The 55,839-nt window shown below is 42.0% G+C and overlaps 1 protein-coding gene across 2 annotated transcripts; it reads right to left on the bottom strand.

The window, feature by feature from the left end:
• Positions 1–16,454: 16,454 nt before the first annotated feature.
• Positions 16,455–53,903, bottom strand: DSP (desmoplakin; the record flags this gene model as incomplete). Of its 2 annotated transcripts, none has more annotated exons than XM_080610725.1 (24): positions 16,455–19,935; positions 21,496–23,787; positions 24,583–24,681; positions 25,316–25,423; positions 26,206–26,289; positions 26,874–27,036; positions 27,587–27,780; positions 28,526–28,664; positions 28,989–29,155; positions 29,942–30,159; positions 30,632–30,836; positions 31,368–31,494; positions 31,930–32,084; positions 33,608–33,760; positions 34,566–34,691; positions 34,937–35,032; positions 36,193–36,297; positions 37,222–37,383; positions 38,424–38,474; positions 39,613–39,741; positions 42,402–42,576; positions 42,921–43,069; positions 44,769–44,871; positions 53,710–53,903. In XM_080610725.1, the coding sequence occupies 24 exons, from the start codon at positions 53,901–53,903 to the stop codon at positions 16,741–16,743; spliced, it is 8,589 nt and encodes a 2,862-aa protein (XP_080466851.1). In that variant the 3' UTR covers positions 16,455–16,740. The 2 variants fall into 2 exon arrangements, with proteins under 2 accessions (XP_080466851.1, XP_080466852.1); XM_080610726.1 differs by having other exon boundaries at positions 29,942–30,122; positions 30,628–30,836.
• Between the last annotated feature and the right edge of the window lie 1,936 nt (positions 53,904–55,839).

The following is a 55,839-nucleotide window of genomic DNA, read 5'->3' on the forward strand; positions in this document are numbered from 1 at the left end:
CAACAGTTCCATGTCCTTTTTATGTTGAGGACACCAGAACTGCACACAATACTGCAAGTGAGGTCTCACGAGAGCAGAGGAGAGGGGCAGGATCACCTCCTTTGACCTGCTGGTCACACTCCTTTTGATGCAGCCCAGGATACAGTTGGGATTCTGGGCTGCGAGCGCACACTGAAGCCGGCTCATGTTCATTTTCTCATCGACCAGCACCCCCAAGTCCTTCTCTGCAGGGCTGCTCTGAATCTCTTCTCTGCCCAACCTGTAGCTGTGCCTGGGATTGCTCCCACCCAGGTGTAGGACCTTGCACTTGGCATGGTTAAACTTCATCAGGTTGGCATCAGCCCACCTCACAAGCGTGTCAAGGTCCCTCTGGATGGCATCTCTTCCCTCCGGCGTATCAACCGAACCACACAGCTTGGTGTCATCGGCAAACTTGCTGAGGGCACACTCAATCCCACTGTCCATGTCACTGACAAAGATGTTGAACAAGACCGGTCCTAACACCGATCCCTGAGGGACACCACTCGTTACCGGTCTCCAGCTGGACATCGAGCCATTGATCACAACTCTTTGCGTGCGGCCATCCAGCCAGTTCTAATGCGCCATATGTCCACTGGATTTAGTAGAACCTGCAGGTCCAGTTCCCTCTGATTCAGATTTAAAATGTGTGATGGCAGTATGAGAATTATAATGTTTTATTTTACTCATTTGTCTGGGTATTTCTCCTTTTTCAATAGTGTTACAATACATTTAAAGCCCTTTTTGGTACATTTATTCACCTTTGACTGACAACCATAATTCCCCATGCCAGGTATCATTAATGGAAAAAAATATATAGATATATTTTTTCAAGAGGGCTTCATATTGTTGTACTGACAGCAAAGAATAAATACTTCTAAAACTGTCCTGTGGATTGTTTCTATATTTGTTCTTCCTGAGGAATTGTCTCCACCTTTCATGATGAGAGGACACTTCTAGTATGACATGGGACCTCTGGGAGACAAAGATAGAGACGGGGCTGACCAGTTCAGGTTACATCTCTATGGAAAGAGCAAGGCAATCGGTATCTACTGTGCAGCTTAAGAAGGGTCTGGCAGTGACAGTATCATCTTTGAGAACATGGGAAAGGTTTTGATGAAGCCTGGCACACACTTGACTGAGTGCTAGGGGAAGCCAGGTCACTGTGTTTGGAGAGTGCCAGCCAGAAGGCACACTCTATAGTCAGTCAATATAGATCAAGGAAGGCAGATAGAGATGGGGCCCTGGCAAGGTGAGCCCAGGACAATGTTACTCCCTGGGCGATCATCAGGGCCTTATTGTGTATGTAGAGCTCCACTTGACCTCAGCTGCCAAGAATTACCCTATGCATAACTTCCGTTGTGTATTATAATAGCAGGAATTAATTATTTCATTAATGTTTACCTTCAGGATTACTGTCTGCTAGAACCACATCTGCAGTTAGTGGTCTCGATTTAGGGTCTGGGAACAGCATTTGGTTTATTTCGGGTGCAAAGGATGTGCTCCACATTAAGTAGAGGAGACTGGCTAAAAATTATTTAGCCCTTCTGTTTAACAGAAGAGACTGAAATGTTCTCTGCCCTTCCCTTTGTTTGCTCCAATAGACAGAACGAGTCTCTGTCCCATAGCTAAAATAACCCTTGAGATTCAAAACAGCAGTCATAGCATTTACTTCTGCAGCTCTGGCCTGCTACAGAAAACCACCACTGGAACAATACAGGGCCATCCAATTTGGGAAAAGTAACACAGGATTTCATAGACAAAAATTTCTAGAAACTCGCTTCCAGCTGAGATCACTTCAGACCTTAACACTCTCCAAACCAAATGCACAAACCTCCTTGAGTTTTAGTATTTCCACATCACAGCACCATGCAAACAAATCCATAAACCTGCCAAGCTCCTTCTCTCACAAACTGGGAATTAATTATTATATTTAGACCTATATTTGGGAAACACTCTTATATATACTAGAGAAGGCATCCATATGTATAAGCAGAAGATTGGAGCTAGACTGCAGCTGTTCAGAAATTTTAAAACCTGTTTTCCTATTGACTTATCCTGTAGGTTGATTTACCATAGCTTGAACTTCATGTAGATCACAACATGGCAGCAGAGGAAACCTGCTGTGAAGTTACCGGGTTGGTGAGCTGACTGACCACAAGCAACACATCCTTGTGGTTTCTTTTCAGAGATTTTGATTAAATTCATTTGCCTAGTTTTCACTTTTCTGTTCCTTACAGGAAGATAAGCAGGGAGTTTCTTCATGGATTTGTAAATATGGAAATTAGACATACATATTTTCTTCTGCTTGGAACACACAAGGAAAGTGTATGTCAAACACTGCTTAAATGTGCCAAGTTTAGCCTAGCTATGCTCTACTAATTAGCTTCCCTTGTTGTATGTTCTTTCCCTTCCCCACAAGGGTACTATATTGGATCCGTGGAAACTCCAAAGGATTGCAGCAGTGTTTTTAGACAGCCAGGTCATGCCGTTCCGCCTGGTAAGGTGGACAGATATTTACCGATTAGAGCAAGTCTCCGACGGCACATGAAGTGTTAGGGGGTTGCAAAAATGTATTACTCATTTGCTTAAAAGATTGAGTTTGCTTGAAAATATTAAAGAACTAAGGTGAAAAACTGGTCCCACTGGAATCAGTAGTTAGTTCCCTGTTCTTTTTGTAGAGCCAGAACTTTACCCTAGATCTCCAGGAGTCAAAGCCTCTCTCCTTATAGCTGCAAATCAAAGTACTTCTAATTCCTCTTAATTTGCCTAAGATTACAAACAGGTGTGGTTACTCTGATTGAGACCTGCATTTGAATCCAAGTATAGATTTCAGCTCTAGGGCCACTGCAAATTCAAATTTAGGAGAAGAGAATCTAGTCTCTGGATATTTTCCTTTCTTAACTCTTTACAGGCTTTTACTAGTAGTGATGCACACTGGATTGGAGGGAAGGATTCATAAATATCAAAGGCAGGAAAACACTAATAACCTGCAGTCTATTCACACAACACCCTTACATAAATCTGGCCTGAAGTCTTGACCACGCTCTCCTGCCTCTGTTATATACGGTGCATCATCATGTTGCAATGATCCATCTGAAGCGCTGATGTATAGCATCTCAATCTGTTACTGTTTTATAGTCTTTGTGTTTAATTGTGACTTTGGAACCATTTGTTTCATGTGGGACTCACGCAGCATAGCCTGAAGCGTGTTATGTCCAAGGGAAATCAGAAGTGAAGACTGGTCAAATGTTCTCACAATCATGTCTTATCCTCCAGAAATATTTTTGCGCTCTTCATCCAAGGGATGAAAACGAAGGATCTAGATACTATAGGGAAACTGGAGTAGCTCACATATGAGCTTGTATGAGAAGAGAAGTTTCAGGGGAACCTCGTCAATTTGTACAAATATCTAAAGATAGAGCCAGGCTCTTTTCAGTGGTGCCCAGAGACAGGATCAAAGGCAGTGGGCATGAACTGAAACACCTGAGGTTCTATCTGAAGATGTGGAAACACTACTTTACTGTGAGGGTGACCAAGCCTTGGCACAGGTTGCCCAAAAAGGTGGCAGTCTCCATCCTTGGAGATGCTCAAAACCCCATCCAGACATGATCCTGGGCAATCACCTCTAGGTTGCCCTGTTTGAGCTGGAGGATTGGACCAATGACCTCCAGAAGTCCCTTCCTGCCTCAACTATTCTGCGATTCTGTGACTGTACAGAGGACAACCATGTAGTCACACCTAGGAAGAGCAAATAATACTTATCTGTCAGATACTTAGAAATTAAATAATTTTCCTCATGCTCTTTGTTCCCATTGTAAAAGCCAGTATCTTGCATTTGAATTGCAGCTAAAAAAAAAGTGATAGCATGTGTTAATAATGAGATGTATGAAATGCCAAGAATTGCTATAAAAACACGAATTTGGACCTTAGGAATTTCTTGTAATTACAAGAAATCAGCAACTGCAGTGTGAATTACATTTTTTACATCACTGCTCACTTCTTCACCCCACATTCCCACAAGTTACTAACACCTACATTGATTTTTATCCAGGTAGCTTCTCATCCAAAATTCCTCCTGTGTTAGGTAGCAACTGCTTTATCAGATCATACTTATCTTCTGGCTGGTACACTGAAAAGGAAAGTCTGGTAGCTTGGCTGAGCACCAGCATCTCCCCCAACTAACACATCAGGTATGATTCTTACTCAGCCTTACACTACAGGATCATTATGTTTTAAGATAGATGCTTTATTTTCCTATTTATTTCTCTCCCCAACAACCTGCTTTTAGATTAGCCTAACACTATATATAAACATATATATATGTATAAACATAGAATCATAAGGCATATGGTATGTAAGAGTTACTACAGAGCATATCACCACTGAGCACCAAGTGTTGTATATATACCTTCTACAGAAGCACTTTCATCCTTTCTCTCTTTCAGGACTACTCACACTACCAGAATGACAGCTTGAAAATTATTTCTTCTGATCTGTGATGTCCCTGCTCCAGAGTTAACAATTAGTACTTGCTTTAGAGTTGACAGCTTGACTCAGATACAGTAAACTCTGAAGGCTACTCAGAAACTATGGTAAATGATCAAAAAAATTACACATCACACATAACTACAACCACTGCAATTTCAAAACATGCACCAGTTGCTGTGTTCTTTTGTTCCCTTCATCAAATACTATCTTTTTTCACTATCAGATGCCAGGTACCAGGGATTAGGCAAATCAGTTAGCGGGACTTCAATAGCTTTGGGTTTGTGTGGTTCCAAAAAGAGAGCTGTTTTACCACCCAGTACATGGGTTTGAAACCTCTTACTTGCAATTATAAATTAATTAATAAATTAATTAATAAACCCCACGTGAATAACTGTTAGGTTTTCTGAAGAAATAGACTGAGTTGGCTCTTAAACTGGGGAAGCCAGTATTTTACATTGCTTTATGTATTGCCTTTAACACTAAGCTTCACTTATTTAATTAGTACATAATGGTATCACCCTTGTTTACCTGTCTTGTTCACTTGCAAATTCCTGTTCTATATTTAGATTGTAGTGTTTCCCAGTCCAAGACTATCTTTTGTTAGTTGTGTTGAGGAAGCCAAGCAGCGCAGGGCTCTGGTAGCTCACTGACGTTTTTGTACTCAGTAAGGAATAACATCAAACCATGTGTATTATGAGGCTGAGAAATGAGGAAACAATTGATTCAATGTGTTTGGTTTTAACTGTCTGAATTCTCCATCACAGGGAGATCCTACTTTTCTAAGTCCACAGAGTATATTGAAACCAAAAGAAGACAGGATGCACAATTACTACCTTGCATTTTTTCATTGTTTGCTGGAAGCAGCTAGGTAAGAATCATTGTAATCACACTGCTCACTCAAAACCAAAAGTAATAGCTGGTTTTGCGTTCTAGCATATTAATAGGAGCAAGGGAGATGGTTGCTCATGTGCTAGAAAGTATGAAATGTCAGCCTAATGACAGTATGCATTTATGAGACTTGATCTTGTTGCTGTGTTTACAAGAAACAGAGGTCCAAAAAAATTGAGTATTCTCAATAGTACATTTCACTGCAAGAAGACATTTAATAATGCAACATTGCCAAAAGATATCCTTAAGATGTAGTTCAAACATCACTGTTTTTTCCTCCACGCAAAAGATACATTCTTCAGGTTTACCAGCTCCCACTGATTCTGTGCACTGAGACACATCACTGCTCATGGAGTGGCTGAAACGGCCACTGGGGCTCAACACAGTTCCTAGATATTCTCTTTAGATGTGGCTTAAAAGTCAGCAGAAGCCAGGGACTTCATGTGGCAAGAATTGCAAATTGTTTCTGAACATCACTGAGCATGGACAGAAGCAGGCTGGATTTTCAAGTCAATGTCCAAGGCTAGGAACATGGGTAATGCACACTGCACTGGAAGGCCTCCTAAAGCAGCAGATTTTATTCCATACAGCAGCTCTCCAGATGTGGCATGCTGTCTGCACTGCCCAGCTCTGGCTGTTCCAGCCATTTCCCTAGGGGTGGCTAACCTGAGGTAGTCCTTGCAGTGAGAGGGACCCAGATTCCTAGAGGTGCACACAGCACCACTTTCCCTATTTCCTAAGTTCTGCAGTTTGATGAAGTTTTGAAAGCACCAGACACCAGTTTTGCTAAACTTGGTGTTACTGACTGGCACCTGGCTTCAGATTAAACTAGAGTGACACAGGACAAGGAGAGAAGCACTGAAGCCACATCTGAACTGAACTTTCCCTGTTCCTTTATCATATTAAATCTGGTATCAGCTTAGGAACTCATAATGGCAAAGAATTTGTAGTGAATTCACAGTGGCTTGGCTGTGGAGGCTAAAGGACTGCAGGTATAATTTTGTGAGGAATAAACAACTGTGTTGGAACAACAGCTGTCCAGCCTCTGTCACAGGGCTTTCCTGGTGCTGACGGACCCAACTGTCTACCTGGAAAGATGGTGAGTCTTACAGCAGGACAAACCATGTGTTTTGCCTCCGTCAATGCTGAAAATGGGCATCCTGAATATACAAATCCTTCCTGTGTTAATGGCCAAATAAGTTCACAGAAATCTTGCAGAACTAAGTCACAGCAGATTAAGATGCTATAGCTCTACTATGTACAGAACTATTATTTACTTTGGTGTGTGCTTACTCAAGCAGTCGTTAATGAAACCAGTAGGGTCCCCAGCAATGAGGCAGGGCTTATCCCAGTGCTGGTGCTCCCAAGAGGCACATACACACTCTTATACACCCTAGCCCCCACCACTGTAACAGAAATGTCTTTACAGGGACTAAGTCACTGCTGCTGCTCACTACCTTTCTCTAGAATGAGCCCTCCTGACTCCAGCAAGACCGAGCACTTAAGAACCATGAAGACTGCAAAAATCAGGCAAAAGGAAGGATTTGTTGGCTTTCAGCAGACTCAGCTGAAAAGACTACCACAAGCTGTCTAATCTTTCAGGTTACTACTTCTGCACAAGCTACTTGAAGAGTACAAAGCGCTTGGGCAATCATGCTTCCCCTGCCAAAAGACAGGATTCAAACACATAGCTACATGGCAGACAGACACACTGCAGCCTTGAGGAGATTTTATTCATTATTGTAAAAATTAAGGAAATTATTACTATACAGGGTGATTCGTCCTGACCGTAGTCTTTGCAAAACAGCCATTCTGAGATTGAAGACTGATAAAAGCTTATAAACGGTGATTTTTCTGATGCTTGTTATTCAAAGGATCACTATCTTTTTGATGCTGTAAACTGTGTACCACGCAAAGCTTCAGGCAACATAATTACAACACCATTCCTTTAATTGTGCTTTACCTAAGGTTATGCCGGAGATATGGGAGAGACTGGAGCATATAATATAAAACAATACCTATTTCAAGTTTGGTCCAATATCATTGATATCAATGGTGCCAGAAATTTCTGAAAAAGCAAGTGCAATTTTTAAAAAGTGATTTTTAGGAATCCATAATAAAAGTATTTTACCCAATTTTTTCCCTTCTTGAAAATTGCCATCATCCTTGCAGTGAAACAGCACCATATTCTTACTCCTGGAAGGACTCAGCTGCAATGCTTTGGCTTCACTGCATAATAGTGTGCAGAAAAATGCCATTTCCCTCATTTACTGAAAGGCTAATGGGATTTTTCTCTTGGGGGGGGGGGGGGGTGAGCTGGAGAATGGAAAGCAACAAACTGTTCCATACATTGTTCAGTTGGCCTAAAATCAAAGTTATTCCCTGGTGCCTGAAGATGGCTAACTAAAAGCACGCAAGCGGAACATGATGTGTAAACTTCCAGCTTTGAAGACATTTCTATTCTATGTTGAAAGTGACTGTCCAGCGGTATCAAAGCAGATTATTGGAGAGCATGAAACTCAGACACGCAAACAAAAGCAAAAAGATCCTTCACAACACTGGAAAATATTGAGCAAGATGGGGAGCTTTAACTGGAGTGCTTTGTTATTTCCAGGGTGATGAAGGGTATGTGGATCTGAGGACTGGATGGCAGTCCAGAAAAGCATGTGAGTTAGGGTTCACCTCAAAATGCTGAACAAAGCCAGTTTTCAGGCATAAAGAGCATACCCTGACAGATTTCACTGTTTCCTCGGGATCCCTTGGGGATCACAGGGCCAGGAAGCAAGACAGGAAACCTGGGACCAAAAGACAATGCAGCGTGGCTAGCGCATGAAAAAAATCAGTTTTATCACCTACAGCGACTGGAGCACAGAACAAAAAGAAACAAAATTATAGCAGAAAGTAGCATCTTCCAGGGTTCTACCTTCCAACAGTACAGGACTGACTTTACAGTTAAAAGCCTTGCCAGAATCTGAGAGTGGCTAAAGAACTCCAGATGATTCCTAGAGCCTAATTTTTACTATTATTACACCAAGAGGCTTGCCATGTAATCCAATAATATCCTTGGCAATTGCTGCTGCCTTCTAAGCCTCTCCTTTCCTGCTAGTCAGGTTGCTGTAAAAATGAGCTGGAGAGAGATTTTATTGTTCCTCCAGAACTAAAAGAAAACCCCACCAAATTAAAGTTCTACAAACCACGATGAGTCCAGCTTAGAATCTGTTAAGGTTCACCTTAACTGCATAGTGTGCTTGAAGTCTAGTACCATTAACTGCCCTTTTCCAGACGTGAATGATCCCAGATATTTTCAACTGCCTTGGCAAGCAAAGTTAAGGATGACCCAGGAAGACCAGGCTTTACTGTGCTACACAGCACAATCTACTTCTTCAGTGCTGGAGCTTGGGTTCCAGCTTTAGGACACAATGCAGTACAAATACATACATGGCAGTGTGTGCCTGTCCATGTGCTGGTAAAGTATGAAGCAGTGACTTTATTTAATTTTCGCTACTGCTTCAAATGCCATTTCCAGGCTGCTTCAAAGCCCCAGCAGGAAAGACAGCAGTCTAGAGAGAAGCTGGAGGACACACCTTGCCCATGCATGGCTACCAACAGTTAGCACAAGCAAGAACAGCTGCTTGCCAGCTTTTTGCCACTGCTTATTTATCATTCTTTGCATTAAACCAGCTGTGAACAAATAAAAGACAGCAATAGCCAGTTCCCCCTTCCCTCACACAACTGTGGCATAGGTCTAACAAAAAACCTTTCTCTACTGCCTTGCCCAAGTAAAGTGTGATAATCAGCATCTGTTCTTCACGTACAGTGGGCCAAACCGAGCAATACACAGACTGACCCATGAACTGTGTATCATACATTCAAACCGATTTATTAAGAACCCTTTTGGGGCACATTCAGCTACAATCAATATTTTGGTCATGTTTAAGCCTATGTTTTCCTACCAGGTTCCAAGTGTATGAACCTTCTAAGTATGGTCAAAGCTCAGAAAATACAAGTACATAGCTGGTATCCGATACATATGTGCCAATGCCTGTCCCCCTACCAAAGGGATACTAACTAGTTCCTCCCAGGGTGGCAAGGTCACCTGAGAAAAAGGCGAGAGCTGTGCCAGCATAATGCAGCATAAACCAAAACACAGTCATGGTGCCAATGACAGCTCAGTTGCAGCAATCAGAACAGCAATAGTCTGTGCTGATGCCCCACATACTATGTTAGCCTACTACAAAATGACATAGTAAGTACTCTCACTTCTGCATCATGCAGGAGGTCAGTGTCCAGTGTACTGTTGTGGAACTGGATATCGGATGGGACCAGAGCTTGCACACACCACCTAAGAGAGCCAGTGGTAAGGGGAGGTTGTAACTGCTAGAGAAGACTTTGCAACCTCTCTTCTTCAATCATTCCGCACCAGGAGCTTGCAATGGGTATAGCATGATTCTTATTGAATCTGGAAGCTCTAATAGCAACCTGAAAGAAATGGAGATTCTAAAGTTCCCAGGCTATAGACAAGTGCATTCCTCCTACCCTTCCTAAATGCAAATGTTTATGGCAACATTTTAAAATTGAACTAAATTTAATTATAAAGCTTTAAAAATAAAACCATATGAAAATTAAGCACTGGATTATGTTTTTAAGGTCCTTAGCTCAGCCAAGAAACCAAGCACTATCCCAGTTCTATCCTTGGTTTCTTGGAAAATAACTTTCCAATACTTCATTCTTTGTTTCATTTTTTTCCTCCTATGAAAATAAACTCATTACTCTTGGCCTAATTTAAATTAAAATAAAAAAAAAAAAAAAACTGTAACATTTTAAGAAGGGAAAACCTGGTCTGTTTGGACTTTATGGTGAGCCTGGCCCTGGAGAACCTTTGGGATTTCCTGGAGTGAAGGGAGCAGCTGGGAAACCAGATAGGAATCCAAAAGCCTCTAAAGTCAGTTCACAAAGCAGAGTTGCACAGTGGCCACACATGCTTCTCCTCCTATTTTATCATGCAGGGGACAAAAGCTGTAAAGGGTAGAAGAGCAATTTGTGCAGACTTCTCCCTAGCTTAGATGGAGGCCAAGGTCTTGGAGGTAATGGAAATGCTGAGTGACAACCACCTCTTACTGAAGTTTTATTCTATTTACTCTTGATTCAGTCATTAAATGCAACATCATATGAGAGAAAAGCTTTTTATATAGTAAAGGGCTTATTTGTAATTAGATATTGGTACTCAGCAGCTCCTACACATTTACTGTTTTCACTGTGTTGGAATCACAGCACTCATTTGACCTATGTGAGAAACTGAGTTTGTCTGATAGTTGCCACCACGTAGGCAGGTAATAGGATGTGTCGCTAGGGCCTGGGTAAGAGAAACAGTACAAGCGTGTCTGTTGGCATACTGAAGGAAAGGGAGAGAAACCTGCTTTGTCTCCCAGCAGTCTTTTCAGTGCCAGGTAACTCAGCCACCCTCATTTAAGCATCTGCCATATGCTAAGTAAGCTGTGAGGATCCCCTAGTCCATTTGCATGACAAGAGAGCCATACAGGCTAAAGAATTTAAGAGAAGGCATGTCCCTCCCCAGGATTTTACTGCTCAGTTCCCATTGACATCCTGATCACCACCATTTGCTTGTGTCACTGTTTTGGATTTTTTCTCCAAAGCATGTGCTGGACTCAGATCCTCATCACATTTTACACTGGTACGTTCCACCGCTTCCATGGAGTCACTCCTAATCAAAGCAGCATCAGCAGGTAACTTGGTGGTGCACAGCAGGGAGTCCACTCTTTCAGTGTATTTTCTTTATACAGACTCATTTTCCCTTTTCAGGGTCTTCTATATATCCTATGGCTGCTCAAGATAGGCAGCCAGGTAAAACACATCCCACCCAGACAGTGGCCACCCTGAGCATCCAGCTGGTTCACTAAGTGCACCTGGATTATGTGAAGCAAACAACTGTTATGTACATCCCCAACCTGCCAGCAGAACTTGAGTGTACAGGTGGATCAGCTTCTGACATATTAACAGGTGAATGTTTAGCTTTCCTAATGGAGCCTCCCACTGGATCAATGCTACCATAAAATATTTTGCTGATAGACTAGTAAAGCTGAAATTGGCTCTGAGAGATAATGAATGGAACCCCAAATATTGTTTTTCCTTTATTATATAATGCAGTATGTACCAACTGTGCATGCGATGCAACTGTGGGGACAAGAAAAAAAGTTAACCTCAAACCGCCTTAGCTTTAATGCATAACCATCAAGCACCCGGCTAACAAGCACAGGCAGAAAGAAGCAGAGAACCTATGCACAGCCTGCCTTAAGGGGCCCAGGAATTATTCTCATTATTTGGGCATATAAAAACCATTTTTCCCCCCCAAGTACAGCATTATTCTCAGAGATTTACACATGACAAGTCAATTCTGTGCATCTCAGAACAGCCAAGGCTCACAGAAACTTCAAAGTAAATGATCCCTACAGATTTTTATTATAAAAGTATATAAAAATTGGAATTAAAAAAACCCCACCCAATCCCCAAAAAAACACCAACTAAACCCACTCTCTACATGAATACTTATAATTTAATAATAATTCAATTTTACAGGAAGGCATATAGTTGCTATTCTATAATAGCACCCCTCTTCCATATTTGTAAGTCTAGATTATTAATTAATGTGCACATTTCCAGATAGAATCATAGAATAGTTAGGGTTGGAAAGGACCTTAAGATCATCTGGTTCCAATCCCCCTGTCATGGGCAGGGACACCTCACACTAAACCATGTCACCCAAGGCTCTGTCCAACCTGGCCTTGAACACCGCCAGGGATGGAGCATTCACAGCTTCCTTGGGCAACCCATTCCAGTGCCTCACCACCCTCACAGTAAAGAACTTCCTCCTTATATCCAATCTAAACTTCCCCTGCTTAAGTTTGAACCCATTACCCCTTGTCCTGTCACTACAGTCCCTGATGAAGAGTCCCTCCCCAGCATCCTTGTAGGCCCCCTTCAGATACTGGAAGGCTGCTAGGAGGTCTCCACGCAGCCTTCTCTTCTCCAGGCTCAACAGCCCCAACTTTCTCAGCCTGTCTCCATACGGGAGGTGCTCCAGTCCCCTGATCATCCTTGTGGCCCTCCCCTGGACTTGTTCCAACAGTTCCATGTCCTTTTTATGTTGAGGACACCAGAACTGCACACAATACTGCAAGTGAGGTCTCACGAGAGCAGAGTAGAGGGGCAGGATCACCTCCTTGGACCTGCTGGTCACACTCCTTTTGATGCAGCCCAGGATACGGTTGGCTTTCTGGGCTGCAAGCACACACTGAAGCCTGCTCCTATGAAGTTTCTCATCAATCAACACCCCCAAGTCCATTCCCACAGGGCTGCTCTGAATCTCAAATAGAGTAAGACAAACAAAACTCTGACTTAAGCACTACTGCATTGTGCAAACCATACGATGCCTTACATACTTTGGGTCCTAAGAGCAGACATTTCCCAGCCTGAAGCTGAAGGACAGCAAATTCACATTAAGAGCATTAACTCAGTCTATGAAATAAACTCCAATCCTGTTCAGAGCAAAGCTCAGTTCTCTATGGAGTTGTTGCTGCTCATGACTGAAACCTCTTCAGCATAAGTCAGCAACTTGAGCACTTATTTGCCATTGAACAGGGTGAGCACTGCCTACCCCAAGGCAGAGACAGGAAGCAAGAGGCAGCAAATTCCCAGGCTTGACTGCAAGCTCAAGGCTGCTGATGGGTACACCCCTCCCAAGCACTCCTCCTGCATAGGGAAGTGCTCACAGCCACAGACTGGATCAACAAGCTTATTCTGGCTTTTCAATACTAAGGAATTACTGTCTCAGCAGCAGAGATCACCTCAAGCTGCCAGTCTTTCTTTTAAAATGCATGAGCAGAGTTCATTTCACCTTTGGTGTAAGAGAGTTACACAGCCTTTGAACACCCTGCCCCAAACCCACAGTAGCAGCCCCACACTCACCTCTGCTTCCCCACCACATCACACCATAGCAAACCACAACCTACCTGCTCTTAAAAGCCCAGGCATTTCCTAGCTCAGAAACACTGGGCACTTCCACAAACCTGGTCTCCTTGGCTCCACAGCACCCTGCCCCTCTGGGTGTGCTCAAGTGCCATGCCTCTCTCTGCTGGCTGAACTCCCCACAGGATTGCAATTGCCAAATCTCAGTTCTGTAAAGCAAAGATCCTTCCTGAGCTCCCTCCTCAGCACCTTTATATGGTGGAGGAAAACTCTCCACTTCTCTCTTTAGCACCCACCCCATGTTAGCAGCATCTTGCTCCACCTGCTGCCTACTCTGGCTCAGCTGCCTTGGGCACCTGGGTCTCCTGCAGGAAACAGCACTAATGCCACACTAGCATCTACAGCTGGAGTGTCTGCAAGGAGAAAGCAGTGTCATTAGCATTTCTGGGAGATTATCTTACATTTAGGCCACTATGACAGGACAAAAGGGTGGCTGAGCTGTAAGAAAGATAATTTGTAAAGATGGAGTTTTACACAACCTAACAGAGATGCCAGGAATGCCTTGTGCAAAACCAGATGCTCAGTCCCTTGGCAATTCTGCTGCAAAGTACGCAGGAATTCTCAGGCCGTGCAAACTACAGGGGCATGCAAACCCAAGAGCCGGCTTTCCTTCAGTAATGACCAGCTTTAGTTTTACTGTAGAGCCCAGGAATTTCATGATCATTGTTAACTGCAGAAGCGGTCTGGGATTAAATAAAGCAGTTATTTCTTCTTTTTTTTTTTTTTTCTCCCAGAGGGTGTTTCCCTCTATCACACACTGGCTCTTCCTCCACAGCACAGCTGATGAACTTCAGCTATAGAGAGAAACCTTCGATGCTGTGGAGTTTCCTAGGAGGTGGGATGCACTTTCTCACCTACGTTCTATAGAGGTCTCTACCACTGGCTTGCACTAGTAGTCAGTTTAATTTGTCGAGTAACTGAGGGTATTTTATGTATGATAGAGATTTTATACACAGCTCTCATCTTCAGAAAACACTGGGAATGTTTTCCAGGATAAAAGGTACGCTTTAGCCAGAGACAGCAGTATCTAAACCCATGCTATTCCTTACTGCAGAAAAGGAACACGCTACAAATATTAGGCACTGTCATTAACAGTGACTAGCATTTATACGTATCAGCTTCTCTCTGTAGCAACTGATGAAATTCACAGACAGCTGGAATCCCTACACAGTACCAGGCTAAAGGGAGGTACATGCTTCCAGCTACTTACAGGAAGAATTTATTTCAACTATGGGTAAATTATACTAATAGTTTTGTCATTAAAGCTCTGTACTAGCAGCTGTCTAAACCATAATAAATTACTGTACATCATCACTCTCCTAAGAACAGAGTGCCCATCCACAGGTGTCTGCACTGTGTGGCAAGTGGCCCGATGTTGATGTATACAAATCATTTCTGCTCTGGCTAAGGAATATTCATGGCAGCTGAAGTGGCTTCAAACCACTTTTATGTGCCTTAATCCTGTGGTCTGTCAGTCCTGCTCTGGTTTCTTATCTTGGGAGCTTTCTCAGCTCAGATAAAAGAAGTCAGCAGGCCACCAACAGCATACGTAGAAATAAGAACAGCAAGGCATCATGCAAACACTGAAATACTCTTGCTGTTTTCTCAACTTAGGCTTTCAGGAGCCAGCAGGAGAAGTGAGAAGACTACAGGAGGCAAGCGTTCATGTTTTGAAAGATCCTCTTTTGCCACCAAACTGGCTGGCTAAGACCCACCACTCTATCTTTGTTCTGCTCAACGTCCAAAGCTATGCTCGTGTACTGGAGAATCTGATTCAGACCCTTGTAGCTGCAGAGACAATGGGCTGGATCATGAGCAGAACTATGCTTCTGGTCACCATCAAGTCTGTAACCAACTGAGTAAACAGGCTTTCTGCTTCTAGGGGCAAAGTTTCCATTACTAGTGCTATCTTCATTTTCCTACTGAAAATGCAGAATCAAAAGTCCACATTCATACAAATGATGGATCAGCATCGCAAAAAATAATGTGCCTGTATACTTTTTTTGTAACAAAGCTAGTATTTATTCTCTATTTCACATCAGTAGGTGATATCCAGCCACTTCGCAGGAAGTAGGGCTTCGATAGGTGTAGCGGTTCCTCCGAAAGACAGACATCATAATAACAAATGCTCCCCCTCCTCCTCCTCCATCCTCTATAAACTTCTGTTCCTGAGCAGACATTGTATAGTATGGAATATGCCTTGAGTCAGCTGGGGTCAGCTGTCCTGGCTGCGTTATCCTCCCAAGATCTTGCCCAGCCCTAGCCTGCTGGTGATGGGGAATGTTGGAGAGAAGCCTTGACGCTGTGGCAGCGCTGCTCAGCAGTAGTCAAACCACTGGTGTGTTATCAACACCTTTCCAGCTACCAGTGCAAAGCACAGCACTGTGACAGCTGCTATGGGAAAAATAAACTTCATCCAAGCCAGACCAAATGCAATGGTGTCCCTGCCCATGGCAGGGGGGTTGGAACTAGATGATCTTAAGGTCCTTTCCAACCCTAACTATTCTATGATTCTATGATTTGCTACTTTCTTAAATAGTTCTCTCTTCAATTTGTACCTCAAAGAATGTCTATAGCTAAATTTAATAAGCACACAACAAATACTTTAAAACTTCAAAAGTTTATTGCCCAGAATAGCTCACATGGTGCAGTTAGATTTACTTTTTTTTTCTCTCTTGTTACATGGAAATCAAGCAAAACAGTAGAAAAGATATATGGGTAACAGTAAAACAAAAGCCCAGCCTAACAATAGCCCTTTATATCCACCAAGTAATACTTAAGAAAATGGCTAACCAACCCTAGAGAAGTAGAGCATCTGGAAGACAGAGCTTTTCATGTTTATAATATAGATTCTAAACCAATATTAAATGCATTTTCTGTCCATATTGTTAATATTTTTTTCTTCATAATAGCAAATTGAAAAAAGTCTATGTGGAAAAAAATTAACTACTGCAAGACTTTCAAGCCTCAGTCATCAGCTTATGGGTTGACAGAGAGAACAGAAGGTACATGACAGAGTATTTAAAATATACAGACACCAATTAAAATCCAAACACTAAAAGGAAATGGGAACTGAAACTAAAAATTCACAAAGACAATTTTTTTGCAGCCCCTAATCTATATTTCATAATTTTTTAAGCATTTTACAGCTTTGTCAGAAAAGAAGTTGAACACACGCAGAAAAGACTTGAGAGTTTTGCTTTCGCTTACTTTGGTGCTGGTTTTTGTTCGGTTGTTTTTTTTTTTTAGGAAAGTATAACTAAATAATATTCAAATGCAGACACATCCCCTCACTTGTTATTAGCGTCCAATAGACCCACTGCTGAAGGTTGAATATGAGTAAGAATATGAAGAGCATGCTGATGCATCAAAACTTCCCCTCCTAGATCCACTGCGTGAGCCTGAACGTGAGCCAGAGCGAGAGCCAGAGCGAGAACCAGGTGCTGAGGAGACATTGTAGGGACTGGATATGCCTTTAGATGAAACGGAGGCTGCTTCCAAGAGTTTAAGCCCAGTGATGTCTTCCACCATTGATCGATTCATTGCATCTTTGTAGGATATTTTCAGTTTGGTCTTGGGGCAGGTCAAAATTTTGGGATAGCTGTTCGTGTCTTGCAATTTCTGTGAAGCACGACCATCAATCAATCCATTCCTAATGGCTTCTTCAGTAGTTATTCTTCCACGCACTTCTGGGTCCACGAGACCTCCAGTGAGGTACTGGAATTCAAGGAACCGCTGCCCAGCCTCATAAGGCAACCATTTTTCCTTCACTGCTTCAGCTGCTGACATCCTTTTGCGCCCACCCTTTATGCCTTCAAACCCTATGAAAGCCTTCTGGGCTGGTTTGAGACGTGTGGCCATATCCTGATCAATGATGCCTTGACTGGTGGCTTCCTGAAGTGAAAGCCTCTGGCCTGTGGTAGGGCATATTATGCCCCCTGTGCAGGCCTGGGCTTCAAGTAACCGTTGCCCAGTGATGCTATCCACGATGCCCCGCTGTATAGCTTCTGAAATGGAGATTTTCTCCAGGTTTTCTGTGTCAAATATGGCTGCAATAGGACTGCACTCTTCTGGGGTCTCTGAGAAAGAACCGCTCCTGATCAGCGATGAAGAACTCCTGACACTCAGCACTGTGGGAGACCGGGTCACTGACTCATGCCGAAACACCTCATCAGTGCCGTTACGGCAGGAAATCATGTCTGCAAACTGTGTCAGACTTAAGCTGCCAGAACGATACTGGTCAAAAAACTTCCTCTCAACCAGGCCTTTATCAATAGCATCTTGAATGTCATACTGGCTACCTGTTTTTCGGTCAACAAGGACTACTCTACTGCTACCATCTGATCCTGTAATAGTTATTTCTTCCCATTCACACTCCTGTTCAGCTAGTTCTGTATAGGTGTCATAATCTATGAGGCCTTTGCTGTATGCCTCCTGAACAGACATTTCCCTATTTGTTTCTGGATCTACAATGACAACCCGGCGCTTCCTAAGGGTGTTCTTCTGTGAGGTGTGCACTACTTTCTTCTTCTCTCTCAGGGGCAGAAGGCAGAGCCCTGTTGCTTCATCCTTTATGCATCTTTCTTTCAGCTGCAAGTAGGTCAAGTTCTCCTCTGTGTTGGGGTCAAAGAACCCTTTGGTGTCATCACTTGGATCACTAAGGATCTGGTTGAGCTCTTCGTTGAAGTAGCCACGCTTGTAGGCCGTCTCTACTGGCAAGCGGTAGCTCTCTTTGGGGTCAATGATTCCTCCGGTAGCAATCTGGGCCTCCAGCAAACGAATGCCATGGCCTCTCTCTATGAGCTCTTTGTTCATTGCTTGAAACAGAGAAATTATGTTTCCAGTTTCTGGGTCTTTGTACCCAGTGACAGCTCTTTCAGCAGAGAGAAGTTTCTCTTTAAATTCAATTCCAACAAGGCCTCTTTTGTAAGCTTCCTCAACAGGCAGTCTCACATTGCTGACAGGATCCACTATGAACCCTGTGGCTGCCTGGGCTTCTAGGAGTTCAAGGGCTGTCCCTGGTCTAACCAAACCTATTTTCATAGCCTGGTAAATACCAAGTTTCTCTTTAGTAGCCTCGTTGTAAATACCTGCAATACAGCTAGAGCCCTGAAGGAAATCAATAATTCTCTCGCTCACTTCTTCCACTGTGATTGCACCTGTTTCCAAGTCATTCTTTGTTGATTCCTTAATAATTCCAGCCTCGAGCAGTGCATCAGCTGAGACAGGCTGCCTGATCCCTTGGAATGACATACTCCTCTTCTGCACTGGGAGAAGGAGCAGACCTGTGTGTGGTTCAATTCTACATTTTTCTTTCAGCTGCATGTAAGTGACTGCCTTTTTGGTGGTGGGATCAATGAAGTTCTTTGTAGTGCCTTGGCAGTTGTTTAGCATCCTGTACAGGTCTTTGTCAATCAAGCCACGAGATAAAGCTATCTCTTTGGGTAGGAAAACACTGTTGACAGGATCAACGATCCCTCCTACAGCCAGCTGGGCTTCAAGCAGACGAATCCCGGTTTCTCTATCAACCAAGTTTTTCTTGATGGCTTCAGACACTGGCACAGTCTTGCCCGAGAAAGGATCTTTAAATCCTGTAATAGCCTTTTCTGCTGTATAGATTTGCTCTCTGTCATCAAAGTCGATCAGATCTCTGGCAATAGCACTGTCCACAGTTAACATCTCATTTCGGTGTGGGTCTATCACACCTCCTGTTGCTGCCTGGGCTTCTAAGAGCAGGACTGCGTTTTCTGCTGTAAGCAGCTGATTCCGCTTGGCCTCAACAAAAGAATACTTCTGTCTGGGAGAAAGAGACACCCCTGCAATAGCGCCTGCCCCTTTGAGGTAGGGTTCAATGTCAGCCGCAACTTCTTCCACTGATCTCTGTCCCTTCAGCAGTTTATCCAGTGTGAGTTTGTCTATCAGTTGACACTCATACAGCTGCATTGCTGTAATCTTCTTCCGCAACCCACAGAACAGCAACTTGGAGGCATCAATACAGAAGTCTTCCTCAGTCTGTGTAGATCTGTGGGACCCATATGGGCGTTGCTTGAGTTTCTCAATCTCTCTCTGCATTCTGAGACGCTCAGACTCCAACTCTGACTGGTTCTTAACAGCGGTCTCTTCTAGTCTGCACCGGTATCTCTCCTCAATCCGCTTGATCTCCATCTGCAGCCTTTCAATCTCAGTCCTCAGGGTGTTCTTCTCTCTCTCACTCTTCTCTCTCTCACACTGGATCTTCCTGATGGATTCCTCTGTGCGAGAGTGCTGGCTCTTCCACTGATTGAGATCATTCAGTATTTGCTGCTTCTCAGTTTCCAGACGTTGCTTCAAACGAGACTCTGATTCCAAGGTAACTTTCAAACGGTTCAGCTCCTCTTCTAATCTCTGCAGCCTAGCTTTGTCTTGCTCCAAAGCACTCATTTTTATCAGCAAGGTTTCTCTTTCTTGCATAATGTGACTATACTGATTTTTGGATTCTTGAATCCTATTCGATGCCTACAATTTTAAAGAAGAAATAAACCAAGAGAGAGCGGTTAGAGTTTATGCTGGTTAGAGTTATGCTCTCCACTTACAATGCCCTTCCAAGCCTGTCTTTTAAACCACAGTAAACTGCCACTGGAAAACATTCTAGTCACAGCAGTACTTAACCCAAGACCATGGACTCATATAAACTAGTAAAGATACACTGTCCCTTCGCTGACAATGTCTCTAGTACTGCCAGAGACCCCATTCTTTACCCATAGCCTTGATTTTCTGCTGGTTTAGTTAGCTCTTTATAACTTTCTAATACTTCTCATAGTACACTTACAAATACACAGAACATTCAGACTCATTAAGAGTCTGATACTCAGCAGATGTACCCTGGATTACTCCTACTGACCTGGTTGAATTTTTATCAGCTAAGGACTGGTCATACATGGATAAAAAGGAAATATATATGACTCAATTTTCACTTTCCTATTAGTTTCACATGTTACTTCAAACAATTTTACCTGTGCTGCTTTACATTTTAATTCACTTAAGGTCTTCATTTATGTATACATAGACACAAACACGTACAAACATGCACAACTGTATCCATAATTAAGAGAATACAAGTTTATATATTTGTAATACGTGCATTTATATTCATGCACAGATGTCAGACAATCCTAAATGTTAGTATTTTTTAAAAATCAGGATTAAGATTTTTTAAATAAAGAAAAACTGAATAAAGAAAAGAATAGCTGAGAGTGGTAATGAGAAAAAATAAAGGGCAAGTAGAGGAAAAAGCAAAAAAAAAACATTTTCATAAGTGCTCATTTGTGTATATTTAAATAGTAGCTCTTTGGAAAAGAAACCAGGCTGAAGAATGAAATATGAAAAGATGTTTTCTTTAACTTGTTTATGCTGTCACCTCAAGTTTAATAAGGGCCAATAATAAGATTTGCAAATGCCCTTAGTGACTTAGGAACATAAACCCTCAAAACAGTCAATGAAATGTAGACTTTAAGTACCTTTGGTACAGCTGACAACATGATCTTTAATCCTCACTTGTAGTAACACCTTACCCAGTTACCCACTTTCACAGCTTGTTGGTTCTGGGGTTTTTAGCTGGTATAGTTTGTGATAGCACTCAGGTCAGCCTTGAAGGACTGCTTTAACCCATTCTGACTGAAACAGCCTGGGTAAGCACACAGCCAGCATGATACACAGCTAAAGCACAGTGGTACTCCATGTATTCTCATCTTCCCCTAGGACAGATGTTGGAGACTGGCACAGACCCCAGGTTTCTCCTGGGGCAAGGGCTGAGGGCAAGGCTCAGCTAGACAGTTAAGACTGTCCTTACAGCTCCCTAGCACAGCTCCCAGGGAGTAAAGCAGCTAAGGAAGTGGCCAAATCCTGCTGGTTTTGTTTAAAAATTAACAAGGAGAAGGACCATAAAGGGGATATTAGTCGCAAGTACAGTGATGGAACTCAAACAGCAAAGCGTGAATTAAGTTGATTCAAATGGACACTGCAATTAATTATATATCTGAGAGACAGTAAAGCTGGGATCAAAATATGTATGAATACCTCTAGAGCTTGCTTTTGGAATTTTTCAATTTCCTGTCTCAATTTTTCCCTTTCTTTCTGTAAATCATTAATCAACCCCTGAAGCTCCAGGGTTTGCTTGCTGCTCATCTGAAGCTGATTCTTTAGTTCAGCAATGGCAGTATTTTTCTCATCAACTTCACTTCTGACCATTCTGAGGTCATCGTATTCCAATCTAACATTTCGCAGCTCTTCCTCCAGTAACAAGTGTTCTTTGGTTAGGTTCTCAGTGAGAGACTGAAGCCTTTCGATTTCTATTTTGCACTCATTCAAGTTCTTGCTTTTTTCCTCAGAGGTTTTCTGCAAGTGCTCATATCGTAGGTGAGCCTGTTTTAATTGCTCCTGTTCTTGGACCAACTGACGCCGCATTGTCTCGATATCAGATGTGTATTTTCTTATCTCCTCCATGTATCTCTGCTTCTCTCTCACATGACCGTCTAATACTTCTCTCTGGTGTCTAAGGTCATCTTCATTCCTCTTCTTTACAATAGACACTTCCTCTATCTGCTGTGTGAGATTAGTTATTTTAACCGATTGATCTCTGAGAGATCTCCTCATGCCTTCTATTTCCTCCTCCAGTTTCTTTCTCCTGGATGTCTCCTCCATTAGGTTTTTATTCTGCCTGCAAAGTTCCTCCTCCAGCTTGTGTTTTTGGATCTGCAAGTCTTTCACAGTGCTCTGGAACTTTGCACTTTCTTGATCCCTGCCTTTTTTCTCTTGCGAAACTCTTTCATAGTCTATTTTCAGTCTGGCCAGTTCCTGCTCTTGGATCCTCAGCTTGTTAATTGTTTCAGTAGCACTTGTGTTTGCTTTCTGCAGGTCAAACTGGACTCTTTTCAATTGACTGTTCTCATCCTCTACTTCTTTTCTCTGACTTATTTCTACATCCAACAACTTTCTCAGCCTTTCAATCTCTTTGTTTCTTTCCTTAATGGTCTTAGAAGCATCATCAAGTGACTGTTTGTACCGCATGCTTTCATCAGAGTGCCTCTGAATAACTTGTTTTAGCTCAATCTCCAGCTGCTGTTTCTTCTGAGAAAGCTCTGAGCCAGCCGCCTTCTGCTGCTGAGCATTCTCTTCTATTTTCCGTAGATTATCTGTTGTCTGGCTTATTGTATTCTTCAGTCTCCTAATTTCCTCACACAAATTCCTATTTTCTCTCATGGCATTATCAAGCTGTGTTCTATAATTATTTGTGTCCTCTTCCTTTTGCATGGTGACCTGGTGAATTGTGGTCTTTGTGATATTAATCTCAGTTTCATATTTGTTCTTTAAACTAATAATTTCCTCATCATAACTGTTCCTTACCTTAGCCAACTCATTTTCAAGTTCCCATCGGCTTTTAGCCTCTTCCTGAAGCTGAACCTTTAGCCTTTCCAGCTCCTTAGTTTTATCCTGAATAGTTGAGGCAGCCTCCTCAAGAGCCTGCTTGTATCTTGAGTTGTCTTCACCACGGAGCTGAATGATCTGTTTCAGCTCCAGCTCTAACTGATGCTTTTGCTGTGACACCTCAGAACTGCAAGCCTTTTGCTGAAGAGCATCTTCTTCTGCCCTCCTCCGTTGATCTGTGGTTTGCAGAATGGCATCATTCAGCCTCACAATCTCATCCTTAAGGTCTCTGTTTTCTCTTGTCAGTCTGTCAACCTGGGCTCTGAGGCCTTTTGCATCATCATCTTTCTGTGCAGCTATCTGCTGGATTGTGGTCTTCTTAATATTAATTTCTGTTTCATACTTGTTCTTTAAATTACTCATCTCCTCGCTAAACTGGTTTCTTACCTTAGCCAGCTCATTTTCATACTCCCTCTTCCGTGTGCCTTCATCCTGAAGAAGAACCCTTAATCTTTCTATCTCGTACTCCTTCTCCTTGATGACCTTCTCAGACTCTAACTTTTGCCAACCAAGGCTGTCTTTCTCGTTTTGCCTTGTTTTCTGCAGCTGGTCATAGTCATTCTTCTGCTGCTCATATCTATCCTCCAGCAACTTCCTTTTCCTTTTCTCATCTTCAATCTCGTAAGTCAGCCTGGTTATTCTGTCATTTAGATCCTTTATTTGGGCATAACATTTGTCCAGATTTTGCTTAGCAGAATTTCCATCCATTTCAGCTTGTCTTTTCATCTCCTCCAAACTCATCAGCTTTGCCTTGAGCTGAGAAATATCCATCTGGTACTTTTGTAGATTTTGCTCCAGGAATTTATGTTTGTTGTTTGTCTCTGAGTTTGAATCCCTGGCAAGCCTGAGTTCTTCTTCCAGGAGTTCGATTTTGGTGTTTTTCATCTGCAAAATGATAGCAGAAAAACAAGTAAAAAACCCCACATAAACACTTCTGACAACTATTTCAAAATCATCACATGAAACACAGTATACACTTGTAACACTGACAATTTACAAAGCGTTCTTTTCTTAGCTTCAATGAGAGCTCAAAATCCTTTTCTATTTAATGTCATCAAGCCAAAATCTGGAATCCTTTTTATCCAGTGTCAGACCTTATTCAGAAATCAGCATAATGACTTTCAGAGGGAAAGTGGTACTTGACGGGGGGAGGGAGATGCAATACAGATAGTAAAATCTGATGTACCAAGAGTTCACCAGCAAAGTATTAAATAGCCTTTTTTAGAATCTCCAATATTTTCAAACAGGTGATTCACATTCAGTATATGTGACCTCTTAAATGGGCCTCTCTGTTTCCACAGAGCTTTATCAAATCAGGAGTTACTCCATTTGAAACACTTTAGAAATGGCTTGAAATAAGGTGTGGCTCCTTAACCATGAGGAGCAAGGAGGTAACTGTACTGTCACTGAGGTCAAGGCTGTGATGAGGAGAGAAGCACCTCCTATTGACCAAGAAGGCTTCTCCATCTCACAGATGACATTGGTAACTTCGCAAGACACTGCACTCTTTGACAAAAGATGCATGAATCTGCTTATATACCTCCTTCATGGGACAGCACTGGGCTCAGGATATAGTTTTGTGGACTGTTTTGCACTGTACTTAAACAGGAATTCTTTATCAGTGATAGCTTGTTAACCTGTGATAAAAATGGAAGGTGAAGAAAATAAGAGTCAGATTACCTTTAAGTCCTCCATACTCTTTAACATTTCACTTAAGAATCTGTAGTAATCTCCTGATCTTGTAAGAAGCTCTATGTAGCGAGACTGAGCCTCATTAGCCTTGAAAAGAAAAATCATTGTTAGCAGCTTGTACTACAGTTAGATATGAACATACTTATGTCTCAGATCATTTAACAGGTTCCAACCCACTTGAGAAAACATATCACTTGACAAAGTAAAAAGGAAATTCTCCTCCTCACAAATTCACACGACTTTCTGGGGACCCCAAATGTATAAATTTTCCCTTCTCATAAACCCACACCCTCTTTTTCAAGATTATTTTCTCCCACTGCTGATGTGACATTAAATCTAAGGCTTCATCCCTGGTTCATCATGCTCCTCCTGTCTGACTGTCACAGTTAACCTAAGTTAAACTTTAATAGTAGTTAATTCTCAGGTTGAAAGTGACTAAACAACTTGGGGCACGGATCTTATTTTCTCACAATATGTATGCAGTGGACACTGAATAGGAATTAGGTAAATTCCTGAGGGCTAATCTACTGTCTAAATGAGCCCAAGTATGATTTTACAGCACAGTGACTGTTCTGCACTAATTTCTTGTGCTTGTATGCTTAGCACACCTTACTAATGGCAGTGCTAATTATTCGAATCCAGCTGGATATGTGTCACAATGGCTCACACAGACAAACAAATCTATTCAAAAGATTGATGGGGAGGAAGGAAGGAAGGATACCTCTTGCACAATCAGCACTGCAGGAGACTGAACAACGCTCTTCTTGATAGGTATGTTGAGCAATGTTTCTAATCCAGAACTGTAGGAAGCAACCTGTAGTTCATAATCCTGTAAAACAACAGGGAAAGTTAAGACCCATTTAGCAACCACCAAAGAACTCTCTAGGAATCTGGATTTCCCAAAAACTTCCAAAAAAGTTTTGGGGCTGTTTTGGTTTATTTTTTTAACAAAAAGCTACATTTTCCCTTGTTTATATCTCTGACCACATACATATGACCCTCTATCATAAACAGAAACAAGTTCAAGTATCACTGTGGAGACTCGTGCAGGAGAATAACAAAGGGAAAAAGAGAAAAAAGCATTTTGCAAAAAAGGGAAGACAGGTGTTTCTGTTAGTTGAGGTTTCACCTGGAGGTGAAAAAGATTCATGGCAGCAAATGGTCTAGGTACTGATATCAATCAAAACTTCATCAGAAATAACTGTCTCTGCACCTCTTTCATATCACATATGCCACATTGCACACCATTCCTCCTGCTAATCTGCATTTGTCTTGCCTCCTAGACCAGATCCTAATCAGACCTAATTCCTAAATTACCAATAATTCTCTACTCTTTTTTTTTTTTAACATGTGAAGTGGAAAGTTTGGTCTGGCTAGAGGGAGGCTTTGATTCTCCTGAAGAGAAGTTCTCACTGGTATCTCCTGCATCAGCCTGTAGTCTTCAGTTGGCAAGTAAACAGATTGCTTTCATTATATTTTGTACACACAAGCATTTCACCCCAGCAATTTCTGTACGTACACATCTGTGAGCCAACATTTTACCTGCCAGCAGAGCAGAGAGAATGGGACCAGGAAAAACCACACCCCATAAAAATGTTGAAATCCAAGTACCTTAATTGCAGCTGAACATTGGTCTGCGTGCTTGAGAAGCTCCTCAACTTTGTCTCGCTTCCCACAGATTTCGCTGTGCAAGTTCTGTCAAGAAAAAAGTGAGCTGTAAAGCATTCCCTAAGGATTTACAAGTATTTCCTCCTGTAGACACAATCTCTATCAGAAGGCACCTGCAGTATGAGACCACTGCATCCCCAGAGGCTGAGACCTGAAATTACCTGTAGCTGTGCAGTTTTCACAACAACAAGCTCTCTGTGCCTAAGAAGGTTGTCCTCAAAAGGAACACCTACCAACTGAACAACCCCCAGAGCTGGGGAGTTCCTTGACTTTAACTTAGATGTATTTCCTCACTTTTTATTTTTGTGCTATAATTTATCCCGTAAGTTGCATCACCACACAGTCCCTTAATTCAAAGCTGATATTGTAAAAGTGTCAGTGATCATACAGGAGCCAAAATGGCCTTGTTCATAACCTGTAGCAGTGCTGACAGAAAGTAACGAGGATGATATTTTCTCTCTCCTGCCTTCTGCACATTTTTGGTAGCTTGTGCACTTTATAGTTCAAAACAGGCCATTGTATTGCAGATTGCTTTGATACTGGTATTTTCTAAACAGCAAAAGAATTTAAAACCTGGATAACTGAAGACAACTCATTCAGGTGCTGCATACCTTCTGATCATGTAGATATCTCATGATAGCATTACAATCACAAAGCTTCATGCCCTCGATAGCATCCTGCCTGCGCTTGGCATCACAGATCCATTTGCACAGCGCCTGGTAGAGATCTCGGTAAGTTTTCAGCTGTTTGATCTGCCTTTCTAAATCCCACGATCTAGAAAAAAAAAAAAGGAAAACCTGTCAAAATGGGAAATGCATTCTCTTTCTCTCACCTTAAACATTTTTTAGAAAAAGACACAGTAATAAATGAGGTAAAACTGTGAGAAGCTTTGCAAGGAGATTCTGAACAACAGCTCAATAAAGCATTAGAAAAAAAATCCCTGGGATTTTTTTTTTTACTTAATTCTTAGTGTTAATTTTTTAACCCTCACATCTATGGTGTTCAGGAATAAGCAAGGTTGCTTTGTTTGCAGGGGACTGGAAGTATTTAACCAAAGATCATTAGCAAGAATTTAAAAAAATAATAATTACAACAACTCTGTAGCACATAGGTTAGAAATTTAAATTACTAAATTTTCCTGCTTGTTCTTACACAATCCCTTTTAAAGTATACTCAATCTATTCACGGTTGCTCTAGTCTTATTGCCCTGAAGTGTCCTCTGGAAGTGATCATTAAGTGCACATTAGTTGTTTTAGACTGACTGTTAAGATTATTTTAGTAGCAATAGCAATATGGAAGAAGCTATTAGGAAGTATGTGCAAACCTGTTGTCTATCTGCTTGTCAACTCTTTGCCAGCGGTCTATTAGCTGGGTAACTTTGTCACAGAACTTTCCAATGTCCATGTCATACAGGGTGTATGACTGGCAAGACTGCGAGTGAATCTGAAGTGTTCTCTGCAGCTCATTTTCCAGGGCATTCAGTAGTGACTTCTTCATGTTTAGGTCTGCTTTCATTTTCTGGAGAAAAAAACAAAATGCTCTCATACATTTTACTCTTATGGGGATACTTTAATCACCAACCATTAACCACATGCACAAGTGTTGGGATCTAAAGGTTTCAGTAGGGTAGGTACACTGATGTCACCTGGATTTAAATAGTTAAAGTGAAATACCTACTTTAGTAAATAGAGTTTGACTTAAGAACGTGTTTAAAGTTAGACTCACTCTTAAATGATTTGCTAAACCAAAGCTCTCTGCTGTCATCTTCTGTAGCTGATGCTTCAGTTTCTCAGAACTATGCAGAGCAGTTACAAAAAAAAAAAAAAAAAAGGAAGAGCCTGCCTTGCTTGTTCCTAGAAACAACTGACTAGAAAATTCAACTGATCTATAAAAGATTCCTGCATTCGCAACAGCTCTGGAATCAAGCCTCAGGGTGCGCATATCCAGCTTTCAAATGTTATCTAAAAATCTGCATAGTTTCATAAGTGATACAAATCAACAGGTAATTTTGTACAGAAATGGATTATGGAGACCTTCCACACCACTGTTTTTGCTATGCTGGTTGCAACAACCAGGGGATGGAAGGAGTAGAAACCTGTACATTCCAATAATTTGCAGAAGCGCTGTATGTCTATGCAGTAAAATACAACAGTATCAGCATTTCCATCTCCTGTGGTTTCAGAAGGGTTTCACCCAGCTTAATAGACCAGTGCTGCCAGCTAAAAGTTTTGCCTTGCTGCGTCCTTGGGTACTGGCCTCTCACCTTCAGACAAGCCCGGTAAGCCTCTACTTTATCAAGATCCAAAGGAACAGTTTCCTCTTCAGAGAGTCTGACTTCATAAACTCTGATCACATCTTCTGTTTGTAGAATAACCTGGAGCAGACATCTCAGTGCATTCAAGCTAAAATAAGTAATACAAAACAAATCCATTATGGACTGGGGTAGGAAAGGTGGTATTTCTAATTAACTGCAGATCATTAATTAAAGAGAATAGACAATACAGAAGAAATTTCAGGGATATCCATGACTCTCTCTTTTTTGTTTGCTTTTTTTAAGTCTTCCAGGAAGGAGAAGAAAGTCACATAAGTGTCTGTTTCTACCCACATGTACAGCATTTGTAAGAAAGAAGGTGCAATTTTACACTATGGGTAACAAAAGGCAGGTTTCTGTACTAACAATTATGAAGAAAGTGAGTATTTTATTGCTATAACTTCAATTTTCTTACCTGTCTAAGTAGCCAGCAGAAACACCATTAATATTTTCCAGTTTTTGAAACAGGGCATTTATCTCTGACTGCAAGTACACATACTTTTCACAGCCTCTGAAATTAGGCAGCAAGTCCTTATGCTTATTGAGGGTTTCAGCCATTATTTGAGAGTCATTCTGTACACCCTGAAGAAAAAGAATGCCCGATTTACACATTTTGGTGGCTGAATGATCATTCTACAACACATGCGAAATCACTCTCCTTATCCAAATAGCCTGCTAACCAGCTTGACCGAGGACTGAAGCAGTGCAAGTTTGCTTTCTGCAAAGTAACATTGGGTGGTTTCTTTTTTGCACAGTTCACAACAGCCAATACCTCTTTTGAGCACCTCGTCCACTCTGAAACTCAGCTCTGTTGAAAGCAGACTACTTTACTGCTAGCTGCCTACTGTACTCTGTAGACGTGCCAAAGTCCTTCTACTCTTAAAGACTTTTGCAACCTCATTGCCTCACGAGACTTTCTCATATGCTGAACCTCTTCTCTTTTCTTACTAATCTGTCTCCAGCCTTCTTCAAATCTTAAGAACTGGGAGAGGGAGAAGCCTGTAAGCCCCACTTACCCATTCTGCATCCCACAGACAGCACTTCAGAGGTTGGTAGTAAAGTAGGGTCCATTGAAAAGGATTTTAATAGTACTTTAACCTAGATGAGGCTTAACATGAGCTCATGTTCACTTTACATTAGGCTTTCTGTATTCTTTGCCTGACAGAATTTGACTTCTAAAACCCAAGAGTCAACTTTTTCTACTTAGGAGTTAAACTTCAATTCAAATCATCATGGTTAGCTTCCAATTGAGAATTCTGTGCACAGGATGTGTGTCTTTTCCAGCTGATTAAAAATACAACTGCAGTATGCTCTGAAGCACGAGTCAAACCAAGCTTGAGATGCTCAAAGAAAAACATCCACAATTACCTCTAAATCCTTTATTCTGACTGTAAAGTCATGCACAGCCCCTTGATCCACTCCAAGAGGAGCTCTTTGAACCATCTGAACCTCAGAAGCTTCTATCTGACGCCGCAGTTTCTGAAGCTCCATCAGCAGCCAAGCCTCCTGCTTCTCATGTTCTCGATTTCTCTCATTAACAATAATGGTGCTTGAGGAACTCACAGGACAGCTCTCAGTTGGGACCACTGTAAAACGATTGGGTAAATGTCAGCTGCCAGAGTACGGAGTAGCTACATACAGAAAGTCAATGTAGTGCCCAAGCACCCTAAGCATTGAGTTTATCTGTAGAACTGAGAACAGGACCCTTATGCAGCTATTTCGAGGAATGAAATTTCTCCTTCCCAAAGACAAACTTGTTTCCTCAAATGCAGCAGTGATGTTTTGCTTGCTAATAACTGAAAACATGTCAGGTGGACTAAATTCTGTTTTTCCATGAACTTTGGAGGGCTATTCCCAGATTCACACCAAAGGAAGGAAGAACAAAACATACTCTTCCCTGCCAGTTTTGTTATGTTGGGAGACAGCAGTAAAACACTGAACATGTTTCCATTCATATGTTTATGAGAACATTATCAAATAATGAGAATGCACCACCCCCACCTCGAACAAAGAAATCCAAGCAGTCCAATCTCTACAAAAAGCAAGAAAATGACAAACCTGTTTGTGGCTGCCGTGGTTGATTGGGCAGTTGTATAATCAATGTTTGGTAGTGCTTCTGAGCATCAGTGAACTGAGTCTGGATCTTTCGTTTGTCTTCATCACCAAACATCTCTGAGCCTTGGCTGTTCCTGAGGAATTCTTGATAATGGATCTCCAGGTCAGTTATTATTTTCTGGTAGTCTTCCTTACGCATTGTTTTCAGCTGAAATGAGAAACAAGAGAATTTTTTAAAAAGAACAGAAAAATTGGGGAAGGTTTATGACTAGTTAATCATCAAGGAACAATCTAATCTAATAACAAAAAAATCTAAAGAAATCACATTTTAGAATAAAACCCACCTGAGCTGCCTATAAAAGTATGGTGCTAAAAGTGCCCTTTGAGCTGATCTATTCTTCTTATCATCATTTCATAACTTGAGAATAATTTGAAATTCTACCTCTTACTCTGTCTATTCATGCCCTTGTACAGTGGGAACAAGTACAGCAAGTATGTAATATATCTCCTTAGCTAATCTTCCTGTTTATCCATACCATGTTTGAATGGGAAAGAACTTTGCTTCTCCTTTAATAAAATGGCAACTTCCATATATAACTGTTGGTGCAACCCAGGAAAAAAGAAGGCCCATGGTATTGCAGAACATACATTTGCACAGGTCGTAGGAAGCACTGTTTGGGACAACAGAGGTCAGGTCATGCTGACCCCAGTCTACAGGTAAGGCCAGCTGGTATCCTACCTTAGCAATAGTCATCGCTCTGATCTTCTCAATGTCGATCATGCAGTAATGCCAAGACACCAGGCTCTTCATGTTGATATACAGCTGGTTCCACAAAGCTAAAATAGCTTCATAGTACTGCTCGATTCTGAGATGGGAAAAGAAATTCCATGGTCAAAATGCATCTGCCCTTGTAGCATAGCTACAAAACATCCCAAGAAACATCCATCAGATGTGAAGTGTGTTAAGGTTTGTTCTCTACTTGAGAAAAAATCTTGGAAATTAACTTATCCATAACTTTCACTATTAGAGATGAGGAAAACCTTGTAAAAGTTAAGTTTAAAATACTGCCAACCTAGCAAAAACTTTAAAATAGGTTTTAAATATGCCAACCCAAATCCCAGAAAGCTTCACTGAAGTGAATTTCCTCAAGTCAAGGGTCCAGCCCTTATTACCCCATCCTGTAAGGGTCAGGGAGCACTGTGATCAAGGCACAGACCAGATTTTGTGATTGGCTGCTATTTTGAGAGAACTATTCTATCTACTCCCAGTGGTAGGTGTCCAAACCCAGGCAGCAACTCACTTAGTAGCAAGATCCACTGCTAATGGATTTGGGGGTGGGATGATAAGACTAACAGATGGCACTAGCATATCCACTCCTCCGGGGCCAGTCACCAGCCACTTGCTGCGCTCGTTATTGTCCTTCAGGATACATTCATCTCCTTTGCGCACTGTTTTCTGTAAGAAACACACAAAACCCATTTTTTAATTTACTTAAGTAGATGGGGTTTCCAGGAGAGACAGACAAGATGCATGTAGATCACAGAAGTGGGAGTGGTTCCCAGCTGCCAGGTCTAGGTGTGCATCGTGGCTTCATAATGGGGCAAGAGATCAGTACAGATCAACCCCTTCTCCCTGAATCTGGTTTCCATGTGAAGAAAACAGAGAAAATCAAGTGGAAGCCACAGAACACCCTGAGTAGTTGTTGCCAGCCCAGTTCATCAGGTCAAGTCTTCAAGCTTGCCACGACCCGTATCAAAGACTGAATATGGACACATGCCCACAATAAGCTATGCAACCATGTATGGCTGTAAGCCAGTGACCTGCAGACATACGAATGCTTAGTACTGCACCTATATTTGTGATGGGACTGGAAGCAAGTGCAATAGCTAAATTCATCAACTGCCAGAAATCCTGACACCATGTGGCCACATATGTGGCCACGGTGCACGTTACAGCCCGCTCACATCCAAGATGGAGAGGCTCCTCCTATAATTTATCCAGTCTGTCCTCTACCTGCATCATGCCTGTACAGCCAGCAAATACATTAACTAGTAAAAGGCTTTGCATTGATCTCAGCACGGAGTGTCTCCAGACTTGTCTGGGCTAACTTTCATCTGAGCAGAATTTAGCTTGCTTAAAGTAACTAGCAAGTAGTCAGGTAACTGTTGCCTAAATTTGTTTACTTTTGCTTATAGTAACAATTAATTACTGTATGTGAGCTGAACTCCTATGACTCTGGAATAAAGTGTGGTTTGGAAAAGTGCAGACTCAGAGTGCATAGCAGAAAACTCAGACTGTAAATACAAATCACAGTGATCAATTACTGGTCGCTACAAGAGTGCAACCTAATGAATCAGATAAAACAAGTTTTACACATAACAGAATAGAAAAACTGGGTAATTGGGAACCAATGAAGAGAAACATCATGCAAGCATAAAACACATCTAAGCCTACTGTTAACAGAAAAATATAGAAATAAGCCAAATCAGCCCCAGTACTGAGGAGGAAGAAAAACCACCACCATCAGTTTCATACTCCATCCAGCAAAAAACTGGGGACACCAATGACTCACTGTACATTCCTCACCTTTTGTTAGATGAAGTGTTGACCTAAGAACCCAGAGGGACATTGGAAAAGTCAGCAATCACCAAAAAATAGACACAGATGCTACGAAGCAGCTGTATAACAATTTTAACGCTATTACGAATAAGACTTTTCTGTGCTAATTTGAGTTATGACTATTAATGCTATTTAACGGACTAATCCTAATAATTTTGACTAGACTTGTTAACCACCCAGAACCCTAGCTTGTAATTCACAATTGCAAGAAAGTCATAGCTTTTTTGTCAAAGAAATTTAAAGCTGACTAAAAGCAGACAAAGGGGTTACACCTCTCAGCTCAATAGTTTGTTTACTAAATCATTTGCCATGTTCTAATTTACTTTATATTCATTCTCAGCCAGAAAGGGATACAATACCAGATCCTGTTTGTAGTCACAAAGAGCTTTGAGGATAATGGGCTTGTTACTCCGGTAGTCTGGGTTACGTGGCTTCAGCTGCACAATCTTCTTGGATTTATTCACCAAACTCTGCACTTGCCTCTTGTATTCAAGAATTCTCTCTCGTTCATTCTGCAAAGATTAACTGTATGTTAAAAATTCATTAAAAAGAAACCACATCTAGTTCCCACTGTTTTATTAAGAGGGATACATGTTGTGCTCACAGTGGGCAAAACTGCCTTTAGCTCCAGTGGTATATGCCTTTGGCCTATAATTAAAAAATGAAAAGTTTGTAATACTTGCAAAGGAGGTTTTTGATACAGATCTGCAATGTGGTTGATGTGATCTGTAAGAAGCACTAGCATAAACAGAAAGAATCTATTATAACATGGATGCTAACAAAAAAAACCCCACAAAATTACACTCTCAAACCTAACTTCATCAATTGCCTTTTTCCATCACTGACCATTTTTTTCTCCAGTATATTCAATCTGGAGTTGCAGTACCTAATTCACAATGAGGAAATACTTGGCTAAAAAAGCTGAGTTAAGTCTTTTCAAAAAGACTACAGTGACATAGTGACACAATGAATAATTTTTTAAATGAACTTATCCTTTGAGGCAAAATCTACTCTATCACCTATGAATGAAAGTGATTTTTAATTTGTTAGCATGTCAGAAACTTGAGAATTTGTTAGGCTCATTCCAGGTTTAAAAAGACATCAGAGTTCCCAAAGAGTATTACATAAATTCAAATAACACTGATCTGTTTGTAGGCTTTCCTAAGATATAGACAGGAATATACTGTTACGGTTTCAAGTTCATACAGTACTGTATATAAAAATTGCAGTACACCTGGGTTTACATTTGGCATCTAAAAGGGGCAACTGATTTCCAAGGAAAGCAGAACATAACCTGTCATGTGGGTGTGACAGTACCTCCAGCTCTTTGATCTGCTCCAGCAAAGACTGTAGTGACATGCTCTTATCACAGATGAACTTCTTTCTGATGGAGTCTTGCAAGTTTTTCAAGTAGCACTCTGTGGCTTGGGCCTCTTCAAAGAACTATTGGAGGAAAGTTGTGATTTCAGTTGTACACAGCTCTTAAAAATGCTTGCTAAAAATCAGTGGACTCTTTTCACAAGAAATCCCAGTTCACATCTGGCAGAATGGCAGCATTTACAATATGGTAACAATGTGTTACACATGTTTAAGCATGCATTTAGAAAGATTCTGGTACACGAAAAATATCTGGGATGGGATTCACACTTTTTAAAAGAGTAGTGTGAATTCTCCACATCGCTACTCACCTGAAAGTAAGCTGCATTTTCTTTCAGATGAACATCAATGCATTTGGTGATCTGAAGAATCCAGCTCCACTGAGTTTGTAATGTATCCATGTAGGCCTAATAAAAATAGCAATATACAGAACTCAAACCACCACACTGATGTCTCTCCTTACCCAGACTCAAGCAAAACTATTTATGCTCCACATAAATGCAAATGAAAAATCTGCTACAACAAACTGATGCAAATAGTTCCCCAACTTCTAAGCATCTACCTAACTGAAATGAGTTAAATGCCTGCTTGTGGGATGCAGAGAGAAATTTGTGCATGACTTGAATTTTGTTTGATCAGCGTAAAGCCTGAAATGCATGAACAAAAAAGGATTAAATGCACAAACATAAGTGCAAATAAAATGTTCCAATTGCAAATTGTCCTGTTCTTCCAAGGAACAATATCACACACGATTTTTTTGTGATGGCTATTTTTAAATTCAAACTTCTTAAGTAATCCTTATGTATATTCTTTAGAAAATTACACACAACTTTTACTTTACTGTTGGAGCTTACAGGTATCTTTCCTTTAAGGCAGAAACAGACCACAGAAGAAATACAAATGGTGATTTTATGCAACATGTTAACAGTTAACAAATTTAAATACACTGAAAAGCAGGAAGGACTGATTTTTTTTCCTATTAGTTGCTTTTCGTTTCAGGGTTCTTATGCAGTCTTAAAACTGCAACAACTACAGCATTTCTTAATAAAATGAGATTTTCCAAATTGTTGCAGCCTTTGTAATTGAAAGGTAAATGCACATGAAGCTGTGAAAGCAAAACTGCCTTGGATAAACTGTAGAAATGCACTATGAATTTCAGTTGCAGAACATATCTGCACCTGGATTAAATATAAACCCTCAACAAAAGGTGTGGCTTTCTTCAAAAGCATGCCTACTGAGATAGCAGAACAACGACAACATGCCTCCCCACCATAAATTCCACTGCACTGTAGTCAACTCAAGATACAGCAATTTCAATGCACTCAGACATTATAAGCCTTGTATTATTTTTTACATGCGTCTATCATCAAATTTGATAGCAATGATAGCTCTTTCTTAGCTCTTAAGAAGTCTGCACTTCTTGTGGCCACTCCATAAAACATGGACATGCTTTTTGGCAGGCAAACCCTTCTCAGGTCCAAGTGCAGCATTCCATTTGCAGACTTTCACTGAGAACTTTTCCCATGTAGCAGTGAAGGAGCAAGTGAAATCACACAACCTAACTCACCTCGATTTTGTCTGAAGCAGGGTGCTGGTTGAGTACTAGCTGGTCACTTTCTTGCTTTAGCTTATTGAGTTCTTTTTCTTTAAGCTCCAGTTCACTCATGCGTTTCTACACAACCAAAACACAGCATTAAACAAGTCCCCAAACATGCTGCACAGGACGATTTACTTAAAAAATTCCAGATAGTTGTGATAATGTAAAATGATCCCTGCTAACATTACATAGTAATTCTATTCAGTGTACTGAAGTTAATTATGAAGACAATAGAATCAAAGAAGGTACACTTTAACCAGTTCTAGCCTCTAGGCCTGCTGCTTCATGGAGCAAAGCATCCAAAGTTCTGCTTTTCCTAGGAACGATGGAAGCAAGAATTACTGCATTTTGCAACATCCAGAACAACTGAACTAAAAAAAACAGTACCTCCTTAATAGTGTGAACTTTCACTCCTTTTTCAATTCGGAGATCAGCACAAATATTGGTTAAAGAAACGCACATGCTCAATTACCCACAGAAGACAAGGAGCAGTGGAAACTACCTCTGACTGTGCACTCAACGTGGTGCTGCCAAAACTGCCAGAAGAAGAGAGCAGTTCCCTCTAGTATAGTTCTACTTCCTCGTGACAGACAATCAAGGTCAAATACCGGGACACCCCTAAACCCTACATAGTCCTAACAAGGAGAATCAAGCTGCTTGATTCAAGTCCCTCCATTTAGTTTGCCAACATAATGACTGTGCGCACAAGCTATATGTGATTACTGTCCACAGCGGACAGTACTGATAAGCCCAGCTTCCAAGATCAAAACAAACCATGACAACTAGTTGAATGGGAGCACAATCTTCCAATAGGTGTCCAATCTTGACCCAAAATGTTGTCACACAGTACTTAATCCAAAACCATCAATAAAAGTCCTCAGGAGTGAAGAGTGAAGGACAGACCATCCTGTGATCAGTCCCCAGTCTGAGCCAGGCTGTTCCTCCCTCACTATCCCAAAAGAAAAATATGGAAAACCTAGGGAGGTTGAGGTGTCTTACAGAGAAGGCCTCCTGCTTCCTGGAGATGTCAGTGTTTCTGTCACTCCAGTCGTAGAGAAGCTCCTCTTCCTCACAGTCATTGATCCACATGATCTCTCTGCTGGTGGCCTGAATGAGGTTCTGGAACTGACGGAGCTGATCCATTCTCTCGAAGGAGTATTTCTAAAAGGAATTCCAAAAATGAGAAGCCATGAACACAGAAATGCCTCTGCTAGGTGGAGAAGGGAGGCCAACATGTCCTTTTTTTTAATAAAAAACTAAAATAACAGTAAAAGCCATACATCTATAAAACCTGTTGGCAGTGGACAGCAAGTAAGGTGCTAAGGTTTATTGAGCTATGAAACCTGCTAGCACTGGACAGTGGACAATACGTCTGGATTTATAGAACAATGGGAATCTGAAGTCAGCAGCTTTATTTCAAACACAAGCGTAGCAGACATGTAGACAGGCAAGCAAAAAGGCATGGATGAAAACACAAGAAATGCCCGAACATTTAACATCACTTTTATCTGCACCTCAATAAATCCTTGATGTTGTAGCAGCACCTTTTACGTAGATGACAGTTCCTAAAAAGATTCCTTCTCTATTCTCACATCACAACATACATCCTGTTGCTTGAAATGTGTACAGGAATCAGCTTCCAATCCCAAGCATCATTTGCCCAAAATTCCCACTGTATTTTACGTGAAGTCCAAAGCGGGAGCAATGCACACCCCTAGACAAAATTTGGTTCTAATCCCACCTTTGAGTAACTTTTTAACCTTCACAAGCTGGTCCAGTGGAAGGTGCCCTTGCCCATAGCAGAGGGTTTGGAACTGGTGATCTTTAAGGTCCCTTCCAACCCAAACCATTCTATGATATACAGACTAACTTCATCACTACATTTACTCCCATTAAGGAGGGAGTTCTACTCTTCACCTGCTTAGTGACCAACTCCCTTCAACAGGTGCAAACTAGAAACCCTCTTGTGAGAGTAAGTCAATTACACATCAGGTAATGAAATAATCTCAAGTTCATGACTCAAACTGAACCATGTAGAAACTACAAAGCACTGTCAGCTTACTGCAGAACAGCAGTATTGAAATATTCATCTGTCACTCTGCTGAAACCTGAAGTGTCCCTTGACTATCACACCGCTGTTAATAAAGCAAAAACAACATTCACCATAGAGGGTATCAGAAATGAACACATCCCATGCTCACCAACAGTCCTTCATATTCTTCCTCCAGCTGATGAACTGCCGCCTTCTCCCGCTGAAACAGAGAAAGCAAATATTTAGTGAGCCTTTTACAAGTTGGCTGTTTGCTAATATCTTCTTCAACCTGTCAGTATCATAATGTTAGAATTACAGGTGGTAATCTGCAAATTCCTGCAAGAGACATAGGTGAAGAGAGATCTGCACCACTGGAGACCACAAGAAGTATAAAACTAAAGGTTGGACAAAATCACTTCCTTCAGGGATGCTTTAGTACATAAGCAAGGTTGCACATAACCTCTGTAATACCAAAACAGCTCCCAAAACTGAATCGCTTTTTGCACCAAACTCCTAGATACCCATGTGAAACCAGCTAGTCCTAAACTAACTTTGGAGATTATGAAGTAGTATAAACTACAATATGAGCAGGAGGCTCCAACTTTTATTACCTTTTCTAGGACTGGGAACCTGCACAACCTTGGAACTGGTATTCCATAGGGCCAGACTATCACCTTTCCTATTTGGAAACAGGAAAGGAAAAGGGAGTAACACCCCTTCCACTCTTCAGCTTGGCTGAGAGATCAGAGCTCCAGAATGGAGTGCCTTTTCTTTAGATCCAACTCTCCTCCTGTCCCTGTGAGCAATTAACAGAAAAGAAGAACGGGAATGAAGTAAGACTCCTCTCTTCTATACCTAGCTGCTGGGCTGATAGGAGATGAAGTTAATCACTGCATTTTCAGTGACTTTTTTATCCAATCACAAAATCCAGAGGGGAAGAGAAGCCTCAGAGGGGCAAAATACAGAAACTCCCTCATTCTCCCTCATTATTCAAGGCTGTATCTAAGCACCCACCTTATCCTTTCACTTTCTTGTTTTAATGTACCTAAACAAGAAGTAAGAATAATCATTCTTAGCCATTCTTCTCGCAAAAAATGTAACATCTATTTGCCAGCCTTGGTACACAACAATAAATGTTAAATAGCTACCAAAATTTCATTTTAAAGTTCTGGGGAAAGGGGTGCAACACAAAATCATAACAAAATAATAAATATTAGGGTTGAAATTGGTTGCTATTGTGACACCAGTACTTTCTGAAGAGAAGCTGGACTACTCAGCATTGCTTTTTGTAGTGGAATACCGGCAAGCCAATGATATAAATCTAGACTAAGCAACATGTAAGGTGAGACAGTAATTACCAGATCTGTTTTGACTTTGTCCAGGTGCCAGCGATAGTCTCCAATGGCATTGTGAGTTCTCCTATGGTCACCAATTTGTTGCTCGATGGATGCTGCATCAAACCCCCATTTCACTAGCTCCATTTCAGCCTAGGAGAAAGAGACAACATTTGTACTTTCATTTCCAACATTATTATCTAAATTGAAGCATAAAGGAACTGAACAGAAGGAAACACGCAGTAGAGAGTAAAACTGTACAAAGGGAAGCTCAGGATAGAGGGTTACAATTTCTTTAAATCGTCATCACTTAAACTGTGTGACAGGCTCCCAAAGTAGAAGAATCAAAGTAGAGAAAATATTTAAGTTGCTTAAAACTAGACTAGATGAAGCACACTTAGTAGTGTAGTTTCATCTGTTCTCTTTGGACCAAACTGCTCTTCAATGTGCTACTGTATAGTTACGTTGTTATCACCCTGAAAGCAAATTATTACTTTATCAAACAATGCTATTCATGCAGTTCATGTGATAATACCCAGAGTCAAGTTCTGTAGCCCAGTACACTATATTTCCATTTTAATTGCACTCACGTAAACTCCAATAACTTCAGTCAAACTAAATGAAGAAGCTGAAGATACACTGGAATCATTATAGAACATGTAGTTTGTTTTGCATTTTAGCAATATTTATTGTAGGATGTTGAGTGAAAATCTCTAGGAACAGCCTTTGAAAAAAAGTAATACACCTGGATAATTACTAACTTAACAAACTATCTGACTGCAGTTGTTTTTTCATTATTTTCAAATATTAAAAGCCAATGAATTCACGGTTCAGCTCCTCAAACTCCAAATCGTCTTTTATGCTGTAAAGACGCACTCCATCTATGTCTGAATGCCTGTCTGCACAGGCACACAGTAAAGAAATAGGTTTCTTAATCTTGGGTTGGGACCAAATTTGGTAATTACCAGCCTGGAGCCAAATCTTTGTGAGTCAACAGATAACAATAAAGCCCAAACCACACTCAAGCGTAGGGGTTCAAAGGCAGTATTGAAAATGATCCAAGAAGCAAAACCACTTTGCATTCAGCCATTTAAAAGTTAAGGGACTTTGACCCTTCTCATTGTATTTAAACAGTCCAAAGAGTCTGTAGCAACAGCGGCAGCCCTGGCTGACTGCCAGTATGCGAACAAAGGCTGTCCGTGTTTCACTGCACTTTCCCTAATTGTGCGCTAGAAATTTGACCAACCCTCCTACCACCTGATTCTCCTGTCAGCAAACCATCCAGACAGAAAACAGAAAAACATCAGCAGAAAACCACAGCTGCTCAGACCTTTTTCCCACCTCTCGTCGCATTACTAGGGCAAATGTTTTCCTAGTCCCAGTGTTAGCAGGTAATGGGACACAGCGAGGCACGCAGGGAAGAAGATGCATGGTGGAAAGTTCGAAATTAAATTTCCCTAAAAAAAACCCTCAAAAGCCCAAAAGGGAGGTAAGTGCTTACCGGCCCCACCTCAGCTTTGCCTTAGGGACTGCAAAAGGGAGAGGGAGAGAGCCTTTTACTTTCACAGGAGGTTTTGTGTGGGAACACAGCTATAAAGTACTTGCTTATGCTACCTGTGCTTGACGACAGGGTGTCTGAGCTGGGTGTCATGTGGTGTCTTAGGGAGGTGCAGCATGTTCACCATCTTTCAGTGCTGAAAGCATGCCTAGTGTCTGTTCAACATCACTACTCGAACTATGGCATGTCTGATGATTAGCCTACTCTCCCCACAGTGAGTAGAGCAATCATACCCACTGTTGCTGCCCAGGCACAATACTTATCCATGTTACCACTCAAGGACTGCACCTCCACTTCTCTGTCTTCCTTTAAAACATGTCACACTGTGGGAGGGCACTGAAAACCAGACTGTGACCGGCACCCACATAAAACTATGGCAACTGTGCAGAGCTCTCCCCTTTGTATCTGGTTTACATAGCAGTCACCTGGCAAACACCATATACAGATAACAATGACAGGATCACTAAGCAACAACCTAATAAAGAGAGAGACAAATAATGCAATTTCAATTTACAAGGAGCCTGCAAAGTATAACTTAAGCCATCCTGTTCCATCCTCCCTGTCTCTCAGAAAGGGCTGTCCAACCACAAACATACAACTTTCAGTGCAGCAGCACAAAAACAGACTATGAGCGTTCAACATTCATTTTCTACTCCAGGTTACACCATCAACAGCTGTGCATAGGAAAATTCATTCTGGAAATGCAACAGATAGAAACTTCAGCATTTCTGTGTGTCTTTCAGCAGTGACTTCTGAAAGCCTAGTCCTGTAGCAATCAGCTCTGTCTTCTGGCTCCCACTGAGATAAGGATAGATTAAAGGCAGGGAACAACTGTAAAATACTGGACAATGGTTAAATCTGTAAAGCTGGTCCTATCTGTGTAAAGGGTTAAAATAAATATGAATCATAAAGGAAATCTGTGGAAGGAAGGAAGGAAATATCAGGTGTAATAATCCCTAACACAAACATGGCAATGCCTTTTGTTATGCTAACAGCTGTGTCTCATTTAGCTTTCAAAGCTAACTTCCATGCTTTTTCCTCTACAAAAGAAGACCCCAAATCCATGTTTGTATTTCAGTGGAAATCCACTATATATTCAATTTGGGGGTAGGGAGGGAGGGGGTACTTGGAATAATATACTAGCATTCATGCGTGCTTTTAATTTTCTACTGGCACCCAAAATATTACAGCATGTGAGGTGATATTCATAAAAACCACCAGGTCAGCATTTTCTCTGGGTTTTGCACAGATTTACCTTCTGCTGCCTCATCCAGTTTAAACATTCACTTGTGACACGTTTCGTGTACTCATCCCAGCCTGAGCCACTCTGAGAGGAGTAGCAACCACCACCTTTGGAGCTGGCCCTCCTGGCACGGGGAACACTGATGGCTTTGTACAGGGCACGCATTTGCTCTTGAAGTTGAAGCAGCCTGAAAGGGAAGGAACCACTTAGTGCCTATGAGGAAAACACTCAGAAAACATGAAAACAACACAATTCATCTCTCCTACTGGACCACCAAGTATTCAAAACAGGGTGCTGAAAAAGTACAGGCTGTGGAAAACATATGCTGACTCTAATTTCATGGGGACAACCATGGTATGAAATTTTGTAAGAAATATATTACTGCAAGGCCCTTCTCCACGTTGGCAATCCCCAAAGAGATTTAGTTCCACCTTACTGATTTCTGACACATCCTGCAACATCAGGGAAGGCAAGCTCTTGAGATACCACAGACTTATCGGCCACATTCCCTCCCCCGCTCCCTGGCAATACCTCTTCTGATACATGTCACAGGGCTGGCCCATCTGCCTCATCTCTCTGATCAGCCCATCCAGGATATCCATTTGGTCATTTGCCTGCGCAAAACAATCTTCCAGATCTCTGTTCCCTCTAATTTGGACACCATCCCCATATTTCAATTCCTAAAACAAACAAACAAACAAACAAAAAGAACAAACACAAAAAAAAGTTAGATTAAATTAAATATTAATCATCTAAGCCTCAGCTTCATTGTTTTAAAAAAGATTTTATGAGGACTGATTATTTTTAGGAAGCATGATAGTTTTCAACCACTAGGTCTCTGATTGCCAGCTTTAACTGGCAGAAGCCAAATTAACAGAAGATCCATAGTCATTAGAAAGTCCTTATTTTAAATAAAACATGAAAGAACGTTATTAAAACATAGTATCAACCAAACCTTTCCACAAAGAACAGCACAGTCTGACTGATGTTTATTTCAGCAGAACCAAGGCTTCACACAGTGTGCTAAGTTTATAAGATCTTATGCTTTTGTGCTTAGAGGACAAGAAGACATTGTGCTAGTGGGAGTTGGTGGACATTGCTCCTGGCTTTTCAGAAGTTTCCCTGGGGTTCTAAAACTTTCTTCCCCTGCAAAAGCACAGACTGCACCCTGTCTGCCTAGGACCAGCTCCATGCCCTGTCACATTGGCATCTCACCTTACCATTCAAAGTCTAGGCAAATTCTTCATGCACTGTCTCAGTGCAGTGGACCAGCATGGTCATGGTGCTTCAAGGAGGAAGGCACGCTATTTGATCTCATCCCACACTGACACAGCCATGCTTATCAAAACATAACCCAGCTGTGATTTGATTTTGCAAATAAAATATCGATGGACCTCATTACTTTGTCCCTCAGGAAGAAAAAAAACAAAGTAAGCAATGTATGTTGTGGCACCAAGCTGGAACTAAACATCAAGTTCTTTTAACTTCAGTGGAATAATATTAATCCTTAACATGATGTAGTATTTACTCTGGCATTGATTTTTATATAAACATGCTCACACACACTCTATCTCTGAAAAGGATATTACTGAACTGCTAACAACAGAGTTCATTCCCAAAAGAATTTTCTGTTCACAGAGTGTCCAAAAGTGTGCATTAAATCACATACACTGCCAGAACTGTGAATGGGTTTTACTCAACAGCAGGATGCACTCACCACCCTGCACCTCCTCTGACTTCAGCAGGAACAGAGGACATCCCATGTTCACTGGGACTGAATCTAGAGCCAGTGAATGATCCACCCCCAGGCGCTATGGGTTTGTATCAGTGTAATGTACAGCAAAGATTATCTGTATGCATTTGGGATGAAACAGACAAGAAGATTGTAATCGAGTTTCATATACTACTTTAGGAATCATCTGGAAAAATAAAATCAAGGTAATAAAGGTCTTTCCTCTGGTGGTTCAGGTTCATTATGGCCAAAAAAATGATGCTGATATTCTACAGAACACACTAGGAGAACATAAGTGGTCATAACATTATTAATAGCTGCTTACAATGACAGTGGTCTTGATCTAAAACTGAAAAATAAGATGCAGTAGAATCTGTCTGAAGGGTGTTTTTTTGTTTTGTTGGGGTTTTTTAATTAAGAAGTCCCCCTTTTCTTAATCAGATCCATTTCAGTTTTACTGAACACTGAGTGCAGACAAAAGAGGGAGATGAAAAGAGGCATGCTATTCCACTCCCAGTTGCCTCACACAAACAGCTGAAAGGGGAGAAAGGAGATGAAGAAGCAGAGCCTGTGAGTCCACGTAGCAATGCAGCATTCATTCTCTGTAATATTCATAACTTTTGGTAAGAAGAACAAGAAGCACTCACGGGTTGTACTATGAGCTCAGCTCGCATCAGGCAATCCGAACAATTTTGCAAAAGCTCCTGGATGGTGTTCTGGCGTCTGGACACTGTACAGGTCCCATTCTGACTGTTGCGGGGGAGAAGAAGAAGAAGAAGTAAGTACAGAGATATACAAGAAATACAAATTTAGAACAGCTACGGGAAGGTACATGGGATAATCCACCTCATTTAGCGTCACAGAGGCACATGTGCTTTATCTGGCCCTCCTGCATGACTGCACTGTGAAGTTCTAATGCCGATTCCATGATGGCAGAGCCACTTCATAATACTGTAACAGCAGGCATGGACTGACTTTGCCATGGCACAGAGTAGAAGGTGGAAACTGGCATGCCACAAGACAAGAAAGTTTTTTTCCCCCATAAGGGTATTTGATTGATAGACAAAATTTTGGCAGTATTAACAGTAAGAATGAATTATTAGTGACCTTTGTTAAAGTCAATAGATTAGAGCATAGCCTTTGCGTGATGGTATCATATATGTTATTCACATCAGGCATTGAACGTTAGAGCATAAAGACAAGCAGGATCCTCTGCTACACAAGCACATGAGCACACAAGTCCATACAAGTGTACAAAGGGCCCTTTTATCAACAGAAACGCATGAAGATAGTGTGGTGTCTTAAGAAAGAATTGCAGGATGCACAAGTTACTACAAAAACAGATGTAGTGCCTGGAATTAGAGGGCACGCTTTCTTACAAATAAATAAAGAGGGAGTTCCAAAGTAAAACTCCAGAACTGGGAACACTAATGGAGGGGTGGAGGGGGAAATAAGATAAAGGGGTCATTATTGTTGTCTTGCACATAATCTACTGCATCCGTACTGCCAGAAGGTTGCTTTTCCAGCATTTGGGATTCAGTCACCGAAGCGAGCTCCTGCTAGTTGAATGTGGGTGAGGTGCTTCAAGCAAGGAACCATTCCTTGCTGATGGAATCAGAGCTCCCAAGCAAGCCCAGGCAGCTCCTAAGCCCAAGCACTTGCCAGTGAAACTAAAATAAACCACTACTAAGAGACGGTAAGAAACTAAGACACTTCCAAGCCTTACCTAATTTTCTAACTCCTGTGCTCACAGTAGGTAACCTTTTCCATTACAAATCAATGGAGGTTCAAACCTTCTATACTACATCCTAACATCAAAAAGACTATCGGTTGCAAACTTGTCCAGCTCAGAGCCAGCAAGTCACCTGGATTCAATGGAAATCTTTCCATTGACTTCAACAGACTCTGACTATCCTTTGCAAAAGGAATTCTGACAATGTAAAAAGCTTGGCAGAGCTGTCCCTGGGAAAATCATTGGAGTGGTGAGAAACATTTTTAGGAGCTCTTTTGCAGTATGTGCAGTTGGTGTTTCAACTCTTCTTGAACAAGTAGAAGTTTGAGCAACTTTTCATCAGCTTCCCCCAATACCAGGGAATAGGCCCCCAAAAGACAGAGAAAGAATCACTGGGTGACTTAAAACAAGCTGTACGCACGCAACCCCTGGCTTGCACTGTGACACTTTGGCTGCACAAATGCTGCACCCTACTGTGCTATGCACCCCTGCATATCTTGGAAGCAGCTTAAAGAAAACAACTGTGAAAAATAATATATGGGTCTGATTTTGTGCCAGGCTTCCCATCAGCTTCCTTTTCTAAATCATTCCTTCTCCTTAGGCATCGCTGTTGTGTTTGGATCTAGAAGTATCTGACTGCATCTAAAATTTACATTTAATTATACCTACAATTATTCTCATGAATGAAACATAATAAAGAAGAGAGAGGAACTTTTTAAGCAATTTTCTCTTTTTAGAACATCAGAAGGGTATTCTTCTTCAGTTGCTTTTTCAATTATCTCCTCACAGCTATACATGCTGGATACCTATTAAAGCTAAAAGAACAAGATGGCAACCAGAATTCTACTGTAATAAATCAGCATATGTCCACTAGCTTTAGTGTAACTTCAGAGACCTCAAAGGCATTACTTTTTTCTGAGAGGAGGTCTAAACAATGGCTGTCATAGTGAAAATGCTAAGAAATTGCGAAGAAAAGTGATTTTCAAATAAATCAAACCACTAAAACAATTCAAAAGATAAAAAAGTAGGATTACACGTATTCTGTGTTCATCCCAATGATGTTTGAATACTACATCCAGAATTATTGTCCAAGTAATTAAAAAGTTGGAAAACTGAGAGACAATTGAGATGCACGAAACTATTTCAAAGGCAGAAGCAGATGCTGTGAAGTAGGAGGCTTAAGTGCACCCTAAAGACCTACAAGTTAATGGCTTAGAGTTCACGGGGACCTCTGCAAGAAGAAAGCTGCAAGTGTAAGGCCCTCCAATCAAGTAGATAAAGATATAGCCAAAATAATAGCAAAAGCTGGAGCAGTATAAACTGAAACCAGAGAAGAGAACAAGATTTCAGCAATGCTGCTTTTAACACCATGGATGTCGGTTTTGTTGTTAAAGAGCCTTTTTGGTCAAAATATTGAGATCAATACTAGGCTAAGGACCGAGATCAATACTAGGCTAACGGGTGAAAAGGTAGTGGCCTGTTAAAGGCAGCTGCTGACACTGATCAAGCTACTGGCTTTCAAATCCCTCAGCCAACCACATGGAGTTACACAGCGTTACAGGGCATACGCAGAGACAGCAGATGCCAGTACGGGAGCTGATGTTTGATGGCATAGCTCCATCAAGTCAACAGGATTCAAAGATTTCAAATCTGAAGATTTGCCTGTACAAATATGCTTAAGAAGGGTACAAATCAATTTCTGAACTTAGAAAATAAAAACACTTAGCAAGACAATACCTCTAAAATATATTGATTCATACATCATGTGGCACTAGCACAATCTCACATGGACACATGTTCATTATTTTTCACTCATGTGACAGGAGAGCATTTCATAAGCAGTTTAAAAGGCCCTCAGTATAATATCCCTCTTATTGAAGCCAACAGGCTTTTAATGGGAATAAGTAGATCAAAGCAGAAACCCCAATGCAGAGTAAGCAGACATCCAACCTTGAGGCAGAAGGAAACAGCCAGCGAAAGGAAAATCATCTTCACCACAAAATATACTGGACCAAAGACAATGAAGCAATTCCTAATCCCTGAACATGCTAGACGGCATCATAATGTGGAGGCAAGAACAAAGCTGGGCTACAATCCAACCATGCTACCTAGATCCTATATAAAAATATATTTATACCCCTCAGAAAGAAGGGCATAAATGCTCCAAAACCTCATCAATCCTCACAGGACACAGATTAAGCTGATTAATACAAATGGTATTTTGTCAATGTCTCCCTTGCTTCATACGATTTCATTTACATGAAACTGAATGAGTTTAAAGAAATGTTTGGTCATTGGAACAACTACCGCTGCTGACAATTTGATCTGATTTTAACTCTGATGGCGTCCAAAGCTCAAACCTCTAAGTAGAATCCTGCTGCACCAAACACTGTACACACACCACATGGTGAAAATACACACAGGTTTTTCACTTGTTTTACTACATCCCTGCAAATACAGCATACATTCCAGTAGAAAGGGTAGGGACTGGAGCCTGGTCTTTTATTAGGACTTGTAACACAAGAGTACATGGACTCCAACTAATACATACATGCATTTGCAATAATCTTACCATTTGCTGTACTGCTTTTGTTTTGTAAACCCTGTAGAACAGCACTGAGTGAAACAGCCTGAACTGCTTCATACCTTAACTACCTATATGTCCCTCCAACTCAAAATGTCAGACTGAGACTCTCATTTTAAAGGTAACTCATGAATTTCAAAAAGATGCTATTAAGCTGAGTTCTTTATTAAAATTACTTAGTTTTAGTAATCATTAACTATTAAAGCAGCAAAGGAAAACAAAGAAGGGGGTAGTATCTTTGTTTTAAAATGATGAGAATACTTCAAAACACAGAAGAATCACTTTAATTTGGGATCTTAAAATGTAGCCCTGTATCTCTTTACTGCCAGAAGAGGCCTAGAAAAGGCCCAGCATCTTCACATTGTTGTCATCCTCTACAGGAGCCACCCTACTTGCTGCATGTCAAGGCAGAATACATCGCTCCCTTGTTATCCTGCGCTCTTGCTCTCCCAGAGAAATGAGAGGACAGCCCAAGTCCTGCTGCCACTGGGATGTGGGGAGGACAGCAGCTGCTCAGACACCTCCCTGAATCAATACACCCCACCAGCTGAAAGATTTCCTAAGAGATACATTTTGAATGAATGATATATCCTCTGTAAACACTTGACTGGCACCCTTGCAGGCCCAACCGAGTTGTCATTGCTGCAGAACCCAAGGGGCAAGGAAGAGAGCCAACTACCTTCTGCTTTCTCATTTGCCTGCTGCTGCTGCTGAAGACCCGAACACCCCAGCATAAATACCTGCAGTGTGGAGGCTGCTCTGGTTTCTGCCTTTGTTAGTACACATCAAGAGGTTGCTGTGTTATCTGGGGGTGATTATTATCTAGAGAAGCAGGGTAAAGGAGACCATAGAAGCACATTCAGCAGCTCTGCGGTGCCTTCCAGCAGCTTCACAGCTCCTTAAAGCTTTGGAAGCACAAAAGATCTGATTTTAACAAAATTAGAATAATCCTTGTTAAATTTTCTGATTCCTTCACAGAACATTTAGCCTTTTAATATTCAAAAGTGTTTTTTGTTTTGTTTTGCTTTCCCTTCAAAAAGTAAAGGAAGCTCTAAAAAAGGTGGTTTTGCACATCCGAAGTATTGAGTGACTCCCATAACTCAACAATGAGAGCAAAACCATAGCACTTCTCCACACACACCCCCAAACTTGTTTGAACAAGCAATAGATTCATCAAGGGATTACCTGGCATGCCCAGGGTAGGCAAGTCAGAAGAAAAACCTGACCTGGAATCTCCATTCCCAGCACAGAGCCTGCACACACCACAGGACTAAATCACCACCCATCTGCCATCGCCTGACAGTTGGGGGTGTGTGCCCTGAAACGCACAGGCATATGCTGGCAGAATTGTGGAGAAGCGCAATATCCATAAGAATATAACCAGAAATTAACATAGTATAAATCAGCTTTCCCACACACACCAAGAAGGTGAATACAAGTGTCAGAAATCATTGAGTTTCATAACCGGGTTATCCCCATATGTCTCTGCTCTTACTAGGATCGGTTTTGGCACACCATGGCCTCATCAAACTAGTCCCATAGAATCACAGAATCATAGAATGCACATAGACTAAGGCATTAAACAGGGGAAGTTTAGATTGGATGTAAGGAAGAAATTCTTTACTGTGAGGGTGGTGAGGCACTGGAATGGTTTGCCCAGGGAAGCTGTGAATGCTCCATCCCTGGCAGCGCTCAAGGCCAGGTTGGACAGAGCCTTGAGTGACATGGTTTAGTGTGAGGTGCCCCTGCCCATGGCAGGGCGGCTGGAACTAGATGATCCTAAAGTCCTTTCCAACCCTAACTATTCTATGATTCTATGATGACAGGAAACCTCCAAACACATACGCATCTCACAGGATCGGGCTCTACATACCATTAGAAACGTGCAGGGCTGTAAGAGTCACTGGTGAGATCTGGTGAAATCTCAAGATCCCTGCAGCTAAGTGTCTTCAGAACAAGCAGGGTTTCACAAGGGATCCTGCCACACCTATTAACAGAAAATCCTTGCATGTTTTCCCATGGGTATTAATCATCAGGAGCACCAGAAATGGCAGGCACCATTTCTAAAAGCTGTACCTGACCGGCGTAGCAGGCTGCAGACAGGCTGCCTCCCCACTTCCTGCTCTGGCAGAGGGAGGGACCAAACGCCAGGGTCCCCCCTGGACGGCGGAAATACACCTCTGCAGGACAGCAGCGGCTCAAAACACAGCCAAATCCGTTTGCCTGACAGAGGCATATACATCTGCAAAGACAGTTTTCCCACTGTGCAACACTGTGGTGGAACAGCTCAAAGGGGATGTTACCACACTAGCCCTACCACCAGTCTGCAGGACCCTGCAGATCTCTGTGAGACCCATGGAAAGGGCAAAAATACGGCTTTGAGTCTGTTTTCTCCAAGTTCACTTTGTCTGTCAGTTCCTGAAAGTAATGTCAGGAGACAGAATGTGAATTTCTAACTCTTTTTCTAAGTTAAAGCACAGAAGTTACATTACCTCTTACGCAGAATTGTGTAAATTCATTTATTTTCATATCTCATGCTGACCATGAATCCTAGGGTTGGGGTTTTTTTCCCTAATTTCAGCTATGACAAATAAAACAGCACAATTTGCCACTTTTTTAATTCTCTCACAGCTGATCAGATTTTATCTCTCTGTAGCAAAGACATTGATAAATATTTGACTGATGAATTGGCAGTTTAAGGAGTGTGTGACTCACCGTCAAGCTGAGTATCTGTACTCTGGGCCAAGCTCATCCTGAGTTCCCAAGTCAGAAGAAACCGGGAATGTTGTAAAAGCACCTTGCTGAGCCTAAGGGTAGGGAGCGCCTTCTATTGCTCTGTGAGTAATGTAATACTCAGCACAGACTTGTTTGGCAGAATACGCCCCAAAACTTACAAGACCAGACCCTAAGTTGAATCTTACTGCATTTAAAATTAAGGCAATCTTCCCCATTGGAAAATTAAGCCTCAGTTTTGTGAGTTCAGTAATTGCCTCTAAGCTTTGGCACTGAAAATGTCAGGCTGAACGCAATTATTAAAACCAATTCCATAGATGATGGCCCTGATCCTGCCAGCATAACATACATAGGATTAGTGGATTTTCTGTACACAGCACATGAGCAAAATCAGGTGCAACTGCTTTTTCATTAACTGGTAACAAACCCCTCATTTTTTATTTTGGGACAAATTTTAATTCAAATCAGCACTGATTAAAAATAAACCTATGAAATTCAGTAAGGTGCAAACACACATACTGTTTTTGCAAAAAAATATTTAAAGTATTTTGTATGGGTCAAATCTTTCCACATTATGTATTTTGATGTCATTAACAGGGGTCTTTAGTTCCATGCAGAAGCCTCACAATGAAGTGAACAGGAACTTTCTTTGCAACTCTCTGTGCCAGATACTCCTTTCCAAAAGGAAACATAAATACTATGTTATAAAGAGTAAATGAAAGAATGTTGATATAAGGTTGTTAACCTCCTGATCAGGTCTGTCCTTCCCACTCTTGTTACACCACCACTGAATACTAAAGTAAAAAGAGCCTAGCAACTATGGGCTGGTTTAAAATATGTTACAAAAGATAAAGGCTGCTAAATTAAAGGTGTTTCTCCTTTAGTGAAAGCCAGGAGTAACAGGGAAGTCACTCTAGTGAGTCCAATATAGTTGCGCTAGTGTAAAGTCTGGAAAAGAACCACCAGAAGTAGAATGTTCTGCCATTAATTTTTCACGTCTGTCTCTTTTAAGCAGTAAAGGTATTTGCAATGGAGCACCACTAGCCAAACAAATCCTCACAAATGCAACACAGCAACAGAATTTTTGTGTCCTAGTATGTGCACTCTCCCATGGTTCTGAACTGTTCTAATTATACAGTGAGAACCAGGTATTCTTATACTACTGTAATAGTAAGTAGACATGCTATAGTTTCAATTTATCGTAACTAACTTACCTGCGTGCACACCAAACTGAAAGTCAAATGCAGAACTAAAACCAAGAACTGGGCAAATTAATAAACAAAAAATAGGTAGCATGAAAGTTTTGTCTTTCATTCTGTGGTACATCTAGCAATAGGTCTGACGTACCCAAACAGAGCTCTCTGCTGTCTAAGATAGTCCTCATTCTCTACAGGCATTTATAGATCTGCTTGATATAAAAAGTCTGCCTATTCTCATCTGCTGTTTATTTACTATATGTGTTTATCAGCCTTCTGCAATCCAATCACGATATACTACCCATTAAATTAGGGCTTAAATTTTAACACAAATTACATGACAGCACTTCTAAATCAATTCCTAAGTCAGCAGCATCAATAATGCGGCCAATAGGTTTAATTGAGCCATTCCACATGTGAAAAAGAATAATTGCCAGCAATGTTTTATATAGGTGCTTTATCATACACCAGTGCTGTTTCTTTCAGTGTCTGTTAACTGCTTTTCAGTCCCGTGAACTCCCAGCCAAGGGGATTAACGGAGAAGTTTTCATGACAACTGCACTTATTTTCATACATTCAGAGTACCACTTTGCTTCAAAAAGTCTTTGCTAGAATTGATCTGCTCAGATTGCTGGTACAGCTGTATCCATGAAAGCAGGCGTTCTCCAAACCAGGATTCACAGTTGGAGCCCTCCTACAAGATCTTGACTGTGCTTTTAGCAACAGGACAAGCAGAAGTTAAAAAGGTGGAGGGGAGGCAAGCAGACTGATGTTGTTCATCACGCATCTTTGCTCCCCAGCCACCAAATGTTGGGGATTGCTGTGTAAAATATTATCGCCTTAAACTCCTGGGCCTTGCACAGGCTAGAAACAAACTAAAAAATGAATAAGAGAACGATTCCCACTAGTTAGAATTGTTTAATATGCTTATGCAACTGCTGGGGAGGACAGTGAGAACTGAGCCTGGAAGTATGAGATATAGAGCAATTTACCTCAGTACAGCCTGTTCTTCCTCACCAGGCAAAGAGGGAGTTTATCAGCAGAGAACTGTGGGGTCAGTACAACCAGCACTGATGCATTTTACACCCAAGAGTGCAAAGGGGAGAGTTAACCATTCTGCTTTGTATCCCGTCCCTCCCTTCATGGAGAGTCCCCACCAAAAGTTCTGGGAGATTTTTCAGGGTTAGGATAAAAGTTCTTCACTTGCTTTTAAAAGCCTTTTAGAAGTTAGCCTCCTCAGGGATTCAAGCCGCGAGCAGGCTCACGGCAGCTTTCCTAAGACGGCCCGAAGGAGTGGGGCCGAGGCCGGCGGGTCTCGCTGCCCCATCCCGGCCCGCACCTACCCGTATCCGTCGGAGCCGTACTCCCCCCCGTAGGTCTTCTGGTAATAGTAGGTCTTGTGGGTGTGGGTGCCGCCGCCACCGCCGCTCCCCACCACATGGGAGCTCATCTCGTAGCGCAGGTCGGTGCCGGACTCGGCCCGTGCCATCCGGCCCAAGGTGTTGATCCGCGGGTGCGAGCCGCCGTTGATGCTCATGGCGGCGGGGGACCGCCGCGGGCCGCCGCCCGAGGGGAGAGGGGACGAGGGGGAAAGCGACGGGGAGACTGACTCGGACCTGACGGGGAGAAAGGCATTCACCGCAGGGACACCCCGCCGCGGTGCCGCTTCTCCCTCGCAACCTAGCGAGGGACGGGGAAGGGCCGAGCGCTGGGGATCAGCGCGGCCCGCAGGTGAGGGGAGTGGGGAGCAGGGGCGCCGCGCCGTGAAGCGGTGTGTGGTGGTGTGCGGGCGGCCGGGCGGCGGCGAAGGCTGGTGGCGGCGGCAAGAGCGGAGGTCCCGTCCCGTCCCCTCCCCGCCGGCAGAGGAAAGGCGAAGCCACACCTTTCGACGGCGGTTTTAAGCGGCGCTCCTGGGCGTGGAGCCGCCGCCACCGCCTCGCCTGCGTCCTCCGCGCCTCCTCGGCGGCCGCCTCAGGTTGCTCCGCGGAACCGGCCTCCGCCCCGCCGCACCCGGCCCGGCCCGGCCCGGCCTCCTCGCGGCGGCGGTGGTGTCGCTCCCCGGCGGCCGCCCGGGCACCGCAAGGCTTCTGTCAGCCTCGCACCGGTGTTTCCACGTTCCTGCCCTCCTAACTTGCCAGTGGAAGTTGGAGCGCATTAAAACCTTCCTCCTGACCTGTGTCATACCGGCCTGTGCTTTACCTGCGGCTGTCACAGAGGCCTCGGGACACAGGGCGGCCGCGGCAGGGGTGCCAGCAACGCCAGGCACCCTCATGCCACTCCGGGAAGCAACCAGCACCTGGACAAGGCATCGCTGGTTAAATCAGCACCAAGGATGAGCCCTGTCTGCTGGCCCTCTGCCCCTGCGCATCACAGGGTTGGTGTGCTCGTGTGGAACATGGCATACATGTTTGTTTCATCAACTCCGAAATACATTGGGTCCTGCATGTGGGAAAGCTGTCGGTACTCCAAGCCCAGTGCGTTTCTGAAACAGACCTGAAACTTGTGCACCAGCTCATGAGTCTATTTGTGCATGTAAATGAGGGTATCCAGTAACAGGTGTTTAAACTGACTTTTTCACTTAGTTTCTCTTTATTTCTCTCTTCTGGTGCTCTGAAAGTTAATCTTTACTCTTAAAAAATAAATAATAAATAAGCCAGATCCTAGACACAAAATAGCTTCAATGCATTTGTGTGTGTGCAGGGCATCGGCAAAGGCAGTTTGCCGGAGGGTGACTGGCAGTGCCTTCATTAACAGCCATTGACCACTGGGTCAGTCTCAAGTGTTGATTTGGAACAATTTCTCAGCTACGTTCAGTGGCACTGCCTCAACTGGTCTGGCCACTTGTCCATGGTGTTAGAAAACAAAGAGAAGATGGCCAAATTTTAAGAAGCAGCAGTCACTCATGAAAAATCCTGCCAAGCTTTTCTGAAATAACCCCAAGGCCTTCATCCTCAAGTGCAGTACCAGAGCCAGCCACGTCCATCATTTAATGCTCTGTGACAATGCATGTGCAGTAAGTTCTTTAAATTTGTGGGAGATCACCAGCAGCCCACACCATGCATAAATACTTGAGCCTGTTTCCATCTTCCCTGCACTCATCATTTTCCTGGTATTGTACATCCAAGTGACGTGCCACAGGACAGAAAGTAACTGTACAAACATATCAAAGGACAAGACTTTCTGAACTCAAGAGAAAATCAAGTAAGTGCAATTCTCCTCAGTGCCACTGGAACTGCTGGGGCTCTGTGGGAGCACCACAGTGCGGATGATGTGAGAACCTGCCCTGCTGCTGGAGATCATAAAACCATAGAATCATAGAATCACAGAATAGTTAGGGTTAGAAAGGACCTTAAGAACATCTGGTTCCAACCCCCTGCCATGGGCAGGGACACGTCACACTAAACCATGCCACCCAAGGCTCTCTCCAACCTGGCCTTGAACACTGCCAGGGATGGAGCATTCACAACCTCCCT

The sequence above is a fragment of the Psittacula echo genome (assembly GCF_963264785.1).
Source record: "Psittacula echo genome assembly, chromosome: 2".
In the NCBI taxonomy this organism is placed as follows: domain Eukaryota; kingdom Metazoa; phylum Chordata; class Aves; order Psittaciformes; family Psittacidae; genus Psittacula; species Psittacula echo.